This window comes from Chenopodium album, chromosome 10, assembly GCF_948465745.1.
Source record: "Chenopodium album chromosome 10, dcCheAlbu1.1, whole genome shotgun sequence".
Taxonomy (NCBI): Eukaryota; Viridiplantae; Streptophyta; class Magnoliopsida; order Caryophyllales; family Amaranthaceae; genus Chenopodium; species Chenopodium album.
Genome location: NC_137843.1, coordinates 20,083,354 through 20,155,442, shown reverse-complemented (window position 1 = coordinate 20,155,442; position 72,089 = coordinate 20,083,354). Strand labels below are relative to the sequence as shown.

Genomic DNA, 72,089 nt, shown 5'->3' with positions numbered 1-72,089 from the left:
GGATATTCACATAAAATTTGGAGAGAGAAAGCAAAAAGTGGATATGTAACTTTGAGAAAGAAAGAGTGTAACAATTAAAAAAAGAAAAAAATTCTTACTTGACTTTTTGATTGTTTTAGACTACTTTTTGTCAGATCATGTAATCAAAAAGTTAATGTTGTGGGGTATAGCTCTGGCGGCCAAATACTAATACTACTAGTATTTAGTTCCAAAATTAGGCCTAGGGAGTTTCGAACTTCAGACCTTCATGCCGAGGGCCTCAAGTTTAACCGCTGAGGCACAGAGTATTCTAGCCAATATTAGTCAAGCAATAACATTATAAATAATTTTGGGGCCCCCTTTTTATGGGGGCCCTATGCAGTCCTGCACCAGGCCTCCACCGCCCTTGAGAATAAGGCTAGTATTGTTTTGGGTAAAAATTACTCATGCCACGTGGACCAGCTAGTGAACGACACGTGTTAGCCCAAGATAGGGCCAAAGTGGGCCTATCCCTATTTGACACGTGGCGCTCCTCGAATTCGGGAGAAAAGACCGCCTTCAGGGCCCAAATCCCAAAAAAGACGTAATACGGCGCAACCCATTAGGATTAGGTCAGAGTGACCTAATTAGGGGCACATTTACCAATGACCCTATAAATAGGGAGATTCCCCCCCCCCCATTTTGGAGACATCTACAATTCATTTATTACAACAACCCTACATTCTCTCACATCAGAGAAAAAACATGATCTCGGAATCCGAGAAAATCTCACTTTTACCTTTTCCGCACCTTTTTGTATTCTTCGACTGATACTAACTTGATCGTCGGAGGCGGAGCTCCTACCAACCGGAGTCTCTGTATTTTGCAAGTACAGAGCGCGTTGGACCATTCTTCGAGCTTTAACTCTCCCGAGGGACAAACACCCAAAACATTTGGCGCCGTCTGTAGGGAGAGTACCTCTAAGATGGTTCAAGATTCTGTATCGCCACCTGAACCCAATCGGCCCACGGCCGACGGGGAGGTCCACACGGACAATGATTTAGATAACGACTGTGAGGTTGAAACTTATGTGGGCCCTGATGGGTCACTTATCTCAAAGCGCCTCCATCTTAGAGATAAGCTGGAATGGGGCAACAATGAAGCTAGTACCAGCAGGTCTGCTGGACCACCGCCTGGGAACGAACACCTAGGCGGCACGGGGTCAGGCTCCAGTCACTCGAGACGAACTCATAAAATTCATGCGAGCTTCAAGGGTGAAATCAATGACCTGATCAACAAGAGGACGGCTGGCTCTAGCAAGGGTTAGTCGGCCAAAAGACCCCTCAAGCTGAGAGGAAAAATTCAATCAAAGACAGGTAGCCTACTCCACATCCAAAAGAGAAGACTACGCCTGCCATTGACTGGTCCAAGATCCTTCTACCCCAGACGGGCAAAAGGAAGGTCATCGAGCTGTTCAGCCGGATGGCAGCAAGAAAACCTTCTCCGATGCTCGACACATCATCGAGCACAACCGGAGCCAGCAGCTGTCTGAGTTAGCCTCTACATCAAGCTTTCCAGACAGCTTCAAAAATACATCCGCAAGGAATTCTCAATCCTTGCATGAGAGCCATACAGGCGGAAAGTCCGTCCATACTGGCCCTCAGATGATTGGGGCAGTCTCGTATGTGCCTCAGATGCTATACGGATAGTATGTCCCACCATTCATGCAGCCGGCCCTTTTCGGAGGTCAGGCGACACACAATGTCCATCCCCTAGACTGGCAGCTCCGTCTGCTCAGACTTGGTGAACAAACCTCTGCGTTCACCAAGGAAATAACCGAGGCGGCACAACCTGCCAAGGTAAGAATGCCTTGGTTGGTGCCTATGATGGTACCACCAACCCTGAGGACCACCTCATGGCCTACACCAACCTTATGCACATGCAGGGGTTGGAGGACGCTACGTGGTGCCAATGCTTCCCGGTTACCTTGAAGGGCATAGCCCAACAATGGTTTGGCAACCTGCCAGCTGATGAGTCTATTTTATATATATTTTTATTCCCCGTCCCACGGTCATATTTGTGCTTATTTGAGCTCTACGGAGCCATTTTTATTACTAATATACGTTTTCTAGTGTTTTTGTAGAGTTGGTATTATTTTATAGGAATTTGCAGATGTATGACAATTCCCGAGCTTATTGAGCTACTACGAAGATATTGGAGTTCAATTGTATTTTATAACCGTATATTTGAAGCCCAAGACCGAACTAATTAAATTTGGTCGGTAACTAAGGGCTCGATTTGTTTGGAGTACTAATTTTATTAGTCCAATACTTGGATATCAAGAAGAAGAAAATTGGGCCATTTCATATAAAGTCCAAGTTACAATCCGCAAACCCACGGCTGCCTTAGTTTTGGGCTTAGATATATCTGGGCTTTTGATGAGGAGTTAGGCGGTGGGTTGTTAGTTGTCAGACTTTTGGTAGGAAACTTAAGATCTATTTATGCTTAGTTATCTTTTACATAATTTTATCTTAGTTTATAGTAGTTAGAGTCTTAGTGGGATAGTCTTCTTTAATTATAAAAGGGAGGTAGTAGTATTACGTAGGTATGTTCTCTTAGTTTAGTTTTAGGTAGTTTTTAGTTTTCTTTTCTTTTAGTTTTAGTTTTCTTTTCTTTTCTACTCTTCACATCAAGATTTATTACTTTGTTTTCTTATTACTTTAATACTATTATTCTCTTCTTCTTAATTCTTGCTTTTTATGCTTTATTTAATCGCTTTGATTAGTTTAGATTTAATTATGTGCGAGTAATTTATTTCTAGGGTTATTGGGGATCCATGAATAATATGGAAGGGTAATTTATTATTGTTAATTGTCAATGCTTGATTAATTTCCTATTAATTGATTTAATGCTATGCAATTAGATTTGGCCAGATTTAATTTGTATGAGTTATGCAATATTGATTCAAGATTCGAGAGATGAGAATTGATGTTTAGGCTTAATTTCAATAGGCAGACTAATTTATAAATGGTTAAGTTGAGATTCGAGAGATGAGATTTAATACCGGTAAATTAACTCTGTGATTGTAATACGTAGCGAAAGCCCTTTATAATCTGATTAATTGATGCATTGATGATTGATTATTATGTTTTACCCTGGAATATTATTTATTGGTGAACCTATACCCTAGGCTTTTATTCATTGATTTCTCCCTACTTTTATCTCCCTTAGTTTACTTCATCATATCTATAATTTAGTTATTCTATAATTTAGATTATATTAATTAATTAGGAATAGGAAGACTTGTTTTCCTGTGGATCGACCCTTCTTCCCTATCTGCATAGTTAGAGGAACTTAGGAATTATTTTTGATTAGGTGATACGACTTTATCCTGTCACCAGCCTGATGCATTGGTAGCTTCAGGAGGCTTGCCTTCCTGTTTGCCTCCAACTTCTCGATGAACATCCCTGCCAGGAAAATAAGTCTCGACTTGAGCACCATACGGCAGGGAGAGAGAGAAGGACTGCGCTCCTACGTCAGGCGGTTCAATCTGGTGAGAATCCAGATACAAGGGCTGTTTGACAAGGTAGCATATACAGACTTCTTCAAGGGTCTGAAGGATGGGTCAACCTTTAAGTTTGACCTCGTCCGAAAGAGGGTCTTCACCCTCCAAGAGGCGTTAATAGAGGCGGAGAGCTTTATTCAAGCCACCGACTTCTGCTCGTCTAGCCATCAGTCATACTCCAAAAAGTCTAACAAACAAAAAGAGAGCAGGTCTGCTCAGCCGGCTTAGAAAGCTGAAGAGAGCAAAAAGAGAAAAGAAGTATGGGCGGTTGATGAATCTGATCAACCGACCCAGAAGAAAAAGAAAGAATTCAAGCCGTATGTCCCAAAGTACGAGTTTAATAAAGACTGCTACTCCATCCTCATGGAGATAAAGGATCTGCTAACCATTGAGAAGCCGAATCCCATGAAGAGTTCCGTCCAATCACAGAACAAAAATGAATACTTCCACTTTCATGAGGAAGTCGGCCATGACACCAACGACTGCTATAGCCTCAAGTGGACGTTAGACCGTCTGGCTGACAAGGGGATGCTGAAGTCTTACATCTTGAAGTCCAAAGCGACTGTCAAGACGAATCCTGAACAGTCGTCCAAGACTGCCCAGCCTGCTAATAGCTCGGACATTGACAAAGAGCCGGTCTACACCATAGTAGGTGGATTCGCAAGCGGTGGCCCGACCATCCGGGGCACCAAGGATCATCTGAAGAAGATGATCCATTATGCTGTTGATGAGGGTCAAGCGTCTGCCAGCGGAACCTTCCCAAACGTCCTCATCACTGAAAAGGATCAGGGTAAAGTACGCCGACCGCATGACGACCCGCTCGTCATTGAATATAAGGCCGCCAACCAACTGGTTGGTCGGATCCTTATAGACACGGGTAGGTCCTCTGACCTTATCAGCTATAACTGTCTGTCCAAGCTGAAGTATAAGCTGGACAACCTGCGCGACGTCTTCTACCCGCTTGTTGGTTTCGGGGGAGAGGTCGTGCACCCAGTCGGATAAATTGACTTACCCATCCGATTGGGGGAGAAGGGAAAAGGGTGACATATGATCATTCGGTTTTTGGTGGTTGAAGAGCTTACCGCCTGTAATATTATTTTGGGCCGTCCCACTCTGAATGAGTGCAAGGCCGTCATCATCCCAGCTCTCATGTTGCTAAAATATGAAAAGGATGATGGCTTTGTTGGCTCCCTAAACGGGGATCAGAAGACGGCAAGGGAGTGTTACCTCTCAGATGTCAAACCAACGGCTGCAGCAACCGATCTTGTGAAGGAGCCAATAGACCTTGACGATGTCAAGGACTCTGACTCAGCCCCACCAGCAGCCGGGAAGAAAAGAAAAGCTTATCAGCTGGTGGAGGTGAAGAAAGAGAAGAAATAGCAATCACTGACCGGGGAACGGTCAGATGAACTGCGTCCCCAGCCGGCTGGAAATCACGTTAATATTCCTCTGAATGACAGTCGTCAGAGCGAATTGTTAAGGTAGGGACGGTCGCTTTTGAAAAGTTGGGTGCAGACTTGCACCTTTTGCTAAAGGAATTCAAAGACATCTTTGCCTTTGAAATGTAAGAGATGCCAGGCATCAGCCCGAATCTCGCTGTCCACAAACTCGCCGTAGATCATAAAAAGAAGCCCATCCGGCAAAAGAAAAGAAATCACGGCGAGGAGAGAATTCAGGCTGCAGCTACTGAGGTCAAAAAGCTGTTAGACGCTGGGTTCAGTCGGCCATGTAACTTCCTTGATTGAGTTGCAAACGTTGTGCTCGTAAAGAAGTCGAATGGTACTTGGCGCATGTGTGTAGATTACACTGACTTGAACAAGGCGTGTCCAAAGGACATTTACTCGCTTCCAAAGATCGATAGTTTGGTCGACTCTACAACCGGGCATGCCTTGATGAGTTTTATGGATGCCTACTCAGGTTTCCACCAGATACCCCTGTGGAAAAAAGATCAAGAGAAGACGACTTTCATCACCGATCAGGGGTTATTATGTCATACTGTGATGCCGTTTGGCTTGAAGAATGCGCCTGCTACTTTCTAACAGATGATTAATACTATCTTCATTAATCAGATTGGGAGGGATGTAGAGGCGTACATTGATGACATGATAGTCAAATCCAACCAACAGACGGATCATCTTGCTGACCTCCGAGAAACCTTCACCACACTCAGGCGGCACAAGGTCATGCTCAATCCCAAGAAGTGTGTCTTTGGTGTTGAGTCTGGGAAGTTTCTCGGATTCCTGATTAATCAAAGGGGGATAGAGGCCAACCCAGAAAAGATACAGGCGGTGATTGATATGAAGTCATCCCGTACGGTAAGGGAAGTTTAGAAACTTATCGGTTGTCTGGCGGCTTTGGGGAGATTCCTCAGCCGGTCAGGTGACAAGTGCCTCTATTTCTTCCAGGCGATCAGAAAGAAGTCAAGGTTTGAATAGGGGGATGATGCTGAGGCACCTTTTAGAAATTGAAAGAACATTTTACACTCTTTACCAAGGCTTGTTAGCCCTCTGCCCAAGGAGACGCTTTACATGTACTTAGCCGTCTTAGATCATGCCCTTAGTGTTGTTCTCCTTGCTGAGAGAGACGACATTCAGCTCCCGGTCTATTTCATTAGCCATGTACTAAAAAATGCTGTACTACGATACCCTATGGTTGAAAATTTTGGCCTTGCTCTTTACATGGCTGTCAAGAAGTTGAAACCTTACTTCTTGGCACATCCGGTTGTCGTCTACACAGACCAACCCCTCAAGCGGCCAACGATAACCTTTGAGTCATCCGGTAGAATGCTCAAATGGGTTATTGAAATGCAAAGTCTGAAAATTGCTTTCGAACCGAGAAAGGCAGTGAAGGGTCAAGCATTTGCTGACTTCATTGTTGATATCACAAGGCCAGTTGCTCCGGACAATCTTGATCAGGTTTGGAAAGTGTATGTAGACGGGAGCTCTACCATGAACGGCTGTGGTGCAGGCATAATCTATTAGTCTCCTGAGGGGGATAAATATGATTATGCACTACGGTTCAAGTTCCAGGCCTCAAACAACGAGGCAGAATATGAAGCCCTGCTAGCCGTTATCCACATGTGTTAGGCGGCAGGGGCTAAGGTTGTGCACCGGTCCAAAACCGGACCAGGACCGGAATGGACCGGAACCCGGAATTACCTATTTCTAAGGACCGGAGACCAGACCATAATCTACCGGTCCAGGTTTCGGTCTGGACCTGAATTTTACGGTCCGGTCCGGTTTTGGACCTGATAGACCGAAATTTTGGATATTTGATTTTTTTACCACAAAAAAAAAGATTTGTTCGAAAATTAAAAAATACAAAGTATAGTATCAAGATCAACTTTGTTCACCACTTACGACATTCTTTACATTATTTAATTATAATCTAAATTAAAGAACCATATCAAAGTTACAGTTAGAGAAAAAAAAAACAAAAACAAAAAAAAGAAATCTAAGGCTTGCAGAGTTGCAGATGATGGGTATTGATGATGATGCCTCCAGCGGCATCTCTAATATATTCCGGCGACCAATCAGTTCCCTAGTCGGTGGTTTGCAATTCACAACCGCGCGAATTAGAGTTCTCTAGTTGATGGTTCGCGAGTCGTCAAAGTCGCCGCTCACGGGATTCTTTCTAATCGTTGCTCGTGTTTGTTCAGGGCTGGTGTGCATAATACAGTGGTGGTCGGTCGGCTACCTATCTTCGCCGATGTGGTGGGTTGAAATTGAGAGAGAGAAGAAGAGGAAGAGGAGTGAGAAACTGCTTGAGAAAATGCGAAGAGGAAGAGGCGCAAGAACTTAGGAGTTTGGGTTTTAAGAAATGAAAACATAAAGTATAAATTTTTTTTAAAATTACATTTTTTTGGGTTTCCGGTCCAGACCGTAATATTTCGGTTTTTACCCGGACTGGATCGGAAACCCGGAATCGCTAAATTGTAAGGACCGAGGACCGACCCGGAATCCAACAGTCCGGTCCGGTCCGGTCTAAATTTTGGTCGGTTACGGTTCGGATTCCGGTCTCGGTCCTCTTTTGCACACCCCTAGCAGGGGCAACCAAAATTGACGCCTGCTCTGATTCATAGTTGGTCATTAGCCAATACCATGGTGACTATGAGGCCACCCATCTGGCTATTCCTCCCTTTTCTTCACTTCTCCTTGTTTTAGTAATTTGTTTAAAGCTTCAATCTTTATTGAATTTTAATTATTATTATGGTTTGATATTATACTTGGGTTATAAAAGACTATGAATTTATGAGTTTTGACATGTTTAATTTATTATACAAAATTTCAGATTTATGTATGTATAAAATTTAGGGTTTAAACATTGATTTTTTATGTTTTAGGGCTTGAAAACGTGTTAACCAAGTTATCTAATCATATTATGTTTAAATTACATCAAAGTATAATTATTTTGATTATGTATAAAATTTCAGATTATTAAAGTTTCAATTTTTATGAACAAGTTATGTTAATTTCATGTTTTTATGCTTCTAAGCCTATAAAATAATTATTGTGGGTATTTTATGATTAAAAAGCTTTGAACTTTAAATTATAACCTCAAGGATAAATTTTCAGATTTGTATACTTTTAATTTGAAGCTTCTAATTGCATTGAATTGGTATATTTTTGGGTTTTTAACACACTAACTTACTAAATAATGATTATTTCAAGTAATTATGTCTATGGGGTTATTTTATACACTTAAACCAAATTTTCAGATTTATTTACAACTTTAAAGTTGCTAGAATTTTATGTTATACACTATATTTTCATGATTTTAACATATAAACTTATAGTTGGGATATCATATTATTAACTTTGACTAATGGAAATAATTAAAAGGCTTTATTTTGATGGTTTAAGAGGTTTTAAAGTAGTTTGGTATTGCTGTAAATTTATTTGCTTGGGTGTTGATTTAAATCTCGTTGTTTGGTTTAGGAGAGGACTTTGTAGAAGGCGACTTCTAGTTTCTAAAGTGGCCAACCAAGTTGTTTACACAAGGTACGTACGAGTTACGAAACCTTGCTTTTAGGTGCATGTTTAAGGATGGATCGAGAACTTAGTATCATGTACAGAGAAGACTGGGCTAAATTGTTTGGTTATACATTGTGATTTCCGTATGTTGTGCACTATTCTATATTGCAAGTATTGTTTATGCTCTAATTATGCAAGGTGCGCTTAGAGGCAAAGGTATGTGATTGGTGAAATGATTCATTTATTACTCGTTCATGATCATGGAGATAGAATGAGTAAAGGAGGAAATTTAAGTCTTATATGACGAGGTTAAGGTTGTGGGGTGCCTTATGCACTCAAGGTGTTTATACACCGAGGTAGTTAAAGGAATAAATAATAAATGTTGCTTGTCACTAATAAATCAAGAATTGAAATTGGAAGTTTACTTTACTTGATTGAATTGATATTGGATTGATTATATTGTTTTGCAAATGAGTCATCACCAAGTCTAAACTTGTAAATCACGTAAAGTGCAAGATGGATGAGCAACAAAACTCTGGATTTGTGCACATCTGGAGTAATGACAATCAGGGTTTGGGGTACACGGGGTATTAGCCGTGCACTTTTCTTGAGGTCGTTTGATCTACGAGTCTCTTATTTCAAATACTTTTCAAAACTAGAAGTTATACAAGATCTCATACTAGCTACGGTCACGGAGTCGCGCCCGTGGTCGTTGGATGTTTTATTGATGTTTCCGAAAGGAGGCATGGGGTTTTTCTTTTATTGATGTTCCAAATGGAGCATGGGTTGGACAACCTTGTCTATTTCTTAATCTAATGAATAAAAATGATGAGTTAACTACTTGAAATAGTGAAGTCTTAGTAAATTGATAGTTGAGTCGTATGTTGATTCTATAGTTCGGTAATGTGTGATGATTGATTATTAGTAGCATGCTACGGATTTCTTATTATGTTTCGCAGCTTGTATGTACTCAGCTTTGCTGATTGCGTGCTTTGTGTATCTTTCTTTGGTCATGGCCTTCGCCTTTCAATGACCCTATGACGATCCAATTTTTACACTTGTAATATTGGGGAGCAGATAACCACAGGTTCTTACACATGCAGCATTCGTATCTAGGTGGTGGGATCTTGAGTGGAGTGTTGGTTGCTTTTCTCGTTTTTTTTATTGCCATTTACTTTTGAAATTACTTAAACTCAATTTCACTTTTATACTACTTCTATTGGTTTGAGTTTTGAATAAGGGTCTTAATGGTTCCAAGTTGTAAGACTTAATTTGGTTTTGTTTGTTGGTTTTGAAACTTATTTATAACTGATTTAGTTTTTCCGCTGCTAATTTCTGATATAGCCTTAACGTTTGAACACGTGGCGGTAGCACGTCAGTAATTCTCTTGAATATTGTTCAGGATACTCACAAATTTAAAGAGAGAATTATTGGGGTGTTACAACTATGATCAAATACCTCCAGGCGGTCAAATTTGAAGCTGGGACACTTGAAGAATTCCATCTTAGTCAAGTGCCCAAGTCTGAAAACAATCAGGCGAATGCACTGTCAAATTTGGCATCCTCCGCCTCCTGTGATATGCCCTCGTTAGTCTTCTGGGAAGTTATGGAAAAACAAAGTATTGCTGAAGAAGAACCCATTGGAGTACTTGACCGGAGCTCTACCTGGATGGATGGCATCCGGGCCTACCTGCAAGACAGCACGCTGCCTGACTCACCACAAGAGGCGACTGTCTTGAAGAAACAAGCTGCAAACTTTGAGATAAAAAATGGAGAAATCTTCAAAGCGAGTTTCTTAAAGCCTCTGTTGAAGTGTGTTACCCTAGAAAAGGGGCAGGAAGTTCTCGAAGAATTGCACGCGGGATACTGCGCCTCGCACATAGGCGGCAGATCTTCGGCTGTAAGGATCAGGAGGCAGGGTTATTTCTGGCCCACTCTTGAGTCAGACTCCATAGAGATGGTCAAAAAATGTGACAAGTGCCAAAGGTTTGGCAAGCTCATCCATCGGTCGGCCACTGACCTGACAGCAATCCATAGCCCAGTCCCGTTTGCTAAATGGGGCATAAACATCCTGGGACCATATACGCCTGCACCAGGCAGAAAGCGACACATTTTGGTGGTTGTGGATTACTTTACCAAGTGGGTTGAGGTAGAGGCGGTTAAAAACATCAAGACTAAGGATGTCATCTCTTTCATTTGGAAGAACATCATCACCCGGTTTGGGGTACCTATGGCTATGGTTTTTGACAATCAATGGCCCTCAGTTGGAAACGCCTCAGCTCAAAACTTGGTTGGGAGATCAAGGGATCTCACATTGTTTTGCATCAGTCGGCCGACCCCAAGCAAACGGCCAAGTTGAAGCCTTTAACAAAATCATCTCAGACGGCAACAAAAAGAAAATAGAAAGAGCTAGTGGTTTATGGGCTGAAGAATTAATTCATATCCTTTGGGCCATCCGGACAACTGAAAAATGGGCAACCGGTGAAACCCAATTTCTCATGGTATACGGTGCTGAAGCCGTCTTGCTCATCGAACATTATGAGCCGACTCTATGATTCATGTTATATGATGAAGAGGCAAATTGGGAGGCCATGCGGCTAGCATTGGACTCACTCCCGTAACGCAGGGGCAATGCTGCCTTACGTCATGAGATTTACCGTCTGAGAATGACCAGAGCCTACAACAAGAAAGTACTCAAACGGCCCTTGAAGGTTAGGGACTTTGTCTTACGAAAAATAGAGGCAACCGGTAGGGCCAATGAGCAAGGGAAGTTGACTCCCAATTGGGAAGGCCCCTACCAGATCTATGAAGAAGTAAGAGACCGCACCTATCGCCTAGAAACTCTAGATTGTAGGAGGCTGCCCGGAACTTGGAATGTAGACAACTTGGAACATGAGCAAAGCGTCCGGCGACACCCATTCGGGTGGAATCGTCGCAGAGAGCATCTCCCATCCAGGTGACACAGTGCTCTACCAACGCATACAGATGGCAAAGATTGAACGACCTAATTGGTCAACTCATAGCCGTCTGACCTGAGTAATCTAAAGAACGACCAAGTCTACGGGAACTAGATGTTTAAAGACATCAGTCGGTGACCGTCCGAAGTTCTAACTTAGATTACTTTTCGAAATTATGTAAGTTCCCCCAATGGGGCAAAAGGACATTGAGCATAATTGGATTGCAAGAACCCTAGGCGGAGGAGATCACCGCAACTGTTTCACCGCCTAGGCTAACGGCTACCGTTTTGAATGCTTGGACGATTGTGTACTTGGTTTAGGGAAATCACTACTGTGATTGATTGACTTAGGAACATCTCATACTCTTTAAATTATCAAAAGTTCCCAAGTCAATCAATCAGCAAGCTTTGAAACCAATCACACAGCCACCCAGGGGCAAGTACAGCCGGGTTATCATCGGCCGCATGCTCTTAAATAGTTAGGAAAAAATTCAAGTATATATATGTATTCAAAATTCAAACGCAAAAATCAAAGCAAAAATTGAAACAAAATTTGTAGCGAATCAAAATCAAAACCGACTCAGTCGGTACTTTCATAAATGAAACCCGGTCATAAGAGCCGGGAGGAAATGTTGACCGGATAACCATCCGAATAAAGACAAGAACAATAAAATTGTTGATCCATTACATTCAAATACTCGGCACACAGGCCAGAAATGCAGACAGCTTAAAGTCGAACAGAAGACAACAAACTTAAACTTGCGTCGCAGCCGGGTCCCCTTCTCCTGTCTGTTTAGGCGGTGGTAAAGTAGAGTTCACTTGATCATCTCTGGTTCTTGCTCTTTTTCTCCTCTGCCTGCAGCTTGAACTGGCTCCCCCTCGATCTCCCGGTTGGCCCAGACATCGAATGACCCAGGATACGGTTTTCCCTCGTCCTTGGCGTTGATAACTTCATCAGCATATTGATAAGCCAAAGCCTAGATACCGTACTCCTTCCCCGGGTGTAAAGCCTCCCAGGCTATCTTCATACGGTCTGTGCAGTCGGAATCGTTCTCTTCAACGATCAGCTCCTGCTTGGCATCCAGCGTTACCTTGAAGTTCACCTATGCCTGGGTCATTTCATTCTTCAGGCGGTTGACGTCTGCGCGGAGATTAGTGTTCTCCTTGTCAGCTCCCTCAAGAGCCTTAAGGTCCGCCTATGCATTTTTCAACGCTGCCTCGAAGTCAGAAGCCTTCTTCTTAGCGGTCTCGAGCTCAGTCGTCAAGCGCCTAATGTTTTCCGCCTGTGTCATTTCAAACGCTTTAATCTCAAGTTCATTTATTGTAGTTTGGTATTGAGCAACGTCTGCGGACTCTCTCGCAACCTTATTGGCTCAGCTCGTTTTACCTCGTTCTGCTTGTGAGCCCATGGCCTCCTCAACCCATCAACTCTTAGCATAGCCTATGGAAACAAACGAAGTGTTAGGGGCTCAAGCGGTAATATACTTAATGAAATTTATCGGAAAGGTCATACTTCAGACAGGAGGGCCACGATCCGTTCAAGTTTGAACGTCTCTATGCTAGGGATGACATCCTTCTCCTTCTTAGGGATGGCCCCAAGCATGGAGTTGGCATATTTCGTCACATTCGGCCACCGTGGGGAATCTGCATCATAACCAAGATTGGGTGAGTAAGTTATGTAGGCTGCACCTATCTGTAGACGGCTGCCTAAAGAGCCTTCAGACGTCTGCTATGAGTGAGATTTCACCCGCATGGGTTAGGGAAGCTCAAACGGGGATTTAAAAGGACTAGCAATACCTTGATCAATAATCTGCGGCTGTCATCACCCAAAGTCGTCGTGGAGCTGCGAGCCGCCGTGGGCTGCTCGCCTGCTCTAGACACCACCTCGGTGCCAAACTTCCTGTCTAGGTCTATACCTAGACCGAAGCCCTTCAGATTGATTCTCTTCCCCTCGATGTTGAGACGAGTCTTCCCTGGCGGAGCTTCTAGAGCCGCCTGGGTTGAGGAAACCTTCTAAGATTTGGAAGGATCGAGGAACATCCTGAAACGCAATGGCACAATGATTATATAGCCATCTTAGTCCCGCCTCTAGTTAAAAACTAAGGCAAAGTATCAAGGTTACTAGAGAAAACGGTGTATACCTGACCCTTCGCGGCTATTTCAGCCGATTGTTTCTCCGCCTTGTCTTTGCGGATTTGTGTTGCAAACCGTCTGGGGGTTTTCTCTTCTGAGACCATGTTCCTACCCATTTCTGCAAACAAAATGTTTGTTAGCATACACAAAAGAACATATATGAAACCAACAAGGAAGCAATACAGACGGCATAATAACTGCCGAATGCATAATAAATGTACGTCTATCAAACATTGTACTAAGACCGCTGGCGGACAAAAACGCCTCGTCTCTCAACCATTCGTGCTTAGGTATCCAATTCTTAGGGATGCTTATGGGTTCCCCGGTTGAGAGGGTGTCGGTTTTAAGTTCAAAAAATCTTGCCTCTATGATTTTCTCATAGTCCTCGTCTGGAATGGCAGGGAATTTACACTTTTGACCTAGAAGGTCCGGTTTCCTATTGTACCGCCTGTACTTGCGGTTCTCTCTCTCCTTGGGGGAGGACGCAAGATAAAAGCGTTCCTTCCAGTTATCCCACTTAGACAGTTTGTCTAAGGTCATCTGGTATTTGGGGTATGTGGTAAGAGTATACCACGCTCGCCACCCGCCTGGGCTTCGACTGAGGTAATGTATGTGCGTAAAAGCCTCCCAGCCGGGGTAGAGCCCTTGCCATTCGTAGGTGGCGATATAACCCAGAATGTTGACCCAAGAATTTGGAGTCAACTGCCATACGCCCAAGTTGTATCCTCGGAGGATGGCTTTAACTGCATCGTGAAGAGGGAAACGAAGGCCGGCTAAGAACGCTGCCTTATAACAGCCGAAATAGCGATCGGCTTTTGTTTGTTCGTCTTCCTAGGCGATGGTGCCTAATTCAGGCGGCACCTGAATGTTGAATCCGCCTCCAAGAGGGTACTTGAGCTTAAAATTGTCTAAACCCTTCTCCATTGCAGCTTTATCCTTGGCTGACACATGGATCTCAGCCGGGTTGTTCTTCTTTTTCCAGTTCTTGCATTCCTTTTCCTCGCTGTTCTCAAGTGGGGGTAGATCATCATCGTCGCTGCTGTCATCAGAACTGGACTCAGAAGCGACGTTGCCTCCGTCTCTCTCCTGAGGATCTCCCTCATCTGAGCTAGAAGCAAAGGTGGTTTCTTTCCCATCTGCATATTCTGGCCTCATCTCCTGAACATCATCATTGGAGACGATCTCTTCCCCGTCTCCATCATCAAAATCACTTAAGATCCCACTACTCGGAGTCCTGGGGATCCCAGTAGGGGAGTAATCTCCCGAATTAACTGGCATATCCTCCCCCTCAGCCGACGTTACTTCATCAGATGGTACCTCCAATGTACCGTCTCTTCTTCGCCGTCTGGTGGCTGTTTATTTGGTCCGAGCCATTGTGTCCTGCACAAACACAGAGACGGTCAGTTTTGGGGATGCACAAGGCTGCTCCATACACCCAGAGCCGACACCCCTAGTCCTAGACTCAGCCGTACCAGGAGACCGGCTGATTACTGATCTAGGCTGTGCCGTGTGTGTTGGTGATGAATCCATTTATTTGAATGTAAATGCACAAACGAAAAAAGCAATGAGCTGAAGGGGGTAGAGACGGTACCTTTAAACCTAACTCTGAAGGGGTTCAAGCGTTGACCGACTGTATCAAGCGGGTTAGAAGTGATTCTGCTTGTATATAGCACAAGCGGTTGTAACAGGCTGGGCTGACAGACAAAAAAGGGGGACTGTTTGTGTATAACACAGGCGGGTCTCAGACTCTCTCTTTCTCTAAAAGCTTGACTTTCTCTCTCTAGACTTTTTTTGGAAACGTCCAAAATGAGAGGGGTAAAACTTGTATTTATAGAAGGGTAATTTCAGGGGCATCCCCATAATTTCCCCAGAATGTGAAAGGTTAAATTTCACAGTTGTAGACACCAAATTGTGTCTCCCCAAAAATCAAACCTAGTGTTGAGTACCTTTCACGTCATTGATATCGAGTAAGGTGAAATGTTAAAGAGTCTCATGAAATCCCCTATTTTCTTAAATGTTTTAATAAAAATACTTCTTTCTGTTTTCCAAAATATTTCTTTTCATACCCTGTTTATGAAAAACGTCCATTCCAGTTTAGTTTGGTCCATAATATGGGTCCAATAATTGTGTAGTTGGATGGGGCTTGAAAATAGCTTTTCAACGATATATTATAAGCCCAATTCCGATGAATAATGAGGAAGTTATGGCCAAAATACTAAACTGGGCTTAAACCGGATTTTACCTAGGGCCCAATGATCATGTGGAGGGTCCAAAGGCTTAATCCCATTCCTAAACTAATTAGGATTAATTAGAATTTTCTTTAAGTTTCTAAAAGATATTAATTATCCTTTTTGAAAAGATAAGATCAAAGAGTGTGAAATTGAATAAAACTTTCCTTTTTTAAGTCCTAATTCTTTTCAAAATGAAAGACGTTCAAAGACAATCAGATATTATTTTTGTGCCTCATAATTTTTATCCAAATCTTAGATTGTTGGATAGATCTTGAAATTATCTTTCCAATGATATATTATAATATTAATTTCGAGCTATAACGAAAAAGATATGAAACAAATACGAAACTCTATCCAAAACTGATACCGTCCCACTATTTCGGCCATATCTTTTATTCTAAAAAATATTTTAATCTGATTCCAATTGGGTTGGAACTTAAACTTCAAAGGCTTTCCAACGACATATTATATTCCTTATTTGGACTTCTGGATCAAAAGTTATGATAAAAACAAAATTCGCAAAAACTACTGTCCATCGAGTTTTATTCCGATTCAAATTCGGATTCTTTTCTATCCCTTCGACCCTATTTTTTCCTATAAATAGAGGTCATATCACCCTTTTTTCAATCATAAACAATCATCTAATTCTAATTCTCTCTCTTTAAGATAGAAGCTTATTCTTTCCTTCTCTCTCTTGATTTCTAAGCCTAGCCTTTTCAAAATATAATGCCGCATTCACGAGACTTAGACACACCTAGCCAAGTTCGAGGTTACCTTCGCCCTAGACGTGAAAGGTTGATAATTTCTGAGGGTTTGGTCCCAAATCCCTATTTCAATTATTTAAATTAATTGTTTGATTTAATATTTTCCTTGAAGTTACTAACGCGTGTATTGTTTTGATAGAAAGAGATACGAGGCAACAAAGTAAGTAGTTTTATTGCTATATCTTGAGAAGGCATGCTTAGATTATTTTAATTGCTAATATCATGTTAGGATATCTTTATGATTCCTAGTATCATATTTAGGGTATTAACTAATATTTCTAATATCATGTATGTTTCTAGTATCATGCTTAGGTTGCTTCCTATTTTTTTCTATCATGTTAGTATCATGTTAGGGTTAAAGTTTTGATCTTTAATGTTTAGTGACATGTTAGGATTTGTTATTAATCTTGTTACTATCATGCCTAGGATCTTGTTAATATTCTTATGCTTTATTGAGGCTATGATGACGATGATTGTTGTGTCAACTAATATTATTATGTTGCTTGATATATTGTTTTTATTGCTTGATCACGCCCTCTCTTGCAAGTTTAAGAATTTGTACTTGAAATCACGCTTAATAAGATAATTAATAATTTTATTTAGGCTAATATGATTTTAATTCAAGTGATCGCCAATAATAGATTTGTTTGTGCATTAATATTCAATCAACATAGATTAAACAGGTTTAGGATTAATATATTGATTGTATGTTAGTTAGAAAGCGCACATGAATATGAGAAGAATAAAGTAGAGGTCTCTTTTTAGGACAGGTTCAATCTCTTTTAGGTTGGATTTGTACCTTCATCCCCAAATATCCAGTCATGGTTCCGAACCACTATGGAGTTAGCGATCTCATGGATCGTGAAGGGGTGTAACCTTCACCCTGTGAACAGTTTACAAGTTCCTAAAACTTGTTGGCGACTCTTTTGCACTAGCTTCCTTCCCTTTGGACGCCACCATACTTAAGTGTATGATCACTGTGGGGCTCAAGTGTGGGATGCTTGAAATATTCCCTACAACAGTTAAAATCGTTCAACCAGTGGTAGAGTGATATGTGTCACAAATGCCACGTGGCGTGTCACGTCACATCTGGGTGGCGTGCCATGCCATGTGGACTAGCCAGTGAACGACACGTGTCAACCCAAGATAGGGCCAAAGTGGGCCTATCCCTATTTGACACGTGGCGCTCCTCGAATTTGGGAGAAAAGACAGCCTTCAGGGCCCAAATCCCGAAAAAGCCGTAATACGGCGCATCCCATTAGGATTAGGTCAGAGTGACCTAATCAGGGGCACATTTACCAATGACCCTATATATAGGAAGATTCCCCCTATTTTGGGGACATGTACAATTCATTTATCACAACAACCCTACATTATCTCACATTAGAGAAAACACCTGATCTCGGAATCCGAGAAGATCTCACATTTACCTTTTCCGCACCTTTTTGTATTCTTCGATCGATACTAACTTGATCGTCGAAAGCGGAGCTCCTACCAATCAGAGTCTCCGTATTTTGCAGGTACAGAACGCGTCGGACCATTATTCGAGTTGTAACTCTCCCGAGGGACAAAAACACCCAAAACAAGTATCATCTCTTGTATATGAGGTATATGAGGATGATGTTGAGAAAATGTTCGAATATAATACAATTATTTGTGTATTTACACGAGAAGATGTTGAGGTATGTGAGCAAGTATCTCGTCATTGGGTGATTAGGGGTCGCATGATCCCAATTTCTATTTTTACTCGTAAATTTTAATATAATAATGAATATACGTTGAATATTCTCTTTTTATATTTAGATTTGTTAAACGATTTTTTTTTTTTACAGTATTTCAAATATCTTTAAGTATTATGTTAAGTTGCTCTCATTGTAACCTTATAAATATTAATTAATGAAGATCACTCTATTGAAGTTATATATTATCTTACAACTTTAAAAATGTTCAAAATCACATACCATGTTATATTAGCTCTTGTAACTCTTTGATTTCCTATTACTATTATTTTTGTTAGCATTAAATGGTTTTACACTTTGACGGACCTGTAATGGACTTGTGCTAGGTTGTGCCATGTTTATGTTGACCCAGCTCACATACAAATCTATTTAAGTATCTATGGATGTAACAATATTATAATATGCGGAGCTCTCCCGATTTATGCATGACTAGTTAACTTTTTAATATATATGATTCATTGTTTATCTATTTTGCATGACAAATAAAAATGTACCGGCACAGCGATTGATAGATAGCAGTCGTTAATGGAAGAGGAAATTGATTAAAGATCTTCTAACCTAGGGCTAGGAGAATACATCGAATCCCTTGTACAACAGCATAGGCTAAAATATATTTAAAAAAAACTAATATCGGAATATCTTCAATATTCAATTGTTTGAACATTGCATTACAAACCGAAATGAGGACTAATACTTAATGAATCATAATCTTCAAATATATGCGACTATTCTTATCTTTTAGTGTAACATTTATAATTATATTGATCAATATTCATAAAGGTTGTTTAGAAATCCACCCGTCTTGGTTGATAAAAGTTTGCGTATAATATTCCTTAATTGTAGAATAATCAAACTTCTTTTCCCATAAAACACGTTTTGACGTATCGGCACCGGGACCCGTGCACTTAACTTCCGCAAATGTCACATCGTTTCTTCTTTTAACACAACATTATATCAGTGTTTAGGTCATCATAAACCCAATATAAGTATTCTACAATTGCATTAACTCAAAAAGACCAAATAGTAACATAGGTTCGAGTTGCTCTACTTGAATATCTATCAATTTTAACTATTTTGGTCTTAATTAAACTTGTGCTTGGCTTGTGGCATGGCATAGCCTTTTTTTTTTTAAGCATATGAATTAGTGCATTTAATTAAAATGAAATATTTATTGGATGAAATTGATTAGAAAAACTTACTCATGCCTACTTTGTTTCCAAATGAACCATCCCTCAGGATTAACAACCTCGCTAAATTTTGATTCAATGAAATAACCCTTGCAAAAGCATCATATGCTCGTCCTAAGTCTGCATGCCCTGTTCCCAAAACATCACAATTTCTAAATACATAACCACCGGTATCATTGGCTGACCGTCGATCTTGTGCAGTAATAAATCCTCCTCCTGTGACATTTATGGTACATTGCTGCAACAAATATTAGAGTTGCTCCCAAGCAAATGTAGAAGTAAGGCTCGAACTTGTGACCTTAAAGTTATAAGATGATTTCCCCACTATATCCACCATGTATGTATGGTTAAATTACATATACGAAATAGCATATTTGACATCATATAAAGTATATATTGTACGATGTCAAATATGCTATTGCTTTGAAGTATATATTATACCATGTCAAATATGCTATTTCATATGCAAGTATTGTGTATATCTATGATTTTACCTTATATACAGATTGACCATAACCCCATATAAAATCAATGGCTCCTTCAATGTAGCAAGACTTAAAATAATGGAGACCATCATCATCCCATAGTGTATCTTGATATCCCACAAACCCACAAGAATAAAATGCATTCTTATCTCCATAAGCTTTCAGGGCAATGGCAGGAGCGTGCTTCGTGTCATCTTTTGATGCTCTAATACTAAAAGAGTTCTAATAGGACAAAAGGTAAATCAAAGAATTAGTTCATTTGTGGATGTATATATAACTCCAATTAGAATAATGAGATTAAGTAATTACATTTAACCTAAATAGAACCGAATCAACAAAAATCGATTTTGATTAGTATAAGTGCAAAATTATAAATACATAGAATATGTAATTATATTCTTTTGAAAAGATTTGATATAATCTTATATAAACAAGGTAGTAGTGCCCATACAAAATATTATATATCAATTATATATAATTCTGCTTTTAAAATGGTTAGTGAACACATTTTTATACATTATAAGCAAACAATATATATGTGTATATATATTTTGTACTATCTCAATACTAAAAGGAACTCAGTCGGGTCGTGATGTCAAATGTTACGATTGTCATTCTTCCCTTAATAAAAAATTCTTCCTTTAATAAAAACAAATATGCCGTAAAAAATACAGAGTAAATATATAAATTAAAACCACAAAATGCAAGATATGGGAATCTACTTGATTGTTGAGAGACTTATCATACTTAGAAGAATTTTAATATATCTAAAAAAAGTATTACCTCATAAAACAAGATGTAATAACTCGTATTTTTATACGTATTTTATTTAAAATAAGTATTTTGAGAAGTATTTAATTGAATTAAAATGTCTTATTTAAAGTATTTAGTTATTTATTTTAATAAGTTTTGAAATATTTTATAAAAGGAAAGTTTATTTAATCAATTATTTTAATTAAGTTGGGGTTTAATTTAGGAAAGTTTATTTTAGTAAAGTTTTATTAGGGATGGGATCAGGAAAATTAAAAAGGGAAAGTTTAAGGAGAAGGGTCTTAGAGAAGGGGTATAAATATCCCACATATGAGGCAAATCAAACTTTGCCCAGAGTGGAGAAAACCCAAGGTAAACTTCTCTCTCCTTTTTCCTTATTTTCTTTCTTTTTTTTCTTTCTCCTTTTTTCCCTTCCCCTTCTTTTTTTCGGCTGCCCACCACCACCACCACTGTCGACCACCGGCAGCAGGTGGCTGCCGCCGCCAGCAGCGTTAGCCGCCGGCCGCAGGCGGCCACCGGCGCTGGCAGTCGGCGTGGTGGCTGTCGCTGCCTCCTTCCTCCCTCTTTTTCGAAAAAAAAATAAATATAAAAAATTTAATCTTTGTTTTAAAAACCAATTTAATCCTAGATCTAAATATTAATTATGGGTTTTGTGATTTGATTTTTGATGTTTGATTATAAGTATTATGTTAATTAATTTTCAGATTATGTTTTTAATTAAAAAGCCCCAATTTTTGAAACCCTGGGTTCTTGATTTATAAATTATTGAAGGATTATGATATATAATGGTGTAAACCTTTGATTAAAGTGTTTTAAGACTAAATTACAGCAAGATTTAATTAAAATATAGTGCTGAAATTTTTGGTAAAGCATTAAAAATCAAGTTTCTTTAAGGAATTTTAATTACCCATTAATTGGGATTGAATTATGATGTTTTAAATATAATTTTAGCTTATTTTAAATAAATTATGAGGGGTTTTATAAGAGTATATATTGCTGGAAATTTGTGTAGAGTGGATTTTAATATTCTTCTATGATTTTAAATTATAGGAGACTTTGAAGTGAGTGATTTTTATTAATTGTGGCGATATTAAGATCGTATTCAAGGTACGTTCGCGTACTTAGCACAATTATGTTGATGTAATAGCATGCTAAATGTGTTTGATTGATTACAAGTAGTATCATGCTAGGTTTGGATTGGAAATTATGATTTGGATGTTATTGGTGATTGGATTATGAAGCATGATTTATTTGTGATGGATTATTGAATGGAAAATAATAGCTTAGAATATTATTTATGAACCACATATTTATTTATGGCATGATAGAGAGCATGTTTAATTAAACTAAATGTTTAATTTGGTTTGGAATATTGAAAAGGAATTTTATTATGGTTCATATAATTTTTATTGATGCTATAAGCATGAGGAAAGAGATATATAAGTGTCCATATACACGAGGAATAAATTGAATGTTGGTGCCTTAGTGCACTTAAGGTGTTTTTAACACCGTGGGATAGGATTTGTGGCGCTTTATGCGTTTAAGGTGTCATTGGCACCGAGGTAGAATTAAAAAGGGTTCAACGTTAAATATTATGTGGTCACTAATTATTCAAGAATTAAATTGATATATTTGATTGTTTGAATAATTATTGTTGATTGAATGATTATGGTTTGAGAGTCATCACCTAGTTTAATAATCGGTAAATAACGTAAAGTGAAAGAGATTGCGCACCAAAACTCTTGGAACGTATATACCTCGAGTATGAACATATGGGGGGAGTTATGTGACTTTATATTTGATCATAACTTCTAATGGAGTACAGGACGCTGTATATTCCTTTTATTATTATTATTATGCGCTGGAATTCCGCCACCTATGTGTGGTTTTGATGCTGGCACGGTTAGCTCCCGTGTCAGTAACCTCAATTTATTTGGGGGAGGTTAGTGGGAAACCCGTTCGATGCGTAATCAACACTAAATAAATTATTTAGTGTCTAGTGAGAAATTTTATTGAATGTGGTATGCTTAAAAAACAGGTGCAACAAGGTAAGTAGTGTGTTGATAGAGAATTGTATGCTAGTGTGTTAATTGCGCTTATGTACTCAGCTTTGCTGATTGTGTGTTTTGTGTGTTTGTTGGCCTTGTTTTTATCATGGCCCTAAGATGACCCATTTTTAATGGAGAGTAGTGGAAATAGGCAGAGATAAGCTTTACAGGTGATGAAGCATTTTCATGAATGGGTATGAGTGAAGAGCGAATCATGCTAGTTTCCATAAGTATATGATATGTTTATCGCTTTAATTATTTATGATAATATTATTATGCGTGACTAACGAAAATGTTTTGAATTTGGTTTGGTTTTAATAAGGGCCTATAATGATTCCAAGTTGTAGGTTGATTTTATTTTATTTCGTTTGACTTTGGTTTGACTTTACTTTCGTTGATTGACTTTTCAAGTTGACTTGTTTGAAAGGTTTTGAAATTAGTCTTCCGCTGTGTATCTTTGATAGTTGCCTTAGCCGTTCTCACGGTGGCGGTAATGTCTTAGATATTCCTATTTAAAGTTTTAAACAGGACAAAACAGGTATTTTGAAGGAAAGGAATTTCTAGAGTGTTACACAAGATACCATGGATTTATCATTTGATTCTTAAGAGACTTATCATACATATAAGATTTTTATACTCGGTACTGAAGATAATACTCCGTAACAAAAATACGACATAATAATTATAAAAAGAAATAGTAAATAAAAAAGGAGTTACCTTAAAGGTGACACCCCTAGCTACAAAGTTGTCAATGTACAAACCAAAAGTAATGCTATTTAATGCTGGAGAATGAACATCAGAGGTTATTATTGTCGTAGTACGGCCGCTTCCTTCAAGAATTATACATCCTCCTTTATCTTGTTGAATTGCAATTTGCTCCCTTCATGCGTAAAATTAACATTGTTAATCGATCTATATATGCACATATAAAGTATCTTAAATGCGCATATGTATTGCTATAAAATGAGAATATGTAGGGTATAGAGCATATTATAATAAATGCTAGCATATACTTCCTTTTTTTTTTAATAAAAATCCAACATTTTGACCAGTGTGAAGTTTATGCGAATGGGTTGAATTTGTAACCATTATGTAAGCGAGGTTTTGTTGAATCAAAAATGAAAAAAAAAATAACTAATAATAGTCATTAAATAGTTCATTTAAACGTAAAGGATGCAAGTAAAGAGGCATACTAAAAAATTAATAGAGTGAGGAGTAGAGACCATGTTAGAATGGATAAATGCTCTTATTGTTTTAGAAATGTTGTAAAATGTTTCCAATTACAGTATTGCATTTAAAAAAAAAAAAAACAAAGAGTATATTTTAAGACTTACTTGTAAGTTCCGCGTTTAATCAATATTTTGACCCATTGATTATTGCTAGAAGAAATGGAATTAAGGGCATCTGTAATGGTGGTAAAATTTGCAACACCCGATTGTGAAACGGTGATAGTACGATAAGCTATTATAGACGCATTTTGGCAATTTATAGCTCCAGACAATAAGAAAGAAACATTTTGGAAACTAAAACACAATATCATTTGAAGTATTTGAAGAATGATGGAGATTATGCCAATAATTAGAATTAGAAACATATCAAACTCTATTATTTTTCATGAAAATGAATTTGTAGTAAATCAAGCATGATCCTTTTTTATCCAACCAATTCCGTCCTCTATCATAATATTCTATATGTTTACCAAAAGAAATCCTTCTTTCTATCTATATTCCACTGATAATGATTTTGTTATATTTGGTACTCCGTATGTTTAAATTGTCGATGTACTTAATGGATACTTCATATCAAATGGTTAAGAATGTAAAACTTACTCTATATAAATTGTTTAAGCACTTCTTAGTTAATTTCTTACCCTTAGATTACCAAAACTCACATTTTAGTATCTATTGCATGAAAAACATACAATGAAAATAATGTTCTTTGATCCGAAATGTAGTAGTTGGCTTCAAAGGTCCCTTAAAAAAACTTACTACCTTCAAATCTAATACTTTATAATGTAATATATATATATATATATATATATATATATATATATATATATATATATATATATATATATATATATATATATATATATATATATATATATATATATATATATATATATATATATATATATATATATATATATATATATTATTTATGCTATTGGTGTCTCATATTATCTCTCTATTGAATCAGATTGGGAGTTGTAAAAATTTCATATCATATCATTGCAGGTTAATTGTATCTAGAATAATAAGATTCAATTAGATGGTATAATTGATTATGGATCAATTAAGAAAATCTTATGGGCAATTGTTTTCAATCTTTTATTACTACTAGATTAAGTATGCAATCAACTAATCAAGTGAGCAATCAATGACTCCAACTAATTATCAATTATCAATCAATCAATAACATATACTAAAAGCGAACTAAGAATGACACATGTCATCTCTAGCTGGTTAAAAGTTTTCCTGCCCAATTTAATTTTCTTTTTTATTCTTGAATTCTTCAACGAATTATCAATCAATAAACTTATACTAAAGGCGAATATTAAATGATGCATGTCACTATGTGATAAAAAAAAAATTGCCGCCTTTTTTTTCTTTCCAAATTCTTCTTCTAAATACATATCCAAATATATCTTAATTTACCATTTTAATGGATGAATCTACTTTTTTTAATTACTAACTTTAACTATATAATAAAAGTGAATAAAAAATAACACGTGTTAAAATCTGGTTAGATGATTTTCCACCAACTTTTTTTATTGACTTTTTTGCCAAATTATCTTAGAAAATTTTGAATTCACTATAATATTTTGTTTCATACTTTACCAATATATATATATATACATTCAAGTTAGTAACTATTCCAAAATTTCCATATATTTTATATACCCTAAATTTCCCTCCCAAATTCAATAATAAAACATTTTTGCAACAACTTAAAGCAAATTTAAGCAAAATATTATTGTTAAAATGATATGCATAATTTTTAATATAAATTTGTACGGAGTTTATATACATCATACGGGTATATATACAACCTCAAATTTACTACGAAGTATTTTTTTTAAAAAATATTAACCTTTGTCATACTTTTTATAAAGAGTAAAAATTCATAAAAAATTTTGTTGAAATCTTGAAATAAAATTGTCATATAAAATTTGGTAAATCCGTGCATTGCACGGGAGCATAAAGCTAGTTTTATAATAATCCAAAATATCTTCTTTCCAATTACGAGTAACATTTTTAACAATAATTTTCCATATATACAAAACTAATATATGTTAACACATACGTAATATTTATAATAGGTAACTAGCTTAAATCCCGTGCAACCCACGGTTTTACCAAATATTATAATATTTAATAATAATATGTAGTTTAATTTATTTTTACAAATTTTTTTTCTCTTTATAAAATATACAATAAGATATTCATATTCTATACGCTATTTCAAATAAAAATTTTAAGTTGTACCCATACGTACCGTTTTATGTATATGTTTTAAGTTTATATTTAAAATTATGATTTTCTTTATAATAATAATAATAATACTTCCTCCGTTACACATTATGTGTAACAAACCTTGTTGCATGTTTCCCAAGACAAAATTTGTTAATAGGTGATTAACAAAGTGAAGGCTTTGTGATTAAGGGTAGGCGAGAGAAAGGGGGAAAATTAATCAACCACCACTACCACCCACCAACAGTAACATCCACCACGCCCACCACCCACCAGCAGCAACATCTACCACCACCACCACCCTATCCCGTAACCACTCCCTCACCACCACCGTGACCCAAAACCCTACCAGCCAAATCACACCAACACAGCAACCATAACCACCGTACCCAATTACACCAACACCGCAACCATAACCACCGTACCCAATCACCCAAAACTCACCCCCAGCCAAATCGCACCAACATCGCAACCGTAACCCAATCACCACAACCAACATCTGAAGCCCCTTCATAACACCACCCAAAACCAACCTCGCTCATTTCACAGCCACCATAAACCCAAATCAATTTTTAGGGTTTCAATTTAGAGGAGAATCGGCGGCTATAACAAGGGAAAAAGGAACCGACGGCGACTTTGACAAGGGAAAAGGAGAGCGGCGACTTGATCGGCGGTGGTTGTGAGAGAAAAAAAGAAGAAAGGGAAGCAATAACAAGGTTCGTGGTGGCTGGAGGATTTTTGGGAATTTCGGGCGTAGTGAGGTGGTGCTCAGGTGGATTCGGGGTTGGGGTGACCGACTAGGTGGGGAATTTCGGGCTAGGTCGTGGCTGTGAAAGAAGAGTGAGAAAATTAGTGGTGGTGGTGATGGCGGTGGCGGTGGCGGCGGCGGCGGCAGCGATGGCTAAGAGGGAGCTGAGGTGAGAGAAAACTTGGTGGTGAATGTGGTTGTCAGGGAGGAGAGAGATTGGGATTAGGGATTTAGAGTAAATCATGAATGAATTAATGTAGGTTAATGTCTTAATAACACATAATCATATTCATTTAAGGTGTTCAATTGAAATTAAGTAAGGGTAGATTGGTCATTTTACATAAAAAATTTTAACACAAATGGAAATATTTACTTTGTTGCACATAATGTGTAACTTCCGTTTTTGGAAATTGTTGCACATAATATGTGACGGAGGAAGTAGTAGTAGTAGTAGTAGTAATAATAAAATTAATAATAATAATAATAATAATAATAATAATAATAATGTATGGTTAATTATCTCTAAGTAAGGGCAAAATAAAAATTACTAAATTTGGGAGTGAAAGATTGCATTACATTCAAATTATTTTTTTTTGATATAATATCTTATACGAAGTAGAATAATATCTTATGTAGTAAAAGATATGGAAAATATGTGAGTATTTTATTTTAGAAAGTGAATCACAATTACATGATTTGGTGAATATTTTTTTAAGGAAGTGAATCAAAAGTATAAAGAAGTGAATATTTTTTATAAGAAAGTAAATAAAAAAAATTAATTGGAGGGAAAGAAACGGCACCAAGAAATGACACGTGTCATTTTTGCCGTCTGTGTTTAGTATTATGTTAGTATTGATTGATTATTTTTTCTTGATATAATATCTTATAGAATAATATCTTCTGCAGTAAAAGATATGGAAAATATGTGAGTATTTTATTTAGAAAGTGAATCACAATTATATGATTTGGTGAATATTGTTTTAAAGAAGTGAATCAAAATTATACTTATAAGGAAGTTAATGAAAAGTATAAAGAAGTGAATATTTTATGTAAGGAAGTAAATAAAAAAAAATAATTGAAGGGAAAGAAACGGCGCCAAAAAATGACACGTGTTATTTTTTGGTGTCTGTTTTAGTATTATGTTATTGATTTTTTAAAAAATAAATGAACATATAATAGGTAGATATAACTACGAATTAAACTGTACAGTACAATAATACTATCAACTTTTTTATCTTGCTTCCAATTTTGATATTTTGGCAATAATGTATAGTCAATTTAAAAAAAATTATTTTGTTAGCATATACTTTGTATATGTATATACTTTATTTTTCTACTCTTAAAAGTCGTATCAATAATAATGCACCATGTGCGGATATTATCCTTAGATTTTTAATAGACTATTTTTTTAAACGAGTCTAAGTGTCAATAATCTTGACATTGGTATAGTATAAAACTAGATTAAGTCCCCTGCCATGCACGGTTTTTACAAAATTTTAAAACGAATTATAATGTTAATTCAAAAAATACCAAAATTAATCCTCATATTTTTAAATGAAATTGAAAAGTTTGAATTTTAATTTATATCCAGAATTGAGTTTCAAATTAAAAAGTAAAAAGTAAAAAATATAAAATAATATTTATAAAATAAAAGATATGGAAAATATGTGATTATTTTATTTGGAAGTGATTATTACAATTATATGATTTGGTGAATATTTTTTTAAGGAAGTGAATCACAATTATATAAAAGTGAATTTTTTTAAGAAAGTGAATTAAAGAAAAAAAGTTTTGGAGAGAAAAAACAGCACCAAGAAGTGACATGTGTCATTCTTGGTGTCTGTTTTAATATTATGTTATTGATGATTGATTGATTCAAGTAATATTTATTTTTGAATTTGTTTATAAGTATAATTTGTTATAAAATTTAATAACCCTTTATAAAATTTAGTAACAACCGTGCATTGCACAGGACTTAAACTAGTTATATACTGAAAACAAAATCATGATTTACACATGTTATCTTCTTAGACAAAAATTTTCCTTCCATTTTTTCTATTCGTTTTTTTTTGGGGTCAAATCTTAATGAAAATTATTGTATAGTAATCTTTATTTTTTATTATTATTATTTTTTTTAACAATCTGGCAATCATATATTTTTTTTTTCCATATATACAAATAATACAATGAACTAAGATATTTTTATATACCTTTCTTAAATCATGAACATAGCTAAGGTGATTCATTAAAATAATATTATTATCCAAGATTACTATGACATTATCATTCTATTTTTTTTTGTTCCATCTATGTTTTGGTAATAAAAATTTCAATTTTTGAAAAAAAATATTCTTGTAACATATACATGTTCTATTTGTACAACTTTGGTAAAATAAATAATGTAAATACTTATTTTTCTACTCTATGAATCATATTAATAATAGTATATGAAATTGTTAGGGAATAGATAAGGATCGATTGATTTAGGTTATGTGTTTGATATGCGCAGAACATAGACAACAATATATAAAACGTAAATTTGAGAAATAAAGTAGAAAAATAGGTAAGATGAACACACAGATATACATGATACGATCAATATGACCTACGTCCGGAGGGTAAGGGATACTATTTTCTTATTAACTTTCATGGAGGATAAACAAGAGAAATAACAAAGGAGGTACAACACTCTCCATCTCACAAAATCTCTCAATGGAGTTACATATTGACTTGAATTGGCTAGGCTATTTAGTCAATATTTAGCACTTCTAATTTTTTTTTACATGAACCCTAATTTTAAGATTTAATTGAGAAATTAAATAAAGTACAATGCGAAATTAAAGACAATTTACCCATAATTGTGTTACACCATTGAATTCCCTTGTCGTCTCTACCACAATCGATTTAAATTATATAAATTAGACCCCACTAACTGGAGATTCTTGCCAGAAAATCACAAGTGGTAGTGCTACTCAATTTTTTTGTGTTTTTGTAGTAGTTTGTTTTTTTTTTCTTCCCTTAAAAATGGTTGTTTAACTTGTGGCTAAACTTTACAAGCAATCGGTTAATGATTATCAGCTTATCGCTAATTTTGTCGAACAGGGCCTAACTAAAAAAAGTGGTTTTGAAAACATGAAAAATCAAGCAAAAGAAGCAAGTATGTGTGATTTCCACTCTCCTCCATTAAAATCCAACTCGCCCCAAAGCTGACACGTGTCCCTGTTTTAGTTTTTTGGTTTTTTCCTTTTTTTTTAGTTGTCTATTGTTAGTTTGTACTTCGTATAGAATTGTTTAAGATTCTATTGATTGCATATTATAAAATTAAACAATCTTCATAATCTTATAAAATCTGATATATTTTACACGTGAATACTGAAATTTTAGTTAAGATTATATTACAGTTTAGTAAAGATATAATTAACTATATATTAAAGGTATATTATCACTCAAATACACTAATTTTATAAATTATTTTATTTATAAAATATACTACGTAATATACTACCTTCACTTTAACCTAAGGAATTGTGAATGGATAGAACTCGGGAAAACGGGGGTAGTATTAAGTAGCAAATTAATTTTGTAAAAGATGTTGAATAATATTTTTATACTTTAATTATAGTAAATAATTTTATATTCTGCATACATAATCTTAAGAAATAAATTTTTTGTTTATATTTTTGTATGGAACTCGATATATGTATTGAATATATAGATCACTCATCTATCACTCAAGTATACTATTCCTTGTATATTTTATAATATTTAATATTCTATCTTTTTCATAGAATGTAATATATTATTAAGTACTCCCTCCGTTCCCTAATATTTTTTACGTTTGGAATTATGCGCGGTTATTAAGAAATTGGGTAAAGTTGAGGTATGTTGGAATATTTCAATAATTGAAAGTACAATTTTATTGAAAAATACAATGTTGAGCATGTGGGGTGAAGAAATTAGAGGAGAGAGGAGAGAGAAAGTAATAATAAGTGTTGAAAAACTATTAAAATAGTACAAAAAGTACAATAGCATATGGAAAAGTAAGGACTTTTGAGTATAAAAATTGTAAAATAAGGGTAATTTTGTCCAAAATTTATGACCAAAATAGGAAAGATACTAAATGTAAAGAATAAAAAGGAACACCCTAAATGGAAACGTAAAAAACATTTAGGAACGGAGGGAGTAGAATATTATTAAAAGATATGGAATGATACATATAATTTATAGAAAAAAATATATATTTATCCTATATTTTACCACTCTATATATAAAATCTATGTATTAAAAATCTCTTACAATTTAGTATAAGATTGACAAGTGATATTTTTTCCTACAATGATAGTTAATAATAGATTATGAATAGCTACAAATTATAAGCATTCTTGACCATTTTATGAAGCTAGAAAATTTTATAAGTTATATTAGTACTAAGGGTGCATAAGAATGATTTTATTTATCTATCGTATATAAATTTGCATAATAGACATAAATAAATGCATATAAAAATAATAATAATATGAGGCATGTAAGTGTATTTGTACCACCCTATAAAAAAAGCTATAATTTTCCTTTTTAATATAGATTTTGGTACTAATTATATATGTGTGTAGCAAACCATCATATGGTTACTTAGTTAGTGTTATAGAGGTTACCCAATTAGTGTTATAGTTGTTACTTTGTCAGTATTGTACTTTGTTATTTAAGGGTTACTAAATAAGTATAATAAGACTCTGTTCACTTCACCTTAAATATTTAATATTTGGTAAAAATAATTTCAGTTTATTATAAATAAGTTCAATTTGGTATATTTAATTCCAGTTCAGTAAAAAACAATTACTTTAAAGAAGAAATATAATAGAGAAACAATAAAAATAAAAATTATCAACAAAAATAATTTCAATTCAGTAAAGTTAATTAATTCAGTAATAATAATTTAAGATCAACAAAAATAATTTTAGTTCAGCAAATATAAGGTGAAGTGAACAGGGCTTAGAAGTTTCTATGTATCAATATGATAGGAGTTAGTTTGTTAGTGACTTAGTGTCATAGGAATTAATTATGCCCTTTTTTTACAAGCTGTCACACATAAAATATGTTGTAGATTTTGTATATGTCGTCACGGTGATATGTAAGAATGATATGCATTTTTTTTTCTTCTCTTATGCTATATTTTATTTTTTATTTACTTATATATATATGTAATAAAAATATTAACTGATTACATATAATTAAAAAAAGACAGATAATCAAACAATTGACAAGCCTAAACATCATTCCGAGGGTAAAATTTTAGGAAAAAAAAAATTATACTTCGTACTAAGCTTTAAGTCAGAGGCTTTGTAGATTTTTGGTTGTAGAAGGTGTAAAAATTTTAAGGTGCAATAGGTGTGTGGTGATAATAAGGTGAATTAATCATGTAATAAAATTAAGGTAGTAAGTGATGGGATCAAAAATCCCATTTTTAAAAGTTTCATGTTAAATCTTAAGTGTTTTTAGAGGCCATAGAGGAGAAAAAAGATACACGAAAATATTTGTGATATACAAAGTACAATATATAATGATCATATTGTTATTATAATGGTAAACTTTTCCCAAAATATACTTCGTATTAAGTTAGAGGACAGAGATAGTTAATTAAAAGGCAAATTTTTATACGTGGCTGGCCACATAGTTACTTGGTCAAAGGTTACTTAAGGGGTTCGGTTAGAAGTTACTCGAGAGGTTTGGTCAGGGATTAGTTAAATACTCGATCATGGGTTACTTAAGAGGTTACTCGGTCAAGGGTTACTAGAGGGGTTACTCGGTCATAAGTTACTCGAGTTACTCAGTTAAGGTTTACTTGAGGGGTTCTGTCAGGAGTTAGTTACTCGGTCATGGGTTACTTAAGGGGTTACTCGATCATGGGTTACTTCGCTCGGTCAGTTTTTACTCGAGGGGTTACTCAGTCAGAGGTTACCTGGTCAGAGGTTACTCGAGTTACTCTATCAAGATTTAATTTAAGCGTTACTTGAGGGGTTCAGTTAGGGTTTACTCGGTCATGGGTTACTTGAGAGGTTCGCTTAGGGGTTGCTCGGTCATGGGTTACTCTATCAGAGGTTAATCGAGGGGTTACTCGATCAGGGATTACTCAAGCTACTCGGTCAGGGGCTACGCATTACTCGGTCATGGGTTATTTAAGGGGTTACTTGGTTAGAAGTAACTCAAGTAACCCCTGACCGAGTAACTCGAGTAACCTCGGTCACATGATGTGACTAGCCACACAGAAAAATCCCCCCATTTAAAAATGAGGTGGCTAGTGGCGCTAGTAGAAGTGAGGGAAAAAATATGACTTAATGTGGGTATTGATTGTTAGTTTATTGAGTTGAATTAGTTTTCAAATCTTTCCATACAATTTAAGAATAAAAAAAAGGGGTTGTTTTCAAGTAGTATTTCGTATATCATTATTTTGAGAGTTAAAAATATATGATTAAAACATATTTATAAGTAAATTCACTATCACTCATTAAATCATTTTATTTTAAAACTTTGTGAAATAAATATGAGTATCAAGATTTGTAAGCTGTGCATCGCACGGGTGCTATGCTAGTTGAGAAATTAAATTAACTACAATGTGAAATTAAAGACAATTTAACCATAATTGTGTTACGCCATTGAATTCCCTTGTCGTCTCTACCACAATCGATTTAAATTATATAAATTAGACCCCACTAACCGGAGATTCTTGCTAGAAAATCACAAGTGGTGGTACTACTCAATTTTTTTGTGCTTCTGTAGTTGTTTTTTTTTTCTTAAAAATGGCTGTTTAACTAGTGGCTAAACTTTACAAGTAATGGTTATCAGCTTATCGCTAATTTTGTCGAACAAGGCCTAACTCAAAAAAGTGGTTTTGAAAACCTGAAAAATCAAGCAAGAGAAGCAAGTATGCGTGATCTGCACTCTCCTCCATTAAAATCCAACAGCTGTTCAAAACGTGAAACCAGTACACATATCGAAATTCCATACGACTTTGAATTTCCAAATTAAATCAAAATCAAATCAAACTTTTTTTTTTTTTTCTCGTCAAACCCTAACCTAACTTCGATTTTTCCTCCTTCATCATCAGATCAAATTCAAATCTTTCTAAATCAATTCAATTCCTCGATTTCTTCCCCCTTTTTCATTCAATTCAATTGTTCGCAAAATTCCACTCTCAGCACAGTTTCCAAATTCCCAGAATCATCAATCGGCGTAAAATTCCATCAAAATTGACGGCAAACGCGAAGCTGATCTAGCAAATTCTCATCAATTTCAAGCTTAATCATCGCAAATTCACTGGAAATCAAAGGAATTTCATCTAGGTTTTCAATCAGTTTCTGACATATGATAAAACTACGAACTGCAAAATCGCCATTGTTATGGGAGCAGCAGAGAGGAAGAAGTGGTTATTTGCACTATTCTCCGCTTTGTTAGTCTCTCTCCTCCTCTTTCTCACTGCAATTTCTGGGCTCAACGCTTCATACGCTTTCACTTCTTGGAGTAACAAGCCAACCGCAATCCTCAACCGAGGACCGCAATTCCCGCCATCTTTTGCTTACTACATCTACGGCGGTGCCGGCGATAAGGAACAGATTCTACGACTATTGCTTGCTGTGTACCACCCCCGGAATTGGTATCTGTTGCATCTATCTGCGGAGGCATCGGCGGAGGAGAGAGAATGGTTGGTTGCTGCTGTGAGGTCGGTGCCGGCGATTCAGGCTTTCGAGAATGTGGAGGTTATTGGGAAGCCTATATGGTTGACATACATGGGAGCTACTAATATAGCGGCGACGCTTCGAGCTGCTGCTGTGTTGTTGAAGCTGGATGATGGGTGGGATTGGTTCATTACTTTGAGTGCTTCGGATTATCCATTGCTTACTCAGGATGGTATGTGATTTATTGGTTATTATCTATTTATGGGAATATTTGGTCATTTGATCAATATTGTTGTTATTTCCTTTTGTGGGTTTATTTAAGTATCTTGCAGGATAATGATTAGTGATGTCTTCATTGTTGCCCAATTTTTGTTCCTTTGTTGGCTTGTTTGTGTACAATTAGTTGTATGTTTATGTGAGGAAAAAAAAAAAAAAGAACAGTTTGTACCAAATTGTAAATTGGTGTTCTCTTGAATAGTTGATTTGCTTTAAGGTTACTAAACTTGCTTAGGTAGGAAGATGTAGTGGTTCCTGGAGGTTTTAGTGAATGACATTCTAATTTAGAATCTAGAAATTTAAAGCATTTAAAGTGGAGACTCACGTCGTGTCAGTTTTATTTTTGGCTGATGAGATTTTATTAAACAGCTCTTTCAGTCACAAAACTTTTCAATAGTAAAATTTTTTTTAACGGATGGAAAATTTGTGTGGATTCTTGTTGGGTTTGAATCATATGCAGCGATGATCAAGATTGGATTTTTAACTGTAATGTTTTTCAATAATTGTGGGTCATGGGCTAATAAAGTCAGCTGTGTATGCTCTCTCAATGCTGTGCTTTAGATGGTTGTAAATACAGAATTACTCATGACAAACTAGTATGATTGTAGGGAATTAGTTTTACAGGGAGTGTAAAGAATGTGTGGTTTCTTGTTATTGCTTTTGACCTTCTAGTTGATTTACTGATTATTCCAAAGTGAATTCTTCTTATTTGCAATTGAATGTGAGGATGAACCTTGTGAACTTTTATTGACATTTAAAAGAATTATTATGTTCGAATTTTAGGAGGTTTAAGTTTGGTTTGGAGTAGCACTGAATATCTTCTTCTAGGACACCGTCCTTAAGACTTCCTTGTTGGTGGTAGCTGAGTAGGATTCTCCCCTACCCTGGCTGATTATCTGTTTTCGTTTTTTTTTGAAAAAGTGAGTTCGGATGATGGTGGCTGCACGAGAAATAATTTTTCAGTAAAAAGGTTTGTTTATGAAACAATGCTCCAGGATCTTAGAAAATTGTAAGTAGTAATATTCAGATGCATGTGGTTTCATCCCGTATTATATTCCCTGTTATTTCCAATAATGTAGTTATGTTCTGGTTCAACCAAGAGGGTTTGTAGGAAAGGAAATGCATTCCTCTTGATGTCTGTTTTGAGATACTTGGGTTTTGATCTGTTACCAGTCATACCACATCCTCTAAGATGAAAGCTTTGCTCCCCTAGGCTTATTGTCTGATCTGCAGCTCTTTGCTTTGGATGATAATTTTTTTTTTTTTTTTTTTTTTTTTTGAGATCTTATTTGGATTGAAGTTGTTAGTTGTGACAGATAGAAACTCCTCTTCCCTTTAGCTTTAAGACAATTCTTGTGGTATGAAAAGACACATAGATATTCAGAATATGAATTCCTTCCCATAATTAGTAGATTGAGAATTTATGTTTGTGATTCGGAGAGCAACATCAATGCTGCTCCCTACTGGTCCATTTCTGTGTAATCGTCGAGGGAGAATCAAACAAAAAAAGTTCACCTAGATTGCTACTTTCCTTTGTCCTTCATATCTTAGGGAAAGCAGTCCTGTGCTTCTTAGATCAGAGAAGCAGTTGCTTTGTAAATTGTGGTGGTGGGGCCATGGGATTTGGTTGGAGAGATGAATTGTTGTGGCATTTATTGTTATTTGGGAGACGATAATACTTTTTTAATTGAGGGAATGAAGAGGTTTGAAATCCCTTTTGGTTTTTTTTAGTATTTCCTTTTTTCCTTTAGGGCTTCTTGAGCCAAAAAGGCCATGGAGTATATAGGATATTATAATTTTCAATATCCATGAAGCATTGCTAGTAGAAACTTAGTTTGTATGGGTCCCTATTTGTTTTATTGCAACAAGTATAAACTTATTACACAGTTATGTTGAGTTGGCGTCAACTGTGACTAATTAGAGGGTTCAGTGGCATTATAAGCTTGTGTTTGGAGTGTTAAGCTTCTCGATAATGTTTTAACCAAATTATACTGTAAGTATTTTCTGGATTGATATCTTTAATGGCTATCACTTTGCCTGAATTTGGAATAAACAATTTTTATGGAGTTATGGGCAAAGTAATAAGGAAACATGCTGCTGTGCAGCAACATGCCGATTTTTGTGCTTTCATCCTGAAGTACTGTGTTAATGGATAAGCACATTATTGTTACAATAATACAAACTGTTTTATTGGCAAAATGTCGGAAGTGTTTGATTTGTTTAATCAACAATAGGGCTGAATGATGCTTACTTGCAGAATTAGTGGTCATATAATGTCTTTTATGTTTATACTGGTTTATTGTGTCGGTCTGCATTTAGATTTTTCCTTGAAATTTGGTGCGGGGAGTAAGGTGGGGGAGTGGAGTGGATGAATAATGATCAAAAGAACCTGAAAGCAATCAAGGGAAAACTTGGATAAATATGTTTATTCTCTTAAGTGTGTGTCATAATTTACTTGTCTTTCCCCCTTTACTTTAATGACACATTAAGTGAATAGTTAATAAAGTTTAGATCATGCACAGTAAAAATACTTAAACTATGCTCAGGGTCACACCAAAGCCCCATAAGGGCCCTTGCGAGCCTTAGCCATTTAGGAAAGGGCTCGTTCCGGGGAGATACTACGGATGAAGAAGGGGAGACCTTACTTTCACACGCATGAAAGCGAACGACGCGACGGGGGTAACCAAATATAGCAGCTGCCAGTCCCTTATTTTCCTTAAAAAACAGGAAAAAAGGAACAGTTCGAAACAAGTTTCTCACGCGACAAGGCAACTGAGAAAACCGAATTCGCCCAAACCTCGAATTCAAGATTGAGGGCCTTGAGGCTGCAAAATAGTTATGTTTAACTCACAACTTTTGTTCGAGCATTGTGCTGTGGATCTTTTTGATGGTATGTTATGATTTAGTCACTGTCTCAGCAAAGTTGATCTGCCTATGGCATAATCATCTAAATTTGAAGTGAAGAAAATTCAATGCCATAGATTACACTTGATCATTTTATAATCAGTATGTGTTAGTGGTCATGTTCTGTAGATATGCTAGCTATGCTTTCTGCTGATTGCCTTCTGATCATGTGCTTGGATGACTAGTACTTTGAGCTAAGCTACTGCTGTTTGTATCTATGCTAAAAAAATGCTGGTATTGTTAATCATGGTGTAGTTATCATTCATTCTCATTATTGATGCTGATAAAAGTCTCTGCTTGCATAATTATTTCAGACTTGGCTCATGTATTCTCATCAACTAGGAGAGACCTCAATTTCATTGACCACACCAGTGAGCTCGGCTGGAAAGAGTAGGCAAACCCTTTTCATAAACTTAAGTCATCATTTGTGGTAAATAGATCTGATTGTATTCATGCAACTTTTTTCAAACATGCTTTTGCAGACAGCAAAGAATTCAACCTATCATTGTGGATCCTTCAATATATTTAGCTAGAAGAAGTCAGATATTTACTGCAACACAAAAGCGGCCTACACCTGCTGCTTTCAAAGTTTTCACAGGCAACTCTTTTTACTATCCTCCATCACTATTAAATTTATAAGCCCACTTGTTATGTTGATGATATTCATATGCCTTTTTGCAGGTTCTCCCTGGGTTATGTTGAGTCGATCCTTTTTGGAGTTTTGTCTCTTTGGTTGGGATAATCTTCCTCGCACCATCTTAATGTATTTTAACAATGCGGTGCTACCTGAAGAAGGCTATTTTCATTCGGTCATATGCAATTCGCCAGAGTTTAGAAACACAACTGTTAACAATGATTTGAGATACATGATATGGGACAGTCCTCCAAAAATGGCGCCCCACTTTCTGAATGTATCTGATTTTGATCAGATGATTCAAAGTGGAGCTGCTTTTGCACGCCGATTCCAAAAGGATGATCCAGTGTTGACGATGATTGACGAGAATATACTTCATCGGAGACATAACAGAGTTGCTCCAGGGTCATGGTGTTCTGGTCGAGATAGTTGGTTTACTGATGCTTGTGCACAGTGGGGTGATATCAACTCTTTGAAGCCCGGGCTCCAAGCAAAAAGGTTTGCAGATTCTATGACAAACTATGTAGATGACCTTAACTCACAGTCTACACAATGCAAATGAAAATGAAAGCAACTGATAATTTTCCTTTGGGACATGGAGGCTCTGTATTTTTACTTATATCAAAGCATGAGAGACCACAGGTGCACATTAGTCGGCTTACCAAGGTGGTTTAGATTCAAATATGGATGGGACTTTGTACTAATTCCGTATACAAATTGTTCATAGTTTGGTGGAAGTTGGGGGAGAATGGTCGATCCCTTATAGGGACTTTTGAGCCTGCATTGTGGCTTAGAGGGGCCAGCATTGATTGTAGAGTAATCTGGTCTCTAAAATAACTAGGAAGTCACTATATCATGCGGCAGTATACATACTGATGATCCTTTTGTATGTTTTTTGTATGATATCGTTGTTGAAATAGGCTTATGGTCGACTCTTCTCGATGGCCTTGTATCAGATTTCTACTATCCCTATGTTTAATTAATTAATTCTTCTGATACAACACTGCATTCGCTTCATTTTGATATAAGATATTTTCCATTTGTAATTTAGTATATGATTCATTGGTTGATGCTATTCTTTGCTAATTTTGCCTTTTGTGATTTTATTGGACTATTAAAGATTTAAAGGCAGTGACGTTGCAATTTGGGCATAGTCTCTGCTTTCTTCCACTGTTTGATATTTATGCTTAATAACATGTACCATTGTTACAGACTACCAGGTTTGGTGCCATCAGAAATTTGGAATCGACAGTTTTTTATGAATACCAAACAGTTTTGTACAGGTCCCAAAGTAAATGTTTGTGATGCTTCACTTGCATAGGTAGTGTATGAAACCAACCTTGACATTCGCCAACCACTATGTTGGAGAGAAACAAGTGGCCCTTGAAACAATCAAATTTGAGGCTGCCCTGCTTAACTTACCTTTGATTCTAGTACAAGTAAACGAAATTTGATCCTAGAACCTGGGTATACCCCAATGCTGTAGTGCCTGAAAGTTTTACGGTATGTGGTTTTTAGAATGTGAAAACTTGTGAAATCACAAATAATAGCTTCACTAAAGTTTACAAGTTCTTTTTTTTTTTTTTTTTTTTTTTTTTTTTTTTTTTTTTGACGGGACTAAAGTTTACAAGTTGGATACACTATGAACTATGGAGTTATTACCCTTTATATATGGGTGCGTTCTCTTCACCTTATTGGAATTGAACTTATTTGAACTGAACTTATCTAAACTAAATTAACTTATCTTATTTTCTGTTCTGTTATGTTAATCTTATTTTCACTTATTTCAGGTTTAATAAGTTCAAGATAAGTTCAGATAAGGGTTAATAAGTTTAGATAAGTTAAGGGTTTAAGAAGTTCTAAATTAACGTTCTCCTCACCTTATTTCCACTTATTATATTTATATAGAGTTATTACTAATCAAGATTGTTTTTCACTTTTCTTTTTGTAAAATTTTATGTGTTTTATTATCATTATTTCATATAAGAATAAAGTAACATTTGCATAAAAAATATAATTAAAGTAACGTTATACTCATAAGTTATGGTAAGACTAAATAAATTTTGCTTAAATAAAAGTCAAGCAAATCAACAAGTTTATTATTTTTTTGGAAAAAACAAAGGGAAATTAATGAGAATGAAAGTCAGATCAACAACAAAACCAAAGGAAAATTTTTACTATTTCTAAACTATAAAATAGTAGTGTTGTTAACCGTTTACTTTTTACTATTCCTAAGCTATAGAATAGTGATTAATTGCATGTTGTTAAAAGTCAAGTACACACTATTTCTAAGCTATAAAATAGTGGTTTTAGTTTCTTCATGCATGCGTTTAGTTACCATTACTAATATATATATATATATATATATATATATATATATATATATATATATATATATATATATATATACACGCACATACTTTTTCTTATTCAACAACTAATTAGGTGTATCTTCACAAAACACCAAGAAGGTACGAGAGCTTGTTTATGAGTATTGTAGATAACTTAATTATTTTGATACTAATACACTATTTTCATACTATATTTTTCAGGTTTTGCGGAGGTAGTTTCAATAAAAAGTGTACTTGATCGACAACCAAGCTACATACGTAAGTCTATATTAGCTACTAAGTTTGAAATATGTTATACTATCTTACATTATGTTGACAATATTTTATTTCATATACAAGAACATGATTTGCTAACTTATACGAATTTCGGAATTGAGTAATACGTGTACCTTGGTTTTTAAACTATTGCTTTAGGGTGTTTGTTGTTTTGTGCATTTTTGATCTTAGCACCTATATTTGTAAGTCCCAACATCACCCATATTAGTATCTTATTGACTTCATATAGTTAATAATGCTTTGAAAATTTTATTTATTAGCAAAACTACAATGGCTTCTAAGGAAAGGACATCATGTAACAATGAGGATATTGAGATATTTTTGGATTTAATAAAAGAAAACAAAAAGTCAAGAGGTGGCAAGTATAATTGGGACACAATTGTATTACGTTTGAATGCACAAATAGGGAAAGAGTTCGAAAAGAAACTGGAAAACTTTTATAGTGACATTAGAGGAAAATTTAAAGCTTGGAACGAACTTAAAAGTTGGACAGGAATTGGTTGGAATGAGGAAACGGGTTGCCCTGTGATTGATCCAAAAGATGAGAAGTGGAAGGCATTTATAAAGGTATTTAGGTTATGAATTTTGCTTTTTGTACTTATATTTTTGTTATTATTACTTGGAATAATATCGATAAATTTTTTTTTTTTTATTGTATTGCCTTATAGAAACATAAGAACTCTTCAAGCTTTCTAAATAAACCCTTGATGTTTGAGGATAAGTTGTATGATATATTTGTTGGGACGTATGCAACAAGTAACAAATCTTGGTCTCCCGCCGTTGGAGGACAGACCATACAAACCAAACACAAATAACCCATGATTCTTGTTCAAGATGATTCTAAGGAAGGAGTTGGGGATTCTGATGAAGAACTTAGAACCAAAGATGATGATATGGAATATACTGAAAGGTCAGCTTATGAAAGCAGGTCCCTTCCTAAGAGCATATCTTCTAACAAACGTAAGAGTTCAGATTGCGGTGCTACCTCTAGAAAGAGTGTGAAGGATGACATTGAAACTTGCATGGATTATTTAAGAAGAAACATGCAACTTGGTTCCTCTAAGACACAACCTAGACCATCTCCATCAAAATATGAAAAAATGATTTCAATATTAGAAGGAATGCCGGCAGTTAGCAATTACGGAAAGTCTTTCATTCTTCAAGTGTTGGAGTTCTTACGTGATCTAGATGAAAGTGATTTGTTTTTGTCTCTTCCGGATAATGAGTTTAGAATCTTGTATTTGAAGACAAAAATCTCATTCCCAGATGATTGCTATAGGCCTAGCTTCGATGATAACTTGGATGATGATTATTAAACTATCATAAGTTGTCTAAGATGCTTAGCACTTGTTATTTTAAAGTTTGGGTGTGTAAGTTTCATTTTTTCCAATATGGAATAAGTTAAATTTTGGTAACTAATGTGTTTTTATTGTGATATGTGAAACTTTATTTTATTATGTTTCAATGACAGGTAAGAAGAGTCACATATTATTAATTACGTATTTGTTGATTTTTTTTTTTTTGAGAAATTAACTTTTATTTTGATTTGTAGAATGGACGAAACATTGCACCAAAATTGTATGATGTATATTGCCTTGCACGAGTTGAAGAGATTACTTACTCAAATAGAACGAATGCCTCTACATGTAGGGGGTGAACCTGGAAGTGAGTGGATACATGATGAGTGACATTTATGGCACTCATTTGGTCCCTTTTTGGATGAATTTTATTTCATTTTATCTCTCTTTTCTTTAGTTTTCCTTAATTTTATTCTAGTTTTCTTCATTTCATGCTTTTTGTAGTTAGTTTCTCTATTTTATGCTTTTTTCTAGTTTACTTGCTATTTTTCCCTTTTTACTTGTTTCTTTTATCCTTTGATTGTAGGTTGTGATTGATTGTCCAAGGATTCCCGAGCTTCCTCTCCATGGTCTTCCATTGATTTCCATGCCTAAAGCTTGTGCAAGAAGTTTCAAGACAAAGGGAGGTCCAAGGAGCATGCTTCAAGGTCTTGTATATGCCTTTCTCATGGCTTATACCCTTCAAGAAATTCAAGAAAATTCCTGCCTACCTTGTCCTCCATCACCATTATCTAGGATGTGTGCACCGCATGAGCTAGGACGAAGAAGAGGAGAAGGAAGCAGCAGCGATGTGTGGGCGCACTCGAGGAGTGTGCGGCCGCACATCTGTCGCGTGCGGCCGCACACCAGGTGCGTGCGGGCGCACCTTTCTTGGTGTGTTCCCGTGCGCGCCACTCTCTCTCCTCCGAGCGCCCGCACCGGCGTGGGTCTATTTTTGGGCGTCAATCCCAACTTCCTCTTTGTATTGATAGTTATTTCTTTCCTTTTAGGGAGAGAGAATTAGATTAGATTAGATTTTTAGAGAGAGAAAAACACTAGTTCTTAGCATTTTTAGAGAGAGAAAATGTGGGTTTGATAATTGATGATTGAAGATTGCTACATTTGATTTGATTTCTATCAAGTTTGTAAGGATTCTTTACTCTTTAATGCAATTTAATGTTTGATTTCGTTAGTATTGTTGTTTGATTTGGTTAATTGATAGTTTGATTGATTTTGATTGAATTTGTTGGTTTCAATTTGATTTCAATTGATGAATTTGGGAATGATGACTAGTTTAGCTTTGATCTTGATGTTCTTCATGGATTGTGAGTAGTTTATTTGCTAGGGTAGTGGTGAAGCATGTATTGACGATGAATTGAGATTAATTTGGGGGAAATTGATTGAGTTGATAATGTGATTAAATTGGTTGATTGACTTTGTGCATGTGTGTGCTTGATTAGGCTTGATCACCCTTATTATTCACACTAGATTGCATTGTGAGTTCACATTGATACGGACCATTGATTTGTGGCTTGCATTTACTCGATTGAGATATCTTGTGATGTTTCCTAGCTAGTGTTTGATGTAGTTGACGCTAATTAGACCTCTAGGAGAATAGCTTGATGTACTCTCTTGGTTGCAATTTCGGTTTTCCCTCACATTGCTTGATTTGATTGGTTGAAACCCCAAGTTGATTGAGCTTCGTTGTTGATGCATGTGGATCCATTCCCCTAGTGCCTTTGCATTTGATTAGTATTTTTGCATTGCCTAGCTTAGCTCTAGTTTCTACCATAAACCCCTACTAGACTTCGGAATAGCTTGACTTAGGCATTGTGCATTCGACCTCCATTCCTTTGGGTTCGACCTTGACTTACCACTACACTTTATAGGGGTTAGTTGAGTTACAAATTTTGTTTGATTGGGTGGGGTGGTAGCCCAACGACCTACCGTTCTTCATCCCATCAAAATGGCGCCGTTGCCGGGGAATGGTGCTTTGAGTGCATGTTGTTGTTGAGTCTATTCCACTCTATTTGCAAAATACAAAAAGATTTTACACTTTAGGCTACACTTGTAGCCGTGCTACTAATATTTTCTTTGAGTTTTGTGTGCATAGATCCCAAGCCATGGGAGGAAATTCAAGAGTTGCCTTGAAGGAACTAGGAGTGCCCGGTGCATATAGGTATGAGAGCGGCATAGCTCCACCTACAACACCGGAAATTGACTTTGAAATTCGGCCGGCAATGATCACCTTAATTGAGAGGAGACAATATAGTGGGGCAAAGAACGAGAGCCCATTGAACCATCTTAAGGAGTTTGAAAAATATTGTAACACAATCAAGGTCAATGGAGTATCTCAAGAATTTATCCGCCTTAAGTTGTTCCCTTTCTCTCTCATAGGAAGATCTTTGGAATGGCTAGATAAGGAAGTGAAGCCCAATTCTTTGAGAACTTGGGATGATGTCACCAAAGCTTTCTTGTTCCGTTTCTATCCTCAAAAGAAGACGGCGGAGGCAAGAGCTTTGATTCAAGGGTTCAAGCAAAAGCCAAATGAAAGTCTCTATGAGGCATGGGAAAGATTTAAGGATTATCAAAGGGAGTGTCCACACCATGGGATTCCTACCTATCAAATCATACATATCTTCTATGGTGGGTTGAGTTCTCATGGGAGAGCAAGTTTGGATGCCGGAGCCGGAGGCCCAATCATGAACAAAACGGAAGAAGAAGTGGTTGATGCAATTGATGAAGTGGTTCGTCATTACATGAATTGGCAAGAAGTGGAGAGAGAACCAACAAACAAGGGTTACTCAATTGAACAACTTAGTGCCATCAATGATTTGACTACTTTGATTGCGGATTTAGGGAAAGAAGTTATGTCTCTCAAAGAAAAGCTTGAGAAGCCCCCTTCCCAAGCTCCAATTCTTCCCTCCCAAATTAAGGGGAAAGGTACACCTTCTAACTCTAACTCTAATCTTTCTTCTTGTTGCATGATTGTGGAATGTTGGCCTTGTGAATTGTGTGGAATGAATAATCATAATACTTCTATGTGCCCAAATGTTCCTTGTAATGAATGTGATGGAAGTGAAATGGAACATGTGAATTATATCAATAATCATGTTTGTGAACCTAGAATTGATGTTCAAAGGAATGTTGGAAATAGGAATTATCATATGAATCATGATGATTATAACCAAAATGGAGGTTGTAGAAATCATGGATACCAAGGAATTATCATATATATATATTGAAATGATGAAATTATTTTTAAATTATATTTTAAGTTTAGGAGATGAAATGACTCATTAATGTTATTATACTTCATTTATTTATGTAATGTGCACAATTTAGTTTTTTTTTTTTTTTTTTTTTTTTTTTTTTTTTTTGTTTTTGTTTTATTACTTTACTTGTATTACTTTATTTTACGTTTAGGAGATGAAAAGACTTTATTTTATTATAGTGAAAATGGAACACTTTATTTTCTTACTTAAATTTATAAGTTATGGAATGCATAAAGACTTAAACATTAAATTTTTTGTTTAAAAAAAATTATATTAAAAAGGGAATATAAAAAGTAAATATTAATGGAGGTGACATGTGACATGTGACATGTAAGTGACTTGTGGTGACATATGACATGTGAGTGATTGTGGTTTGTGTTTTTAAATACTAAGTATAGAAGTATAGATATAGGTATAAATATAGATATAGCTAGGTTATCACCGTGCGATGCACAGTTAGAATTAATTTTTCTTATAATTTATGTTCTGTTACATTACATTATATGTGAAGATTAAAATTAGATATAAAAATAATTTACATTAAGGATAGTAAAAAAAAAAAAAAAAAAAAAAAATTGAAACTACGATCAAACTTTAAACAAATTAGGTATGCGAAACTATAATTTAGGAGAGTAACTTGGTTAATTGAATTTTATACAGAAATTTATGTATTACAGTCAAAAGTGTAGATTAAAAATTAAAATAAAATAAAAAATTCATTAATAATTTATGACATCACACATAAAAAATTAGAAGGAAATTTTTTTATGTGAGAATGAAACATAGAATAGTTTAAATGTTGATGATATTAGCAATGTTTTGTTTTAATAGTAGTTAATAAATTCCTTTTCAGTGATTACGCACATATGATAAAGGCCCCGTTCTTTTATGCTTCTGGGCAGATTTGGACAGGACAGAGCAGAGCAGCTCTCAAAATAACAAGCCTTATCACTTATTACGTAGTATATGTTTTTATGAGTGTACATTCCTACTTATATGTTGATTGATACAAGTATATCAAGTTTAGCCATTAACTTTCCAGTAACTAGTGTTTGGTTAGGAAGGACATATTTTTTTTTTTTTTTTTAACAGAAAGTACTCAAATTAGGAGATACCAGCATATACATAATACTCAAATTAGTGATTCTGGAGGCGGTCCCGGTGGACCTTCGTGCTATTTTATTGGAGGATTTGGGAGGCGTAGCTCGAGCTCGGCTTGTGTCTGTAAACAAGTAGAAGCTAGGGGCTAGTTTTATTTTCGTTTGTTTTTGTTTTGGATTGTTTCTGTTTGTTTTTTCCTTTTCTTTTGTTTGTCTCTTCCTGTTGGGCTTAGTTCCTCTTTTTTCACCAAAAAAAAAAAAAAAAAAAAAACATAATACATTCATACTGAACCCAGAATTCATATCATATTTACTCTTACATAAAATCGAAACTTTGTTTTCCCTCTAAAAAAACCAAATTTGCAGCCCTATTTTTACACAAATCCAGTTTTTTCAACTAAAATTTTAACAAATTCGCCATAATAATGGCTTTCTCTCGCATCTTCTCCTGCCATTTAACAACATTCACAAAGCTCATTTCTTCATCACCCCAGTTTTCAAATCTCACTTATACTCCCCTGAAAAACCCAGTTTTTTCATCTGTTTTTACACCCATTCATCCAATTCTTCTGACAAATGCAAATTCAGAGTTATTTTACAGTTCAATTCATGGGTCTTCAATGAATACCCAAGTTACGCCGAAAGCGAAAACAGAGGAAGAAATCATTTCAACACAATTAACCCCTCAAATTATCATAGATTCTGAGAAAATTTGCAAAAAGTTGTTGAATTTACCAAAAGATTCTAGCATTGAATCTACATTAGGAAAATGTGGGGTTGAAGAAATGACACCCATTTTAGTTTTAGAGGTTTTGAAGAAGCTAAGTAATGCAGGTGTTCTTGCTTTAGGGTTCTTCAGGTGGGCAGAAAAGCAAAAGGGATTTAAATATACAAATGATTGTTATAATGCTTTGATTGATTCATTGGGTAAAGTTAAACAGTTTAACATGATTTGGAGTTTGGTAGAATCTATGAAAAGCAAAGGGATTTTGACAAAATATACATTTAATCTAATTATTAGAAGATATGCTAGGGCAAGAAGGGTTGAGTATGCTGTTAGTACGTTTGAGAAGATGGAAAAGTATGGAATGACGATTGATTCGTCGGATTTCAATAAATTTCTCGATACATTGTGTAAATCTAGACAAGTTAAGGATGCACACAAAGTGTTCGATGAAATGAAAAAGAGAAGGTTTACGCCGGATAAGAAATCCTATACAATATTGTTGGAAGGTTGGGGTCAACAGCAAAATTTTCTGAAATTAGATGAAGTTTATAGAGAAATGAAAGAGGAAGGGTTTGAGCTTGATGTTGTGGCTTATGGAATTATTATGAACGCGTATTGCAAAGCTAGGAAAGTGAGTCTAGCAGTGGAGAAGCTTCAAGAGATGGAAGCAAAGGGTATTGAGCCTAGTGGGCATATCTATTGTATTTTGATCAATGGGTTAGGGTCGGATAGGAGACTCGGTGAAGCTTTGAAGTTGTTTGAGATGTCGAAAGCTAATGGTGTTGCTCAAGCACCCACTTATAATGCTGTGGTTTGGTCATATTGTTGGTCATTGAGATTTGATGAAGCATTTCGAATGGTTGATGAAATGAGGAGATGTAAGGTTGGTTTAGATTCTAGAACATATGACATAATTATTCAACACTTAGTGAAGGCTGGAAAACACGAGGAGGCATATTCGGTCTTCCTAAAGATGAGCAATGATCAAGGTTGTGATCCTACAACATGCACGTATGGTATTATAATGAGAATGTTCTGCAGCAAAGGTGAACTAGATAAGGCAGTGAAGATTTGGAATGAGATGAAGGCTAAGGGGGTTATTCCGGCAATGCATATGTTTGCTACAATGATTAGCAGCTTCCGGCAAGCAAATAAGCTGGAAGAAGCGTGCAAGTATTTTGATGAAATGATGGATCTCGGCATTAGGCCTCCTGCTATTGTTTACAGCAAACTCAAACAGGCTCTGCTTGATGAGGGAAAGAAAGATACTGCTCAAAGTTTGACTCTGAAGTTTAATGCATTAAGATTCGCTCCTAATCCTATGAAAAGACAACCTAAACCTAAATCGGCTAAATGATTACAATTCAATTCAGAATTATGAAGAATCAGTTCATCTGCCTCATAGTTCGGGATGCAATCCAAGTCAGCCTTACTCAACTTAATCAGTGCTCCATGCTTTTTCAATTTTCAGGTCTTAAACCTTACTTCTTGGTGACTTACTGTATCGATCAAGCTTTTTTGTTTTGTCCTTAATCTGTGATGGAAATATATTTAAAGTAGGATGATGGACTAAATGTCTAAATGTATCCGTCAATTCTGATGTCCATTATCTGTTGCCTAACCACTGTTTGTAAAGACTGATTCGGGTTTTGGTAATTCATAGGATTAACTTTAAACTTTCTGGTTACATGATCCATTTAATGCCTACTAAAACAAAGTTACAATTTTATTACAAACCAAAAGTGTTAGTTCCTAGTTCTTTATTAGCAGCTTCAGCTAATCATAATAACCGAAATTACAAATACAAATTGCTTATCTAACATGATCCATAATAACTAATAAGAATACTCAGTTTTCCTTCAAAAAAAAAAAAAAGAATACTCAGTTGCAAACACCATGCTTAATTTTTCTCTGGTCCTTTTCCACAAATGCCCTTGAACCATTCTCTAACTTTAAGCATGCCATACCCATTTCCTTCACAGTTCAAGACCAGTTTTGCAAATCCAGCCATTACTAAGCCTCCAGCAGCAACTTTGCAGTAGCTAAACAACCGGCTTTTCTATAGTATATCAAATTGGTTTGGGTTGGTTTTTGGATTTTCAAGCATGTATTTTAGTGGGTTTGCCATTTTCCTGCCACAAACAGAGATTAAATTTTAGTAAAAGATTTAGATGAATATATGATTAGTGCATGTAGGATTAGCCAAACGAAACAAGGAGTAGAAACGCTCTCAGTGATTTTCAACCAAATTTCAAAGTACTACCTCTGTCCGAACTTTCTGTCAATGTGACAAGCAATTTTGGATGGAGGGAGAAGTAATTTAGCAATGAAAGAAGAAAGCACATAAGAACAATTGCATAGAAATAAAGTAGCGAAGATTAAAGAAGAAATTACATAGTTAGAATACCTAAAATCAGAACTGCAGATGATGAATACAACTTTGAATGATGATGTAAAAGCCTAATAGAAATAGAGGATATGGAATTAAAGGGTTAGTAATCCTGTACATATAGAAGACGGTAAAAGGAGATAAACACAAATCTAAATTACATATTTCTTGTGCAAAAAGGCGACAGTCCCTTGCATGAAAAGAAATTAATAGCTTCCGAAATGCAAACAGATTTAGGATGAGATGAAGGGCAAGAGGGTTATTGCGGGAATGCATATGCCTGCTAAATTGATTAGCGGCTTCCAGCATGCAGATAGGTTGAAAGACGTGTGCACGAATCCTGAAAAAATAATGGAGTCTAGCATTAGGTCTCCTGCTTCGATTTTCAGCTATCTCAAACAGGCTCTGCTTGACAAGGAAAGAAAGATAATGCGGTATATTTGGTTCAGAAGCTTGGTTCATTAAGATTGTGACAACATGAATACTGATTACTGAATGAAATTCCTTCGGATTGAGCAGAAACAAATAATCTGCTTATAGCTTTCAATTCAATACAAGAAAGCCTTTTATATTGTGTGGTACTAGCTTAGTGTATTAATCTAGTACTTTTTCACAATATATGAGAAAAGCTTAATAAATATCAAAAAGAGAAACAACTCATCTGTTAACTCTGCCTTATTGGTTAGGCTATCTTCCTTGAACATTGCTGTAAAAGATTAGAGTTGATCATATATTGAATTCCGGTGTTCATTTTTGTTGCCTAACCAATGTTGTTCAAGACTGATTCGTCGTTTGATAAAACAATCAAGTGATGTTTTTTTTCCAGAGAATCGTATGAAACTTAAATATCATCTTATAGTAATTAAAAAACTACTAAAATATGAGAAACTGCAGTGGAAAATCGTACTCCAGTAGGCGTTCTTATGCTTAAGAATCGAGTCTAGCATCCAATTTTCCAGTAGCATAGAGGGAGGGTGATGAACTATAACCGGAAATTAGTACATTAACCTTGGTTGCCTTTTTCTTTCGAGGATGCATTTTGGGACGATTGAAACTACAAAACATAGCAGTGATCAACTATTTAAGAACAGCAGGAGTAAATTTAACATAAGATACTGTAACGTAATTTATGAGTTAAATTGCATATCTTCAGCGCCAATAAAAAACCTTTAGACAAACATAATCAAGCAAGCAATATCAAAAGCTTTAAACTAAATGTATTTGGTTGACTGGTTACATCATAATCCCAATGCTAAGGCAGAGTTCAATTTTATTACCCAACTAAAATGTTAAATTACCTAATTAGCATTTTCAACCGAACATATAATTGTAATAAACTAAAAATCACAAATACTAATTAACATAATCAATAATAAGAACACTTGAATGCTTAAACAGTGCTTAGTTATTCTCTGATCCTTTTCCGCGAATATTTTTGAACCATTCTCTAACTTGAAACATGCCATTGCCATTGCCTTCGCGGAAAGAAGCTAGTTTGGCAAATCCAGCAACAACTAAACCTCCAGCAGCAACTTTGCAGTAGCTAAATAACCGGCTTTTCAGCAACATATCAAACCGGTTCGGGTTGATTTTTGGATTCTCAAGCATATACTTCAGTGGGTTCACCATTTTCCTGTCACAAAATAAATTAAACTTGAGCACAGAATGAACTTAGAAGAATTTTCTAATCAAAATTTCATGTAGTATTAGAAAAATATTACATTCCTACAAACTTTGGTTTTCACGTTAATTACCAGTAGTTGCCTATTCAAATAACACTCTTAACGTGACAATAAATTTCGGACTAATAAGAATAGTAGGAGTAATTAAAATATAATATAATTACATTACCTGAACTTCTAGAATTAGTACCACTAAACACTTATGTATGATGATTTAAGAGAAATAGAGGAGATGAAATTGAAGGGTCAGTAAATCTGTTTTTATAGGGGATGGTAAAAAAAAAAAGATAAAAACAAGTTAGTGACAATTCTTGTGAAAAAAGACAATAGTATCTTGCTTGAAAAGAAATTGCAAGATACCTTTTTCCCCAAGCCAATTTTTTGAGCCCATCTAACCGTAACCAACTTCATACACATACCATGCATGAACTTATATACTTTTTTTTTTTTAAAAAAAAATTTAGAAGAAATTTTTTTTATTTTATTATTATTTAAAAAAAAAAATTGTACAAGCTCATTCTCTTCGTATAACACTGATAAGTGATAACAAATAATTCATATACTAGTTGCTCACCTGCTTTACCTTATATATATCGTGTTCTGTTCATTAGTTTAGTATATATACTTTTTATAGTAGAAACACATTTATCGAATTGAGCTGAACTGAACTGGAATAAATATTTTATGAGAGAATGAAATTAGGAGTTAAAGTGAAGTGAACTGAACTGAACTGAAATCAAGCTGAAGTCAAAAGGCCCTCAAAACACAGGTTTGATAATGATATAACTTAAGCAACCCTATTGTTGATTTTAGTGGCATTGGATTAAAGAATAAATAAACCTTGGATTTGGGTGATGTCATGAGTTACCGTAAGTTTTATGGGCTAAAAAATGGCTTAGCATTTAAATTAGAAATAAAAATAAAAATTTAACAAACATATATACATGGGGCCAAAATAACAAGCTTGGTCTATATTTGTAGCATTGTAGGATAAAAATATAAATGGTTGTGGTTAAAGATTAAACAATAATTCTTGTATAAGGCGAGTGTATGTTAGTTTTATTGTAAGATGGTCGGTTTTAGGTAATTTTAACCATTAAAAGAGTAACTATTAATTTTTCGTTGGTTTAAAGTTTATTTTAAGGTGTAATTTCATATTAATTCATGATTATGTACTACGTACTATAAAACCTAATATGATTAATCTAATACATTATGAGTTTTTTGTAAGATAAAATTTATTATTAGAAAAATAATAACATTTGTATTATAAAGGGTAAGTTTAAATACTTTTAAGATAACTTTAATCCATTTTACAATAAATTAATGTATACCCGCGTTTTTTGGAGAATTGGTGAAGACTAAACATGTACATTTCATAAACTTTCCTTAATTAAACCAATAGAACAACATGTCATATCTTATTAGCTTAGATAACTTTCCTAAACTTGGCCTATATGTAACCGACCTATAATATGTAATTATAAAACCTAAGACTTCATGCAATTGTTATTTGTTACAAATAACTAGTGTTAGTTATCTAGATATTATTGCCATGTACTTTCTCTTCTTTGCTTCACCTAAATTCCTAGCTAAAACACTACAATAATGACCACAATAACTCCATACAATGATGATTTTTTACCTCCTCTTTACGTTGGTAAAGCTCAACCGAAGGTGGATGGTTTTAAACCAGTTTATCTACATGATTTATACAAGGCGATGTCGTGTTTGGATGGTGCTCGGGTCATGTACGTCAATGACGCTACTCACAACGTCATCCGTTCATGTTTGGGTACTTCGTTTCATAATGTTCTTTTTCTTGATGATGATGATGATCGCACGGAGTAGTATCAACATGAAGCATCCGATGAAGAGTCTTTGACTAAGAAAGAAGAACAGAAGATTCTTGTGGTTGAGCAAAGTCAAGAATTTGATCAAGAATTGGATGTTGCTAATGATTATTGTTATGCGGAAGAAGAGGATTATGATGATGATTATGATGGTTTTGAGTATGAATGTCAACTGAGACGAGGAAGTACAAGATCAACCACAAGCAAAACTACTATGATTCGCAAGTATTATAGGGGAAAAAATGACAAGGCTTTTAATAGCAAGAAGATAAATAAGAGTACGAGGCAGATTTAATCAATTAAGTACAAAAGTTTATGTTTAATTTTTCTTCTAGTCTTCTTGAAAAATTATTTCGTTTAATCTTATCAATGTTCTATTAGAACTCTCTTTATGTATGTATCCTTTTTATTCGTGTAATAATCAATCAATCATGTGTGTGAAATGTTAATTGTCTTATGGTTAATGTTGACCCTTATGAGGTTTTGATGATGATGTCGATATTGAGCAAACTTCCATCTAATAAGGATTTTCTAGTGTTGTGATGTTTGCAGGTTTAGTAAACTCTGGGAGTTGAAGTAGGAACCAAAACGGAGGAACTTTAGAAGGTCTAGGATGACAAGTAAAGTCAGAAGAAAAGTTTCAGAAATGTAACTTCAAGGTGTTCCCTGACAGGAACATATCAATGGGTTGTAATGACCTGGTTCCGGTGTAATACTGGGGTAAGACCTCAACGACCAAGGATCAGTGCAGAGCTCCAGATATCAACCGAAAAAGATGGACTTCATAACTTAGGTTGTATTAAAGATAAGTTTGTTTTCTAGGTTGATGTAAACATATAATTGGTTGTTATGCATGAGACTTATTAGAAATCAGATAAAGCTTGGCAAGCTCATTAATTCGTAAAAGATAATCATAAGTTTATGAAAAAGTATTTATTTGATTTAATCTTCTAAAATCTGGTTTACTCGGTTTTATCTTTTTCATAAAACTATATCTTTTAATAAAACGAATTTGACTGGAAAAAAGGTTTTCTTAAAAACGAGATTAAGTTTGTTTTGATTTTGATTTTGAAATGATAAGAATGAATTTCTGTTTAAACTTATCATTTAACCTAAACCTTACTTTGTGAGCTGAGGAACTTCTATAAATATAGAAGTGATGCAGTGAAGTAACATGAGAGTTTTAAGCATGAAAATCACTTAGTGCTTAAGAGTAAGTTTGCCAAAGGTTTAAGCTTTATCATTTTGATTTCGGGCTTCATGTGTAGCTTTCCATTTATGTGTTACAGTGAGTCTTTTTGTTGTAATTGGTTTTGGGGTGTTTGTGAATTCTTGACAATTCACGTTTGTGTTAGGAGTTTGAATTCTCTAAAATTCGTTTGAGTTAGAAGTTTGAAAGTTTCTAAAATCGAGTGGTAGCTGTGAGAGCACAGTGAGTAAGCTTCAGGTAGGAAGCTGATTGTAGGCACTCCGGGAGTGTTGAGTGAACCTAAGTGGGACTTAGGTTGGGTAGGATAGGGTCCTATCAGGTCACAAGTGTCTGTGGTGGAACTTAAGAGAAAGGTCTATAATAATAGGTTGTACTAGGAGAGTTGCCTATTATAGTGGAGTTTGTTTTGCAAATCTCGAGAAGGGTCGAGGTTTTACTTTCAGTTAGGCCCTGGAAGGTTTCCTCGTAAAATCTTGTTCTGTTCTTTAAGTTCCTTTTATGTTTTGTTTTAAATTCCGCAAAAGTTTACCTAATTGGAACCTACTACTATTTACCCCCCCTCTCGTAGTAGTTCATCTAAACTAACAATTGGTATCAGAGCAGGTTCTCACGGAAATACTAGTAACCTTGTAGAGTAAGTTCTTGGAGAGATGAATGCCCACGAGAAACTTGAAGAAGGGTACTCGAACCAAAGACCACCAATGTTCAATGGCAAGTTCTATTCTTACTGGAAGAATAGAATGGAAATCTTTATCAAAGCCGAAAATGACCAAGTATGGAGAGTTATTGAATCTGGTGAATTCGAGGTAACAAAAACCAACGAGAACAAAGAGATAATCCCTAAACCACTGTCTGAATTTGAAAAGGAAGATAATGAAAATTTTGAGCTAATTGCTCAAGCAGTGAAAATCATACTTTGTGGACTAGGACCTCATAAGCACAACAGAATCATGGGTTGTAAGTCCGCAAAGCAGATTTGGGATTTATTACAAATAACACATGAAGGAACGAATGAAGTTAAACGTTCCAAAATTGACTTACTGATGTCAAAATATGAAAGATTTGAAATGCTACACAAGGAATCCATTCAGGATATGTTCACAAGATTTACTAACGTTGTTAATGAGTTAGAATCTTTAGGCAGGTCCATACCCATTAATGAACAAGTAAGAAAAGTACTCAAAAGTCTTCCTCAAGATGAGAGGTGGAGATCCAAGGTAACTGCTCTACAGGATTCCAAGGATTTCACCAAGTTCAACCTTGAACAACTCAATGGATCCTTGCTCACTCATGAACTTCACCTTGGAGCAAATACTGAAAGCTCCAAGGTAAAAGCCTTGCTCTAAAGGCTTATGAATCAAGCGACTCAGAAGACAATGATGTTGAAACAACCATGCTTGTACGAAAGTTCAAGAGGATACTGGGGAAGAGAGGAGACAGGAGCAAACGAGGACAATCAAGTTCCAAGGAGATTAAATGTTACGGATGTGGCTCCAAGGAATATCTCATCAGAGACTGTCCTCAGCCTAAGGAGGATGAGGAATCCAAATACAAAGGGAAGGAGCAAAACAAGTTCTATAAACCATCGTTCTCCAAGGAAGATGTTAGAAAAGCTATGATGGCCGCATGGGGAAATTCTGATTCAGAAGATGAAGAAGAAGGAGAACCCGTGGAAAAAACAACCAACTTATGTTTGATGGCTAAAACTGACAATGAAGCTTATCTGAAGGAAGTTGAATCTGAGGTACGGTTTGATTATAGACAACTTAAAAATTTGAATAAAGGAAATCTTATGGACATTATTCTAGAACTTCAAAATGACTGTATTGAACTAAATAGATCGAAGTTCCAAACTGATCAAGCTTTAAAAATCCACAAAGAACATAGTGAATAATATGAAAACTGATGTTCAGACTAGATTTTTTGATTTATATGATAAAAATGTCCTCCTAAAAGAACAAGTTGAAAAACTAAAACATGATAACATTATGTTAAATGTAGAGCTAGCTCAGCTGAAACTTGGAATTGACTCTCCTGATTCTAAAGTTCCTCATGCAAACCAACTTCCAAATTTTGAGAAACTGAAATCAGATTTAGAAGAAGTAAAAATGAAAAATCAAACTTTGGAGGAGGAACTTGAAAGAACTAGGAAAGGTAAGGAAGTTATCAATCAAGGAATTCCATCTTGGATAGCTAATGCTCCGAACAAACATAAGGAAGGACTAGGATATAAAAAGAAGTCTAGAAAAGACAAAAAATATGTAGATCTGCTCAGTGAAAAATTATGTCACTTCTATGGTCTTACGGGACATCTTCGAGCTGCATGTCCTAAAAGAATTTAAGATACTCTTAAGAATACTGACCATGTTGAACAGGTTTGGATGAAGAAATCTGACTCTTCCTCCAAAACAATGGAACCCAAGGAAACCTGGGTTCCAGAAACTAACGCTTAGTTTTCATGCAAGTTCCAGTGAGGGGGAATAACACTTGGTACCTCGACAGTGGTTGTTTTAAGAATATGATTGGTGACAAATCTAAATTTCTCTCACTGGATGCCTATTACGGAGGAATCGTGACCTTTGGAGATAACAAGAAAGGTGAAATTATTGCTATTGGAAAAATATGAAGGTCCAGTTCCCATGCTATAGAAAATGTTTTTTTAGTTGAGGGTCTTAAACACAATTTGTTAAGTATTTCTTAATTTTGTGATAAAGGTAACTCAGTTAGCTTTACTTCTAATCTATGTAGAATCATCAACAATGACACTAACATAATTATACTTGAAGGAACTCGAAAAGGGAACACATATGTTGTGGATCTCAATGAAGTTCTAAGCAGTAGCTTGACCTGTCTTAGTGTCATTGAGGATGATCCCCTATTATGGCACAAACGCTTTGGCCATGCTAGTTTCTCTTTACTTGATAAACTTAGATCAAAAGGACTTGTGGAAGGACTTCCATCCATCAAGTTCCTACAAGATAAAGTTTGTAGTGCATGTGTTAAAGGTAAGCAAACTCGAATATCTTTTAAATCTAAGAATATGATAAGTACCACAAAACCATTAGAACTTGTACACATGGATTTTTGTGGTCCTATGAGGATACAAAGCAGAAGTGGCAAAAGGTATGTAATGGTTATTGTAGATGATTTTTCCAGATTCACCTGGGTTTTCTTTCTTGTAAGTAAGGATGAAATGTTTGATGAGTTTGTTGCTTTTGTCAAGAAAGAACAGAGAAGAACAGGTTGCCAACTAGTTCATCTGATATGGAATCGAGTTTGAGAACTCCAAGTTTGATGAGTTATGCAAGGAATATGGAATGGATCATAACTTCTCAGCCCCTAGGACTCCACAACAAAATGGAGTAGTTGAACGGAAAAATAGGAGCCTTGAAGATATGGCAAGAACTATGCTGATTTCCAGTGGATTGCCTAGGAACTTCTGGGCTGAAGCAGTAAAAACAGCTTGTTATATATTAAACAGGCTCTCTGTTCAAGCAATAACCAACAAGACACCTTATGAGATGATGAAAGGAAGAAAACCAAATATTTCATACTTTAGATCATTTGGTTGCAGGTGCTTTGTACACAACAATGGAAAGAGGAACTTGGGAAAATTTTATGAAAGAAGTGATGAGGCAGTTTTCTTAGGATATGCCTCAAATAGTAAAGCTTATAGAGTTTATAATAAAAGGACAATGTGTGTTGAAGAATCTGTACATATAATTTTTGATGAAACTGATTATGTGATTAATGTGTAGGACGATGATGATTATGAGATAGGGTTAGTAAGAAGATATGATCCAGATGAAGAATCATCAACATCCATGAAGCAGCAAAACAACAATCCTGTAGCTGAAAACCAAACGGTAGCTGAAACAGAAGTTTCTCATGAGGAACATCCAGAGCCCAAGAATCTAAAACCTGAGGATCCAGAACCATTGAATCAAGAGGGAGAAAACAACAGCGCTGAACCTGAGAAATTATATCCAATAAAAGACTTTACCCCTAAACATTGGAAACATAAAAAATCTCACCCAGTGGACATGTTCATGAGTGATATAACTAAAGGAACTCAGACTCGTTCCCAGCTGAGAAACTTCTGTGCATTCTTCTCATTCCGTTCTACAATGGAACCAAATAACTATGATGAAGCCTTGCAAGATGCAGACTGGATAATGGCAATGCAAGCTGAATTAAGTGAATTCGAGAGAAACAAAGTCTGGCACCTAGTTCTTAAATCAGATCAGAAAGTCATAGGTTAAAAGTGGGTATATAGGAACAAGCTTGATGAACATGGAATCATTGTAAGAAACAAAGCTAGGTGTAGGGAATATTTCAAGCATTATGATCCCAAACTTGAACCCCACTGTGATCATACACTAAAGTATGGTGGCGTTCCAAAGGGAAAGAAAAGAGAGCAAAAGAGTCGCCAACAAGTTTTAGGAACTTGTAAACCCAAAAGACAATCCAAAAGGACCATCAACTCCATAAGGTCTTGAACCAAACAGGGTTCGGGGATGAGGGTACGAATCCAATCTACAAAAGAAAGGACCCGCCCTATAAAATAGGCCTCTACTTTGTTCTGCTCGTATTCATGCGCGCTTTTCGAATAACATACAAACATCATATTGAACCTACCCTGTTTAATCTATGTTGGTTGAATATTAATGCACAAATAAAACTATTATTGGCGATCACTTGAGTTAAAATCACATTAGCCTAAACCAAATTAATAATTATCTTATTAAGCGTGATTTCAAGTACAAATTCCCTTTAACAATCATAAAAGGTGTGATCAAGCAATAACAATAAAAAATATAATCAAGCAACATAATAATAAATCAATAAAACAATAATGATAATAACATGATAAGGCATAATAAAGCTTAATAATAATAGCAAGATCCTAGGCATGATACTAACAAGATTAATAACAACTCCTAGCATGTCACTAAGCAATAAAGATCAAAGCTTCAAACCTAACATGGTACTAACATGATAACATGATATTAGAAATAAGTAAAGGCACCCTAAACATGATTCTAGAAAGCAATAATAACATCCTAACATGATACTAGGAATATTAAACAATAATAAACAAATCTAAACATGCTTTCTACATTGAAAGAGAGTAATAAGATTACATACTTTGAAGCCTCGTACGTCTTTCTAATAACAAAATACACAAGTTAGTAAACTTCAATGAAAATAATAAACAATAATTAAAGAATTAAAGAATTAAATTGAAATCAAATTAAATAAAGTTTTGACTAGTTTTGGACCAAACCCTCAGAAATTATCAAACCTTGCACGTCTAGGGCGAAGGCAACTTCGAACTTGGCTAAGAGACTCTAAGTCTTGTGAATGCGGAATATTGTTTGTAAAAAGGTTGGTTTAGAAATAGAGAGAAAGAATAAGCTATATTGCTTAGAGAGAGAATAGAGATAATTAATAGTGAGAATTGATGAGAGATCATGAAAGTTGATAAAAGTTGATGAATCAAAACAGAGGTCGAGGACCCTATTTATAAGAAAATAGTCCGGAAAATCGTAGAATTTGATAAGGAATAAAACTCCACTCTGTCGCCAGAAAACTAGACCTGTCGCCAAAGATTTATCTTGTCGCCAGGCGACAGAGTCTGTCGCGAGGCGACAAGCCTGTCGTTTGGCGACAGAAACAGTTTTTGCGGATTTTGTTTTTATCATATCTTTTGATCTAGAAGTCTAAATAAGTCATATAATATGTCGTTGGAAATATCTTGAAGTCTACTTTCTAATGCAATTAGAATCAGAATAAAATCTTTTGTAGATAAAAATATATGGCCGAAATAGTGAAAGGGTGTCAGTTTTGGATAGAGCTTCGTATTTCTTTAATATCTTTTTCGTTATAGCTCGGATTTAATATTATAATATATCATTGGAAAGATAATTTCAAGATCTATCCAACCATATAAAATTTGGATAAAATATATGAGGCACGAAAATAATATCTGACTGTCTTTGAACATCTTTAAATCCGAATAGAATTAGGAAAGTTTTAAAAAAGGAAAGTTTATATTCAAATCAAATTCCATGATCTTATCTTTTCAAAAAAGGATAATTAAGATATTTTGGAAACTTATAGAAGATTCTAATCAATCCTAATTAGTTTAGGAATAGGATTAAACCTTTGGACCCTCCACATGATCATTGGGTCGTAGGTAAAATCCGGTTTGGGCCCAGTTTAGTATTTTGGCCATAACTTCCTCATTATTCATCGGAATTGGGCTTATAATATATTGTTGGAAAGGTCTTTTCAAACCCCATCCAACTACACTATTATTGGACCTTAATCATGGACCAAACTAAACTGGTTTGGCTATTTTCAAATAAATAGAGTTATTTTCAAAAACAGAGAGAAGAGAATTTTAATAAAACTAAACCGCAACACTTGACTTTCAACCACTTTCACTCATTCGATTATGGTTCGACGTAAAAGGTATTCATCACCGGGTTTGGTTTTGGGGAGACACAAATGGGTGTCAACAGAAGCCCCCACTTTGACCGAGTTTGGAGAAACTTAGGTTTCGAAAACAAAAGTCAAAGTAGCGATAGGGACGGAGAATGATTCAGAACGTTCTGCGATCCCAAATCATTCTTATAACGCCGATACCTGCAAACAATGTTATTTAAACAGATAAAAGAGTTATGAAACGCGTATCTTGCACCGTCGAGCACACGTCTCTGAACGTAACCAATTTGTTGCATTTCGTTGTTTGTGACAACCTCCACAGTATTTCGTGAACGTCATCATTGAAAATAACCGTATGTCGTCGTCTTCAATATTCTTGGTGACAATCCTCCACAGTATTTCGGGAACATCGTCGAAAATAACTGTATGTCGTCATCTTCTAGGTTTGTGGCCGTATGTCGCCACGGCAGTGCATCGCCGCTATAGACAATCTCTTCTTTACCTTGAGGGACCGTCGAAGGTGACCATATTTCGCCATCTTCAAAATTTGAGACAACACTCCACATCCTAGGGAACGCTGTCTATTATTGCTGCTACATCTCGAGTTTTTCCTTGAATCATGGTGACAACCTTCCCAATCATAGCGAATGTCGTCGAAGACCGCCTCATCACGAACCGCTCTTCTCAAATATAGGTGACAACTTCCACAATCTTAGTGAATGTCGTCGAAGACCGCCTCATCACGAACCGCTCTTCTCAAATCTAGGTGACAACTTCCACAATCTTAGTGAATGTAGTCGAAGACCACCTCATCACGAACCGCTCTTCTCAAATCTAGGTGACAACTTCCACAATCTTAGCGGACATTGTCGAAGATCGCCCATCTTGTGCTATCTTCTCAAATCTTGGTGACAACTTCCACAATCTTAGCGGGCGTTGTCGAAGATTGCTCATCTCGTGCTATCTTCTCAAATCAAGTGATAACCTTCACAATCTTAGCGAAAGCTATCAAAGACCGCTTCATCTTGAATCGTTCTTCTCAAATAATAACCTCCCCAATCATAGTGAAAGCTATTGAAGGTCGCTTCATCTCAAACCGTCCTTCTTAAATCCAAGTAATAGACTCTTTTTAATCTTAAAGCCCCCTGTTGAAGGCTTCGTCATCTCGAATCTTCAAGTCTTCTTCCATCCTAAGAAATCGTTGTGAACCGTTACTTCGGTGCTTGCGATGAGCCAATGCTTAGGCGCATTAAGCTAAGTGAGACGATCTTTTGTCAGGTCGATCACTCATTGTGACTGTAATCAAGCCGATCACTAAATCATGTCAAATTGCTTAGAGGGGCTAACTGGCGTACCAAGGAACCCGAAATTGCTGAACCAGGTCCATATGACCACATTATGAAGCCACGTGACTTGTCGCCGCACCAGCGCAAGCCAAAAGTGCTTGTCGCCGCAATACCGCTCCGAACTTTCAATTTGGTCGTTTCCTTACAACCAAATCTGCTCAAATCTTTTGCAAATTAAGGCTCTTCATCTCCATATAATTTTTCCCAAACCTCTCTCATCTTGGAAAAGTTTCATACATATATATTCGCGGTTTTTCGAAAAAATCCGGAAATATTCTTGCTCGCTGGAATTTACCTGTATCTATATTTCAGACTATAGGGCTTTGCTCATCTTTATTTTATTATCTTAGGGTTGACCTAAGACTTAGTGTTGCTTGACTCATTGATTTGACATGACTTAACTCAAATCGTTTGACACATGTGTTAGCTAGACTCCACTCGATGTGATATGACACGATATGACTCAATGTACATGACTCATGTGTAAAGTGCGACTTGAAAATGCAAAAAAGCAAAAATTTTCCGTCATTTTTGTGGAGGGTACCGACTTTCTCCCGAAAAAGAAAGACGCGAAAAAGAATCGAAGTGTTTGATGGTGCATGTTGAATGAGCTTGATCAAGTATATGCATTTGATACTATCCCTCAAGGTGCAAGGATTAATTCCTCCTAAACTATCTTAGTTGACTCGATCATGAAAGTATTAAGGTAACTTAGGCACGGAGGCTAAGCACTTCATACTTCCTGATACAATGATGGTTATAAGTGATGAGTGATGTTGATATGACAAAGCATGCTTCAACATTATGCTAAGACTTCATGACAAAAGGGTCCTAAGGGAAGTATCTTTGGCCATGTATCTATGATGTGTGTGAAAGTGACACTAAAGTTAGGCTGCAAAGGCTAACGGTGTGGAAAAGTATTATTTGATAAGAGTCAAATAATGATGACTCTTAGGCTAGGTAGGCTAATGATGTAAGGATCAAGCCCCGAAGTCTAGCTCTAAGTAAATAGGGATGAGCATTGGAAATCCCTTGATATGATCATGGTGTAAGTGTGTCAATGTGAAAATGAATGCATTTTTATTATGGCCGCACCTCAATGTGAGGTTGCCTACGTATCCGTTAGGAATCAGGCCAAACGTAGCTCTAGCCGAACCTCGCACAAGTGTGTGTATACCTCAAAAAGGTCTTTTAAGGGTTGTAACGTGGTTAGGCTAAAGGTTAGAGAAGAAGGGGATAAAGGCTCAAGAACCTAGAATAAGCCCCCAAGGTGTGCAACCTTACTTTTGAATCTTTTTTATTTTTTTTTATGCTTGAGGTTTCTCATTTTTGAGCTCTCTCTTTTTTTTGTTTGCTCTTCTTTTTTTGCTTTTGCATTTTTTCATATTCGCATTTTTTTTATAAGTGTGGGCAATCTCGATCATGCGGTCTATCACTCACTTGGCATTCATGTTTCTCAGGCACGGTACCGAGCACTCGATAAGAAACGCAATCTGAGACATGTTCTTATCAAAGATATTTTCATATCATAGACATTGGAACACTTGCCCTTTTGTACACTTTTATTTATATTTTTTATTTTTATCACTCAAGCTTTTGTAAATTGGAACTTGCATAAGTTACACACCATCCCATCCCAAGGTTAGTAGATGTGGGTTGAAGAAAAAAGGGTCTATCGTTAGACGAGGCTCAAAGTGGTTTATCAAGAAAAGGATTATATATTTGAAGGGTGAAGATGATATGACATGGCTACAAGGGGTGCCTCAAATCATTGGTATACCTTGTGCTTAATTCGGCGTTTATTTTTTTTTTTTTTTTTTATTTTTTTTAAATAATGCAATGATCATATGCAAGAAATTAAAATGCTCATTTTATTAAAGGGGAACAAAAAAAAAATAAAAAAAAAAAACCTATGTAATAAATATGAGGTAGACAAAGGGTGCCTATGCTAGACTTATTGGGGAAAGGTTTTGAAAAAAAGAAGAAGAAAGCATGAAATCTTAGTGAGAAGCTTGCCTTGTGTTTTGTCTCATCATTACTCCTTTTTTATTATTATTATTGTCAATCACATGACTCGAACTTGATTCAACATGCATAGATGGGAAGAGATCATGAAAGAATGAAGGGAATGATATGTGTGGAGAAAGTATGTGGAGAGTAAAAAGATGATGTGGATGGAGAAATATGGAAGAAAGTATGTGGAGAGTAGGAAGAAGATGGAAGAATTAGAAATAGAATGGACCCCCCAACTCAAATGACGGAAAGACGACTCATGCATGAACCTAAGACATGGTCATGGTAACATGTACAAAGTGTGTGCTAAGACTAGTGAGTGTAGGTGAAATGTTAAGACTTGTGTCATGACCATGTGGCTAGACTATGTGACTAGACTTAAGCAAAGACTAAATTAAGACTTCACGTATGTGCATTAAACTGGACAGGCTGTGGTATTTTAGTCATAACTTTTAATCTGTGACTCTGATTGGGACGAAACCAAAGCCTAATTAAAGATAAAACTCGGGGCTACAGATCCATAGTATACGACTCGTGGTTCTTCCTAGAACTTCGGCTATGACCAAAACAAGTTGACGCATGTGCAGTATACGGGAATAAAAATCCGGGTTGACTTAAAGGAACTATGACTCGATTTTAGGCTTATTTATTAGTTCAAATTAATTAATTAATTAATTAAACAAAGTCCTTTAGTCATTGGTTAGTTTATTTAGTCTTTAACACAAGTTAAACAAACGGTTAACACATATATAATATGTACAAGCAAGGATGCACAAGTAGTTCACATAGTCACAATATGATGAGTTTGCAACCTAACCATGGCTCTAGTTCTCTAAAGTTCAAGGATATGGGTTAAGTCAAAAAGGTCCATGGTTATGAATCCATATGCATTGCACACAAGCCTACCGTGAGGGTTGGAGCGAATGGACAGGATTCCGCGAGTTCGTGATGAAATCGAACTCGACTCCATGGTTTGGTGGATTCACAAACTTTGCACGTACCCAAATCTGAACTTTGCACATGATAGTGGGATATTCCATTGGGCAGGTGAAGCAGGAACCCCCAGAGGGTTATTTCCATATGTAGAACACATATGGGTTCAGAAAAGTGAGAAAATGACTCAATCAATAAGCAAAATCAAGCCAACAATGCTAGAAATGGTCAAAGCAAGAAGGCAGACCCCTGGCTCGGTATTGGAAAAACTTGGCACCAGACTACAGGGACTGTCGCCGCAAAAAAGCTCCTGTCGCCAGGCAACAGAAACTTTTTACGGGCGACAAGCCCTGTTTTCTAGACGCTAGTTCCTACATGCCTTGGCAAGTTTCTGTGTTCTTCGAATTTTCCAGATTTCGCATCATCTTTTCGATTCTAGTCATGAAAGATATTTCTCAAATTTCCTACGTGTAAAATTCCTATGGATTGACTCATGGGGTGCTCCCATGAGGACCTTTTAATGCATATGACAATAATGTTAATCAAATCACGCACATGAAATACTTAGAATTTTTCGAGTCTCATCCACTCATTCTAAATAATTGCCAAAATTAAATAAATTTCAGGAATATAAATAGAAATCCTCCCAAGTGGAGTCGCCAAAAACTGTAGGGAATATTTCAAGCATTATGATCCCAAACTTGAACCCTACTGTGATCATACACTAAAGTATGGTGGCGTTCCAAAGGGAAAGAAAAGAGAGCAAAAGAGTCGCCAACAAGTTTTAGGAACTTGTAAACCCAAAAGACAATCCAAAAGGACCATCAACTCCATAAGGTCTTGAACCAAACAGGGTTCGGGGATGAGGGTACGAATCCAATCTACAAAAGAAAGGACCCGCCCTATAAAATAGGCCTCTACTTTGTTCTGCTCGTATTCATGCGCGCTTTTCGAATAACATACAAACATCATATTGAACCTACCCTGTTTAATCTATGTTGGTTGAATATTAATGCACAAATAAAACTATTATTGGCGATCACTTGAGTTAAAATCACATTAGCCTAAACCAAATTAATAATTATCTTATTAAGCGTGATTTCAAGTACAAATTCCCTTTAACAATCATAAAAGGTGTGATCAAGCAATAACAATAAAAAATATAATCAAGCAACATAATAATAAATCAATAAAACAATAATGATAATAACATGATAAGGCATAATAAAGCTTAATAATAATAGCAAGATCCTAGGCATGATACTAACAAGATTAATAACAACTCCTAGCATGTCACTAAGCAATAAAGATCAAAGCTTCAAACCTAACATGGTACTAACATGATAACATGATATTAGAAATAAGTAAAGGCACCCTAAACATGATTCTAGAAAGCAATAATAACATCCTAACATGATACTAGGAATATTAAACAATAATAAATAAATCTAAACATGCTTTCTACATTGAAAGAGAGTAATAAGATTACATACTTTGAAGCCTCGTACGTCTTTCTAATAACAAAATACACAAGTTAGTAAACTTCAATGAAAATAATAAACAATAATTAAAGAATTAAAGAATTAAATTGAAATCAAATTAAATAAAGTTTTGACTAGTTTTGGACCAAACCCTCAGAAATTATCAAACCTTGCACGTCTAGGGCGAAGGCAACTTCGAACTTGGCTAAGAGACTCTAAGTCTTGTGAATGCGGAATATTGTTTGTAAAAAGGTTGGTTTAGAAATAGAGAGAAAGAATAAGCTATATTGCTTAGAGAGAGAATAGAGATAATTAATAGTGAGAATTGATGAGAGATCATGAAAGTTGATAAAAGTTGATGAATCAAAACAGAGGTCGAGGACCCTATTTATAAGAAAATAGTCCGGAAAATCGTAGAATTTGATAAGGAATAAAACTCCACTCTGTCGCCAGAAAACTAGACCTGTCGCCAAAGATTTATCTTGTCGCCAGGCGACAGAGTCTGTCGCGAGGCGACAAGCCTGTCGTTTGGCGACAGAAACAGTTTTTGCGGATTTTGTTTTTATCATATCTTTTGATCTAGAAGTCTAAATAAGTCATATAATATGTCGTTGGAAATATCTTGAAGTCTACTTTCTAATTCAATTAGAATCAGAATAAAATCTTTTGTAGATAAAAATATATGGCCGAAATAGTGAAAGGGTGTCAGTTTTGGATAGAGTTTCGTATTTCTTTAATATCTTTTTCGTTATAGCTCGGATTTAATATTATAATATATCATTGGAAAGATAATTTCAAGATCTATCCAACCATATAAAATTTGGATAAAATATATGAGGCACGAAAATAATATCTGACTGTCTTTGAACATCTTTAAATCCGAATAGAATTAGGAAAGTTTTAAAAAAGGAAAGTTTATATTCAAATCAAATTCCATGATCTTATCTTTTCAAAAAAGGATAATTAAGATATTTTGGAAACTTATAGAAGATTCTAATCAATCCTAATTAGTTTAGGAATAGGATTAAACCTTTGGACCCTCCACATGATCATTGGGTCGTAGGTAAAATCCGGTTTGGGCCCAGTTTAGTATTTTGGCCATAACTTCCTCATTATTCATCGGAATTGGGCTTATAATATATCGTTGGAAAGGTCTTTTCAAGCCCCATCCAACTACACTATTATTGGACCTTAATCATGGACCAAACTAACCTGGTTTGGCTATTTTCAAATAAATAGAATTATTTTCAAAAACAGAGAGAAGAGAATTTTAATAAAACTAAACCGCAACACTTGACTTTCAACCACTCACTACAACAAAAACTAGAATAAGAAACGCTTGATATAGAACGGTTAGGTAGGATAGGCGTTCTTTACAATTATATAGAACGTCTATCAGTTGCAGGCGTTGTGTAAGTTATAAATATAGAACGGTTAAGTTCCTAACAGTTCTCTGTTCTTGTTAGCATATATAAATATATATTTTAATTATTAAATTAATGAAAAAATAAGTTAAGTCTCCAAATATTATACTTTTTTCACGTAGTACTTTTACCTTATTTAAGGGATTTGACAACCCACCCACAATTAACCTCTATTTTCATGTTTAATTAGGGAAGTTACTTTATTATATATGGAGTATTATTTTTTTTTTACTAGTATATATACAAGTATAGTTTTTACTGTAGCAAACCTAACCCTACTCCTTACTTAGCTGATCTATCCGCCTCCCTTCTCTTTCTCCACCTATATTTCTTAGTCATTCATACTCCCTTTTAATTTGATTCTAGCCTTATAAAAAAAATCCCTTAGAAATTCTTAGATTTCACGATATGCTCCATGGATTATTCAAGGATTTTATGGCTAATTAGGGTCAGGAAAGGTCCTGGCAGCGCAATAGTGGTGATAACGGTGTCTGCGTAGGTGGTAGGGGTGGTGGTTGTGGCTCAGAGAAAACACAGATGCACTTTCTTCACCGCCTCATTCATGCCAACTCCGAGCCGATGGTTTTTCAGTCCATGAAAGATAGAGATTCATAGGTAAGCAACAAACACAAGCAATAAATAAGTTAATTTTATTATATTTGGTTTCATATATGAAACTTTTTTTTTACGGGCATATATGAAACTTAAGGGGTAATAAGTTCTATCAATTTTAGTTTCAATTTAAGGGAATTAGAGTCATTGGTAAGTTTATAGTTCTAATCTAATAGATATCATGTATTCATTGATTTCCTCTACATTTGTGTTTAAGTTTTTGTTATTAATTTCACAAATAATTTACTATCTCTTATTACGATTTTAGATCTATTGTTATACTTCGTACTTTTCAATTTGTTTAGTTATGCCTCTGTAGTTTCTCTGATCTACTTTTTTTTTTAAAAAATTGTTGTTTTGTCATTGTATTGGAATTAATTTCTTATGTTATTAAATTCTATAGGTGTTCTAAATTAATTCATCCTCTCCGACTCAATCGACTATCGAAAGCGTGACGAGACTCAGCAAAGAAATGAGACAAATGGTGAATGACTGAATGAGGCATTATAGAAGAATTATGTTAAATAATTGTGTGTTAAATGCTACAGTACTTTAGTATAAGTAGTACCCTAGATTTGTTTGATTATTCATAAACTTGAATTGTACATACATGATAAAAGGAAGTATTTGTACAAAGAAAATGCAGTTTTCTACTGTACTGCAATACGAGTAATATTTTGTATACAAGTTATTTTTATCAATACTGTAATATTTATTTTAATATATCCAAAAAAAGGATGTTCAAGAAAAAATACTCTAGGAAATACAAGAATACAACGGAATGATGTATAGGCTAGCTATTATATTTATTTATTTTTTTTTTAAAAAAAGAATAGAGAACTGTTGTCTAAGGTGACAGCTCTCTTTGGTAGGAGTAATATGAAACGGTTAAGTAGCCAACCCGTTCTCTTTTTCTTCATTATTTTCTAATTTCATGAAGGGAAAAGAGAACGGTTATGACTAAGAACCGTTCTCTATTGCCTAACATATAGAACGCCTCTTTGAAGCGATCTATATACTTTATACATCGCTTAGCAGAAGAACGGTTCCAAGGCGTTCTATAAAGCCCATTTCAACAGTTCTTTAAAGCCTTTTTTGTACTAGTGACTTTCACCTCATTCGATTATGGTTCGACGTAAAAGGTATTCATCACCGGGTTTGGTTTTGGGGAGACACAAATGGGTGTCTACACTAGGTTGGTTGCCAAAGGGTACAATCAACAAGAAGGCATAGACTTTGATGAGACGTTTGCACCAGTTGCCAGGTTAGAAGCTATACACATTCTTATTGTTTTTGCAGCTTTCATGGGTTTTAAGTTGTTCCAAATGGACGTCAAATGTGCATTCTTGAATGGACTCTTACAAGAAGACATCTATGTGGAACAACCCCTTGGATTTGAAAATGCAGAATTCTCGGATCATGTTTATAAACTTGATAAAGCTCTTTATGGGCTAAAACAAGCACCAAGAGCATGGTACGAGAGATTGTCCAAGTTCCTGTTAGATAATGATTTTAAACTTGGTAAAATAGACAAAACATTGTTTTTGAAATCTAAAGGAACTGACATTCTAGTTGTGCATATTTATATGATATTATTTTTGGTGCAACTAACGAAACTTTGTGTAAGTATTTTGCTGACCTTATGAGTGGAGAGTTCGAAATGAGCATGATGGTTGAGCTGAATTTCTTTCTTGGTATACAAATTAAGGAAACCGAGAGAGGGATAATAATTCACTAACAAAAATATGTGAAAAAACTCGTGAAGAATGGATGAAGACTCAGCTGGAACATGCATAGATCAGAAGATGTATCGAGGTATGATAGGCTCCTTACTATATTTAAATGCTAGTATGCCTGACATATCGTTCAGTATAGGACTATGTGCAAGGTTCCAAGCCAATCCAAAGGAATCTCATCTTAAAGCAGTCAAAAGGATATTGAGGTATCTGAAAGGAACTGAGGACTTATGCCTATACTATCTTAGAAATGAGTCAATTGATTTGGTAGGATACACTGATGCTGACTATGCAGGTGATTTAGTTAACAGAAAAAGCACGTCAAGTATGACTCAATTCCTTGGTCCATGTTTAGTTTCTTAGGGTTCTAAGAAGCAAAATACGGTTGCTTTGTCCACAGCAGAAGCTGAATATGTAGCTGTTGCTGCATGTTGCTCACAAATACTGTGGATAAAATAACAAATACGTGACTTTGGTTTAAAATTTGAATGTGTTCCAATTTATTGTGATAATACTAGTGCTATCTGTATATCAAAAGATCCAGTGTAACATTCTAAGGTTAAGCACATCCACATTAGACATCATTTATTAAAAGATAATGTGGAAAACGGCAATATTAAGTTAGAATTTTATTCAACTGAGAATCAAATTGCTGATATTCTAACTAAGCCTTTGAGTAGAGAACGCTTTGAGAAAATGAGACTGGAACTTGGGATGATCAAGTTGAATTGATTGCAACTGAAGTTCCCAGATACGGCATTGTCAATTACAGGATTAATTAGAAGAAATAAAACATCTATCACAAAATTAGGTGTGATAAACATAACGGGAATGTCACCGTTGGTAAATTCTTGGAGGTCAGTACAATTAACACTCATTAAACAATACATATTCTTCAAGGTAATGTAGACATGTATATGACTTGTTCCTATGAATTTCGTTTTTCAAAACTTATTTTCTTTTCAAGAAAAAATATCTTCTGGAAATATCGTTTATTAAATATAGTGTGAAAAGATAAGTCTTGAATTGAAAATTCATCCAGATAACTTTTCAAAAATTAGATAAAATACATTGTTCCTAAAACTAACCCTTCAACTTCAATGCACCGCCTCATATATTACCCCCTTATAAATACTCACCTAACCACTCCAATAACATCAAATTTTAAACCCTCAAACTTTCTCAACCACAAAATTTCTACAGCTAAACCATCTCCAACCCATGGCCGATGAAAACCCTAAGACCCAAGATGAACAGTCACCCACCAAATCACCTAGCCCACAACCAATCAATTTAGAAATTCCTGAAGTTCTACTTCATACCACCTTAGAAACCAAAAATGCTAAGCCAAAAGCTCTTGAAGAAACTGCAACTTCCTCA

The 72,089-nt window shown here is 35.5% G+C and overlaps 4 protein-coding genes and 1 non-coding gene across 5 annotated transcripts; 4 read left to right on the top strand and 1 right to left on the bottom strand.

Annotated features, from left to right (window-relative positions):
• The first annotated feature begins 33,871 nt into the window (after positions 1–33,871).
• On the top strand, positions 33,872–39,515 carry LOC145563769 (beta-glucuronosyltransferase GlcAT14A-like). Its single transcript, XM_081624194.1, has 4 exons — positions 33,872–34,932; positions 38,195–38,270; positions 38,363–38,478; positions 38,562–39,515. Exons 1-4 carry the CDS (start codon positions 34,425–34,427, stop codon positions 39,074–39,076), a joined length of 1,215 nt encoding a protein of 404 aa, XP_081480320.1. The 5' UTR covers positions 33,872–34,424; the 3' UTR covers positions 39,077–39,515.
• Positions 39,516–44,986: 5,471 nt separating this feature from the next.
• Positions 44,987–45,092, bottom strand: LOC145565802 (small nucleolar RNA R71). The gene has a single exon (XR_014095179.1). It is a non-coding gene; the product is annotated as a small nucleolar RNA R71 (small nucleolar RNA).
• A 2,186-nt stretch (positions 45,093–47,278) lies between these two features.
• On the top strand, positions 47,279–49,220 carry LOC145563768 (pentatricopeptide repeat-containing protein At1g77360, mitochondrial-like). The gene has a single exon (XM_081624193.1). It carries the CDS (start codon positions 47,279–47,281, stop codon positions 48,935–48,937), a length of 1,659 nt encoding a protein of 552 aa, XP_081480319.1. The 3' UTR covers positions 48,938–49,220.
• A 6,144-nt stretch (positions 49,221–55,364) lies between these two features.
• LOC145565020 (uncharacterized) lies at positions 55,365–56,060 on the top strand. Its single transcript, XM_081625141.1, has one exon. It carries the CDS (start codon positions 55,365–55,367, stop codon positions 56,058–56,060), a length of 696 nt encoding a protein of 231 aa, XP_081481267.1.
• A 47-nt stretch (positions 56,061–56,107) lies between these two features.
• LOC145565019 (uncharacterized) lies at positions 56,108–58,976 on the top strand. Its single transcript, XM_081625140.1, has 5 exons — positions 56,108–56,600; positions 56,716–56,868; positions 57,501–57,837; positions 58,289–58,352; positions 58,473–58,976. Exons 1-5 carry the CDS (start codon positions 56,108–56,110, stop codon positions 58,974–58,976), a joined length of 1,551 nt encoding a protein of 516 aa, XP_081481266.1.
• Positions 58,977–72,089: the final 13,113 nt, after the last annotated feature.

What these genes read in the sequence shown, in the direction of transcription:
- LOC145563768 (XM_081624193.1), top strand. Translation starts at nt 47,279, where the DNA reads ATGGCTTTCTCTCGCATCTTCTCCTGCCATTTAACAACATTCACAAAG.
- LOC145563769 (XM_081624194.1), top strand. Translation starts at nt 34,425, where the DNA reads ATGGGAGCAGCAGAGAGGAAGAAGTGGTTATTTGCACTATTCTCCGCT. An exon ending in TCCATTGCTTACTCAGGATG is followed by an intron (nt 34,933 to 38,194) that starts GTATGTGATTTA and finishes TAATTATTTCAG; the next exon opens with ACTTGGCTCATGTATTCTCA. An exon ending in AGTGAGCTCGGCTGGAAAGA is followed by an intron (nt 38,271 to 38,362) that starts GTAGGCAAACCC and finishes ATGCTTTTGCAG; the next exon opens with ACAGCAAAGAATTCAACCTA.
- LOC145565020 (XM_081625141.1), top strand. Translation starts at nt 55,365, where the DNA reads ATGAATGCCCACGAGAAACTTGAAGAAGGGTACTCGAACCAAAGACCA.
- LOC145565019 (XM_081625140.1), top strand. Translation starts at nt 56,108, where the DNA reads ATGCTTGTACGAAAGTTCAAGAGGATACTGGGGAAGAGAGGAGACAGG. An exon ending in ACTTGAAAGAACTAGGAAAG is followed by an intron (nt 56,869 to 57,500) that starts GTAAGGAAGTTA and finishes TTATACTTGAAG; the next exon opens with GAACTCGAAAAGGGAACACA. An exon ending in CAAAGCAGAAGTGGCAAAAG is followed by an intron (nt 57,838 to 58,288) that starts GTATGTAATGGT and finishes ATTTGGTTGCAG; the next exon opens with GTGCTTTGTACACAACAATG.